The sequence below is a fragment of the Pagrus pagrus genome, assembly GCF_965226575.1.
Source record: "Pagrus pagrus genome assembly, chromosome: 14".
Lineage (NCBI taxonomy): Eukaryota > Metazoa > Chordata > Actinopteri > Spariformes > Sparidae > Pagrus > Pagrus pagrus.
In genome coordinates this window covers 18,211,714-18,270,151 of record NC_140198.1, presented here as the reverse complement: position 1 = coordinate 18,270,151, position 58,438 = coordinate 18,211,714, and the positions used below count along the sequence as shown (strand labels likewise).

Sequence of the window (58,438 nt, the reverse complement as noted above, 5' to 3'; positions counted from 1 at the left end):
AAGTGTTGTAGCATTGTGTGTATTATATAAATGCCAGAGCTTGTGTGCAGATGTGAAAAAAAATAAATGTGTGTTTTTGTTGTTGTTGTTTTTTTTCAATTTCAGGAGCCAGTGGTGCTTTTAAGCTCCACAAACATGAAGTGACGGTGTGATGAGATGTGTGTGTGTGTGTGTACACCAGTGTGATGAAAAATGTAGAGATCACACCCGAGAGAGAGAGAGAGTGAGAGTGAGAGAGCGAGAGAGAGAGAGAGAGGGAGAGAGAGCATCTTGAAAACCCCCACATTGCTTGTGTGTCGTGAACATTTTTGGAGCCTCTGGAAGAAGAAAAAAAAAAGGAAGGAAAGAAAGGGAAGAGAGGAAGTCTTCTGACTTTGATGTGACAGCGATGGTTCGGAGGGGGAGAGCGTTGCGAGATGTCTGCTGCAGCTGATTTTTGGGCCAGTATGCCGGCATTTTTTTCAAACCCGTGCACCGCGAGCTTTTGTCGAATAACAGGAGACCTGCACAGCTGCTCCAGCTGCCGGTGTGTGAACGACTTCACGCGCTGAAGGTAATAAAAAGAAGGAGAAAAAAAACCGGCTCGGTGTTTTTTGCTCTTGAATTTCTTCTTTTCCTTCTCCCCTCCTTCTCTCCATCCCTCTCTCTCCTTCTCTCCTCGCATCAATTTGATGCTGCGTGAGGCTGCTGGGCGATGATGCGTCGCCTGGGTCTGACTGTGTGAATCCTCTCTCTGCCCGCCCGCTCGGACCGCTTCGCCTCGGCGATGTAAATTCGAACAATCGGGAGTGTTTGCTGCGATACAGAGGGGAAAAAAAAAACAACAACAAAAAAACACACAACAGAGACAGAAAAATGCCTTATTTCGCCGCGAGGTGCGAGGATGCCTGTAGCTGTGGTTGTGTCATTGCTGCGGCACACTCCGGAGCTCCTCGGCTCCAGGCAGACACAACTAACCTCAGCTGAACAGAAGACAGCAACCTCTCAAGTGCTGCTCCTCCACCACCTCCACCACCACCCCAACATAAGCCATACGAGCCCGTGCATGTATGTGAAAGGGGAACAGGCCGAGCTGCTGACACTCTTCTCCAGAGAGCTTTCCCCCAAGAACTGCCACATCCCCAAATCCGTCTGAGGACTGCTGTGAGCTTACAAGCTTCCTGATGGTTTCTGGAGAGCAGCCCCGATGCATCTTGCGAGTGTGAAAACTCAAAGAGCCCTTTTGCCAGGTTTGCATCACCAGACAGGAGACGGAGCAGACGGTGACTCTGTGTGTGTCATGTTAGAGGCTGGACTCTCGCCTGCTCCCTCCAGCTCTCAGCCAAAATCTCTGACCTGCCCTTGTCTGAGCCTTTTTGTATGAGCTTTGCCACAACAGCACAACGGGGAGAAAAACAGTGTCAAGCAGCTCCGACAGTTTACAGACATTACAGCTCGTGCGACTTTCCAAAAAGCACCCCCCCTTCTTTATCTCTCTCAAAATAAGAGACACCGGAAACCAGGGTCAGGATGCAGGTGTCTTTCGCCTGCACCGAGCACAACCTCAAGAGTCGCAGCGAGGACCGACTTTGTGGCCTTCGCACCGCTCCGCCTCCTGGAGGAAGCAGTGGGGGAGTAGGGGGAGGCGGAGGAGGAGGTGGTGGTGGTAGTGGAGGAGGAGGTGGCAGTGGAGGAGGAGGTGGCGGAGGAGGAGGGAGTGGACAGGGGAGTAATGGCAACTACATGTCCCAAGGCTCGGTCAAGACCAGGGAGGGGTCCGGGTCCCGCCAGGCCCCTCAGGGCCATGCCCACATGAAGGAGGCCATCGGGCGCCACACCAGTATGAAGTACAGGTGAGTATGGAGATCAGGAGCTGGGTGGAGCGGTGGTTTTCATTTCACTTTCACCTCCAGGTAGCAGGTTATCATAATGAGCATCATCCCGCGCAGGTGATGCGATCGGCCCTCCTCTCATCATGCAGCTTCACCTGTCTGGCAGCTCTGTTGTGTCTATTTCCGTCCATCTGTTTTGTTGAGATGAGTTGAACTCCAGGTCAGCTTGAGTTGTCACCAACATGCGTTCTGTAACATACTGTGCGGGCTGCCTACGTATCCATTAGCACATCAGCAAGTGTGCCGACAGCACTGATTTTACTGACTTTATAAAAATACGACATTTACTCGCTTTACATCACTCCTGCTTATATAATCCATACCAAGCAGCCATAATGTTATCACAGCAGAACAGACTGTGTGCATATAGGAGGATCTACCAAAGGCATGTGTGTTTTATGCCCCTCCACCACAGATTAATAAAAAGCCTCCAATAAGAGCTTACCCCACATCACCCCAGGACACCCCGGCTTTTCTTGGAGGTTTTAATAGCATTTCATTTTCATAATATACTGCTGCAGCGTGTAGAGTGTCTTATGCACAGGAAAGCATTGTTGCACACACACACACACACACACACACACACACCAGGTCTGAGTCATAATGTAGGGGGGAAAACAGACTGGATAAACAGCAAGAAAAGAAGAAGAATCTGAGTCTGTTCACCTTGATGGATTAGAGCTTCAGCTTGACAAGGGCACCCCCCCCCCTCACAGCACAATGCATGTTGGCAATGTATGTTTCTGCAAACCACTGATATGTTAAAACTTTTCTTCATTTTAAGTTGCGACAACGCTGTGCACGTGGTCTGGCTAGGTTTAGGTACAACAAACACTCGGTTGGGGTGAGGAAAAGATCATGTTTAGCTCACAAACATAGCTGGAAATCGTCGCGACGTCTCATCAAAATAAACCAATCAGTTTTGTTGCCAACAGCATGGCTGGAAACGTCCTGATGTCCTCTTACAAATATCAAATGGTTCCTAACATGATGATGAAACGGCGTCTCAAACAGTGGTCTCTGGCTTGGCAGCTGTCTCGCCTCGCTAATCTAATCTGAGCGTGTCATGACTTGTTTTGTAGAAATAATGATGCCATATATGAAACATACAAATGTAAGACATCCATGGTTTGCAGAAACGAGCAATGCCAACATTATACTGTGGCACTGAAGGGAGCCTCACAGCAGTGGAAAATAATGCACAAATGTAAATCCACATATAAAAACACATTATCTATAAGTCTATACCCTCACAGCGCCTGTTTCCTCCATTTAGACGAGGAGGAGAGTTTTAATGACCTGTTTTCCTGGTAATCAGGTTGATTGAATTGCTGCCATTCTCCTCAGTCAATTTAGTTTTCATTTAATAGGATGTTTAAAAAGGGAATGAGGCACAGGACGAAACCTGGATATCTCCTCTTTTTTTCTCTTAGCATACAGTACATACTTGTGATTAGGTTGGATTATTCTGGTTGCTCTGCTGCCTCAGGAAAAGTGTCACTAATAGGGAGTGCAGCAGCACAATAAGTCTATACAGCATATGGCCAGCTCCAGTTGCCAGGGGCAACACCCCAGGCATTGCCTTTAGTTTTTGTCTGTCTTATTTCCTAATCAGCCAGCACTGCTGTCGCTTATCAGTCCCTTCAGCAACCGCTCAAAGCCCCGCCACCCGGCCGCAGAGCGTGTTTGTGGCAGCACAGTGGTCGCACATTCTCCATTTTACACTGCAGTCACAATCAGACTGTCAGGAGGAAACAGGAATGTACATGAGAGATGTCCGTGTGCTGTATGAATGAGTCTGCAGAGAGTGAATGTCAGAGATTTCTTGACATGACGTTGATTGAGTCCACATGAAAAAAAACCCCACGACAGAGCAGAAGCGAAATGCTGCAATCTCGTCTGTGTTCCATTTTCCCGATGGCACCTATATTTGCCACTTTTTGCCCTGTTTGCCTGCATGTTTTCTTGTCCCTCCTGCTATCTCATTAACATGAGTATTCATCACTCATGGACAGGTCACAGATGATGGCACCTGCTGCCAGATGTCACTCCCATGAGCCCCCGCTGACACCCCCTGGCCCAACTCTCCCTCTGTTTGACTCTCTCTTTTCTTAGATCGAAGTTTCCTCATATCTGACTCATTTTCTTTAGAATACTTCTGTAACGCTGTTGCTGTGCACTGCTGCATTGATTGTGTGTGTGTGTGTGTGTGGTCTGGAAGATTAGGGAAAAATGTGATGAAAAGGCGACCAATGTGTAAACTATGCAATCAACATAGAAAATGGCTCGTCATGGATGTTTACTACGGAAGCCCTGAAGGGCCATGCATTCATACATTTTATTTCCTCCGTTTTCCCGTGATAACGAGTTAATTTCATTTGTTTTCTCGAGATCTCGAGTTATTATCTTGAAATAACAACTGCCGTTTTCCCGAGATAACGGGATAATTTTCTCAAGATCTCGAGATAACGAAACTTTGTTTTCCCGAGATAACGACATAATTAATTCAAGATCTCGAGATAATGACTGTGATATGATAGGCCTGAGATTATGGAGATGCTGGGACCTAATAGCTGGTCAGCTATGTAGTTAATGATGACATCAGGCTCACTTAGATTGAGTCGCCAATATAGCTGAAGCCTTGCTAACCGTCTTTTTAGATTACCCACACTAATGTGTACATTATCTGTAATAGCAAGGCATAATGCTATTCCAGCCTGTGTCAGGCCTTGATTGAAAACATATGTGACGCAGTGATCGATATGCTCCTGCTCCTCTGACATTGCTACACTGAATGATGTTTCCTGCAATAATTTAATACACTACACTATCGTTTTGTTTTCTCGAGATCTCGAATTAATTATATCGTTATCTCGGGAAAACAAAGTTTCGTTATCTTGAGATCTCGAGAAAATCATCCCATTATCTCGGGAAAATGGCAGTTTTTATTTCGAGATAATAACTCGAGATCTCGAGAAAACAATTGCAATTAACTCGTTATCACAGGAAAACTGGGGGAAATAAAATGTATGAATGCACGGCCCTTCAGGGTTTACTGCTCGTAAGAGAGAAAACCTGATTAATCAATATCAGTATTGAAACATATTTCAAACTGAGGGATTGATTGATCATTGTGTGATTACAATAACTGTGAAACCTTTAGACCAACTTCTCCAGGAAAACCAGGAAGCCACATCAGATAAACAGACATAGTTTTGCCCTGTTGAATAATTTATGTTCATGTAACTGTGTTGGATATCTTTAAATCCTCAGAAATCTTCAGAAAACAGCAGAGATTCTGTGTTTTTTGGGACTTGTGGAGGGGTGAGTTTACAAGTCACGCAGGCAAACTCCTGTCATTCAGCAAATTGCCCGTCTCTATGGCAACCGAGCCCTCTCTTTTCACCAGCAGCAGGTCAGGTGCATCTCCAGCACAGATTTATCTGTTGGACATTTCTCCTGGATGTTTGTAATCTCATGGCAGCGGGACACATTGTGTCATTTGCAGGCAGCTGGATGCAACTATCACAGGACATGCACAGGAAAGAGAGTCAGCCGTTGTTAAAGGACAGTTTGGTCGTAGCTTCTTAAACAACAGAACGACATTCTTCTCTTTCTAAATCCAGCATTTATGTTCTGTGCAGTGAATTTTGTCTCATAATTTGTCTCAGGAATAGTTCAACATTTATTGGCTTTGTGGCAGAGAGTGAGATGAGAAGATCGGTACCACGCTCGTGTTTGTACGCTAAACATGAACCTGTAGCCAGCTGGTTAGCTTAGCTTAGCACAATGACTGGAAACAGGGAGTGGTTGCCAGGTCGTTGGTTACCTCCAGGAAGTGACAGCCAAGACATAGTCCAGAATTTTATCTGGTAAAACCACAGTGTGTAATTTTTACACTTTAGGTTTGTACAGAACACACAAACGAGATAAAACATGTTAATGTTAGCCGTAGAGTAGCTGGTTGGTGGATTTTATTACCATCAGATAGATTCCTGCTTATTGTATCCCCAGTCTTAATGCTAAGCTAAGCTCATGGGCAGTGATATAACATGATTTAAATATGATAAATAAATATATAATCATATACATGTAGAGTATAATTACACAGTGTCAGTATGAATATGTAATGTGTTTGTAATGTAATATACATATGTAAAAGTGTAACTAACAACGGGCCTACTGTGAGAGTAATAAGACTGGGACTGGATCACTATCTCATAGCAATAAACAATTAAGACTTTCCCACTGATGTCTTCTAAAATCTAAACCACGTAACAAACAGAAATGTCCTGTAATGTGAGTTACCGAACACACGGTGTCCATGTGTTTGCCTTTGTGTCGGGGTTTGAAGTGTCCTGACATTTCACTGAGCGGAGAGGTGCTGTTCTCTAACAGAGTGCTCTCGAACGGTGAGTTTTGAAAGCAGCCGATGAAGTGATGATGGAGTCATTGGCGCTGATGAACAACCCTGTCAAGTTTTACAGATATATTGTGGTCATTTATTGCTCTGAGACAGTGATCCAGTCTGGCCTTATTACTCTCACAGCACGCCTGTTGTCACAGTTACACTTTTATACACGCTGAGGTTACGAGGACTTCACAGCCTCAGTTAGCTCATTTGATCACAGCCCGTTTACTGCGAGTATAATTTGCTTTAAGAGATGCCTCATGCATACGACTCTGAAAAGCCGCTGAAAAATTAGCCACCAGACTATTCCCACTTTGATAAAACCCTCTGGACACCACATGTATTTAACTTGTAATGAATCCCAAACAGTGATGAAACATGGACTTCACAGAGTGGACTCATCATGGATGATAATTAAGTGATAATTAAGTGATTTTGCCTCACAGTGTTATCGTGATTAATAATCAGTGGAAACAAACAGTTTGTGTAGCGGGGAGGAGAACAAGGCAGCATCCGGCAAAACAACCTTGACCTTCAAGTCTCCTCTCGTCTGGATTTTTGAGTTTCCAGTTGGCTGAGCAGATTAGTGACATCACCTTTCATCCATTTTTCATTGAACCTTTTTTTAAACATGGAAGTACATGAAGGAAGAGACTGGCATTGAGGTCCTGCAACAAGTTATGCAAACTCTTAACTGGCTCGTAACCAAACTATATCTCGGCCATTATCTGTTTTCGGCTGCTAGACTGCGAAAAAATATTATACGCCACCAAATAATGTATATTAACAATGCAACAGATTTTAAAAACTGTGCATATTAAAGTACATCAAGCCGACAACTTAATCTATCCCAATTCTAAAGTGACTGCCGGGTCAGTGTTGTGTAATGAGGCTTATGTTTGTCAATATTTGCCTGGGGATGGAAGCAATAGTGTCAAGGCTTGTTTTGCATCATAATCAGAGCCAGAAAATCCACGTCACGTCCTCTGAATAGGCCGTCCAGTCAAAGTCAAAGTCTGGTAATGTCTCCCGGCAGAGGCAAAGTCATCTGCATGTCGTTACATAAGAGCAGAAACACAGTCGAATGAAAAGAGTCTTCACTGGTCATGGAAACGTCTCAATAAGTCTTTATGTACACTGAAAAAAGCAAAACAGAAAAACAGCAGTGACTTCAAGTATTTTAATTACATGTACATTTTCCAATCTAATTCTATAACATAACTTCAATGTAAAGGTCCCATTTAATGCATATTGAGTCAATACATTAAAGTACTAGATGTATGATTTATTACTGGAGACAGACAAAACAATTTCAAATGCACTACTTTCATGCATAATACTTGAATGAATAATAATGACTTGAAAAACATATTAGGTTTGTGTAGAAGTTCTCCTCAACCTCACATGATCTAATATAATACAACAAAGGGTGTATGTATTAATCTGCATTAATTTGATTTAATCTGACTAAGCCATTTAATTTATTCACAATGACTCAACATGGTAGAAAAGCTTTGCATTAAATGTGACACTTTACATTGATCTAATGCTATAAAATTAGATGGAAAATGTACATGTAATTAAAATGCTTAAAGCAACTGTTCTATATGATCTGTACAGTTATAAAATATCTCAAAGCCACTATTCTCAAACTGTGGTATACGTACCCGTGGTGGTACACAAGCTCGCTCTAGTGGTACGCGGAGGAATCCAACAAAAATATTTTTGAAAATGCAGTAAGTTCATTTGAAAACATACAATTAATACGATCATAATACTGCAGAAAATGTGTAATTGAAATACTTAAAGGTGCACTATGTAAGAATTTAAGTTGAAAACATTAAAAAATTAACTAAAATGATCAAAAGACTGAAGAAATCACAGTTTTAAAGTTATAATATCTTTGTATTGTGTTGCAGGGATATCTGCTGAAGTTAGATCAGATGTTAATCAATTAGCTCCGAGTTCCCAGTTGAGACCGCGAGGTGAATGACTAATTGAGCTAACCAGCTAACAGCAGCTACAGCTAGCAGCAGTTAGCGGTTACCCCAGTGATGTGCTGCCCCCTGTTTGTTTTGAGTATGAACTCTACAGGTGGCCAATTCTTACATATTGCACCTTTAAACTGAAATATAATTTAAAACAAGCGTGTCTTTCCTGTAATAATTTTGTTTCAGCCTGCTACTATCAGTGCATAACTGAAAGCTAACCTCAAACTGCGATGGCAGGATAGTAAGTGCAGGTAAAATCAAGGTTCAAAAACAATTTGAAAATTCATTTTCAGATGTCTGGAAGAAGCATTGCAAAAAATAATTAATGCATTTTCACACACTTCACTACTCAACTCATTTTCACAAAGTAACAAAATAGTTCATATGTTTTAAATCAAAAAAGAAACTTTGCAAACCCTCACTCAAAAACATCTAGTCTATATTTAAGAGGCAGCAGACAAAGAAACTGACATATCGCTCCAATATTCGGCTTCAACCCTCTCTCAACCGACATGAAACACGTCGGCAGGGAGCAGCAGAGTGCAGTGACCTTTCCAAACACTGGATTTCAGTAATAAAATCCTTTTGAACATGCTGAGACGACTCAAGGTTCAAACTGCGTAGACGTTTTTGTATTGTTTCACCTTCAAGTCACCCTTAATACCCAGTTCACATTGGAGTGCTACGCACCCCCTCATAAACAGCCTCAAACCATGAATAGAAAAACAGACAAGTCATACATATATATAAGGGTTCACAATTTTAATATCAGCTGGCGTAATCTCTCAGCTGTTCCCCTTGATTACATGCAATTTAAGTTAATAGGAGAGTCACAACCGCTAATAAAATGTTAGCAGTGGATACACAACATTAAAGGAGAGCAGCTGAGTTTGAGTGTGTGTGTGTGTGTGTGTGTTTGGTGTATGAGTCTTTTTGCTTCTTTCCCCCATTCGCTCCGCTCACAGCATGTGTATTTTATAATTAGGACAGACCTACTTTCCTAACTGTTTTAATATAGTGGATTAAGAAACATCACGTCACATGAGAAGTCTGTTGTTTAACCTAATTCATTGATAATAGCGGAAGCAAGAATTAGAGCGCTGTTGGACTTAAACCGGGCTCGCGTCCCTCAGAGAGTCCTTGGTTTATTGTCCAGTTTGTGAGATATCTGTCTCTGATGTGTCAACCTCAATACAATGGAAGTAAATAGGATTTTGTTTGTGGCGCTCACAGCACTGAATACTTTGTACATTGTACTTTGTACACGCATACTTTGTTTGATACAAACTCATTTTGTCATACAATATAAATCAAACAAGGCAACGAACAGACCATAATGCAAGCATCATAAATATATTTGATATCAATAGCCTAATTGTACATATAAATAAGGAACACATTAATATTCATTCAAATAATAATGAGAAAAAAGTAACATAATAATAACAACAAATCTGGTATTTTTAAACCGGAGCCCTATATTTACATGTTTTTGTGTGTAACAATTCAAACATGCCAAAAGTTTCTGGATCGGTCCAGTAGATCGTCTTGGCTGGCAGCCCCGACATGGCTGCAACGTAGTCATTTGGGGCACCTTCGAACGTCCACTTCTGAACAAGACTTCTGTTTCTGGTTGTAAAAAGACCTTAGTCTTTAACAAAAGTTTAATTATGTAGCAGTTGTTTCTGTAATGTTCTCAGACACTTAGAATAACAACCTCAGCCTGTCAGTAGCAAAAACATGCACTTTTAGTGGATGTAACAGTTGCCCCAAAGGATTACATTGCATATAGAGCCCAGGTTTGAAAATACCAGAATTCCCCTTTAACATTAAGACGTCCTAAAGTACGTAATCAACACTCTAACTTCTAAAATGGATGTAGCAGGACTCAAAGGACTCGAACATTGTTGTGTTTTTTAAATCCTTGTGGTTTAAAAAATGCCAATAAATGTACCTTGTACCTTGGACTGATGGCTTGTGAGATATCTGTCTCTGAAATGCCTGCCTCAGCCTCAGCACCATGGAAGTGAAAGGCATTTTGTTTGTGGTGATCACAGCATTGGAGATTCTCTTCTTTTATTTCAGCAGCTGAAACAGCGTCCCTGATACTCCGGATACCCTTCAGATCTCACTTTTCATAAAACTACTTTCTGCTGAAGGAAGTGTCTCTTTGAAAACAGTTACAGGTCTACGGATTATTCAGAGCAACAAGGACTCTGATTGTAGCAGAGAGGTGTTTGGGTCGATCATTTAAAAAATGCATTTTCTCAGAGATGTGAGCGCCACACGTAAAAATCCATTCACCTCTATTGTGTGAAGGTAGAGGCAGAAATCTCAGCATGAGTAAGAAATAAATGTTCCCTGTAATTTTGGGTGAACCGTCCCTTTAAACACTAAAACGGTGAATACAGCATCATTACTATAAAAAGAGGACAGACAGTCCACCAATCTCCCCACAGTTTGTGCTCTGAAAATGTGTGTTTAAGCACGCACAGACACACACACTGACGTTAGTGTTATTAATATCTAGGTGTGCTTCCCTCTGGAGGAAAAGCCTGCTCAGCATGTATGTGGCATTTTATGACAACTGGAGGCAAAAAAACTCCATCATTTGCAGCGAACCATCTGTATATAGTGCCTTCCTCCCGTCTCAGGTGAAAACTAACTGTAAATGTCAGCACAGGTTAAAATGCTGACTACACCGTGACAGAGCACCTGTGCACCTCCGCTCTCTCCTCCATTAATAATGTTTGGAACAGCCAGGCCAAGTCTAATCACCTTGTTTGAAGTTCATGATTTATGGCACGGGGATAAAAAAATAAGCAAGGAAACAGAAAGCAGCCCCACTTACAAAGGCCACAGAGAAGCATCTGTGTTTCTGTGAGCTCACGGGTGCATTCATGCGTGACCGTATGTAGATCTGTGCCTGTGTTGGAGTGTAATTCCCATCAAGCGTGAATATGCACGTGAAAGCATCGACCAGCCCGGCTGTCGCTTGCACAATATAGATCTCGTCATGTTCGCGCATAATATCCTGCAAATCCATGTCAGATGAGATATAGGCCGAGCGTCTGCTCACATGCATGTGCGTGTGTGCGTGAAAGAGAGAGTGGGAGAGACTGTCACGAAGGAGATAGTGAGAGGAAAGAGAGCATGTGTCTCTCCAGACTCACTGATAGTAATTTAGCAGACTGCAGCACTGCAGAGAGTGGTGGAGTTGAGAGCAGGGAGGGGGCGGCCAGTTGTCACACAGGGAAACAATGACATCCTCTATTGCCCAGAAACAAAAAAACAAAGAAATATATATATATTGTTTGTTATGTGGCAGCGCAATCATGAAATTCACCTACTGAAGCATTCTGGTTCCTCAGTTCCTCCTGATCTAACACGGTGACAACTGAACACACTTATTATCCATCTTTTAAAAAAGCATTTTAGATATAAAGCACACTGAAACAGAGAATGAGTGCATGTGTGGATGCTACTGGATGCTTGACATTCTCCTAATGCTGAGTCATGTTTAGTTGTTTAGCTTATCTTTTTTTTTTAATCACTGTTTTTCACCATGGTACAACTTGACAAGGAAGGTCTGAAAGGAACATGAACTCTTGTGTGAAGGTGTAGACACAGCTGGATTTAGGCTTTATTACTGTAGTGCAATTAACTGACATTTATTACCAGTGCAAAAATAGCCTCAGGCTCAATAACTGGCTATTCATAAGCAATGCTAAAGATGTAAAACAGAAGACTGAAAATGCAGTAGAGCCTGACCAATACCAAGTTTTGTGGCCGATAGTATGTTAGGTACTCAGTTTACTCCCGATATTGGGGAGTAAATACAATTTATCGTCCAAAATGACATTAGTGCAGTGAAACATTCAACTTTACAGGGAATTTAATCATTATAAGTTACCCTAAGCATCTTTCTCCATTATGTTGCATATGCAGCATTTATTAGACAACATATACACCAAAACCGATAAATCTCTGATACTGTATATCTGCCTGTCACTGGGTGCCTATTCCCCCCCTCCTTTTGTTATCTTAGTGTTACTGTTTTTAAATCCCAATTGCTACCTGAACCAACGACAACAACCCCCAAGCTAGCAACCTACATGTATATGTCCCTGAAACTGGCAAGTTACTCTAACACTCTGACCTGTTCGCTGAGGTGATGTGAACCTGAACATAAACAAGCTAGCAGCTGTTACCTTTTCTTTTGCAGGGATTCTGCCATTATAATGCCAGGGCTCACCTCCCCAAGTCCAAACCAAGTTTCCTCCGACAATATTTCGCAGGGGCAAAGATTGTGAATTGGTTTAATGACGTGAGAACAAGCCAGAGCATAGATTCCCCCTGCAGTATACCAGAATGATAATGGGTGCAACCAGACCTTTTTCCAGCACTGACACAGTGCTGTGGAGGTCTGGAGTCTGCCAGACTAATATATCCGTGATATATAATATATTTTATCGGCCAATATTGGCTGATAAAATCGGCCCGCCTATAAATCTGTTGGGCTATAAAATGTAGATAATATAATGAAACCCCACAAAACATCCAGTCTGCTGAATATATTGTTTTAAAAAAAAGTTTTATAATATTAATCCTCATTAAGTGTCTAGTTTGGGACTGCACTCTGAGGCACAAAAATGTATTTGTATTCTCTGAGCGTGCAGATACACTTCATTATTCCTTCAGGTGATGTTGAGACCTAATTGCTGCCATTTTTGATGGATTCCAAGTCTTTCTTTCTGCTGTGAAGCTGCTGAGTAAAGCTGTTTTAACTAGCAGGGAACATTTTTGGGATGCTGTTGCTGGTCCAACCTCGTCAAACGTTGTTACACCAAAATTTTCCTTTAATTTACCCTGACTGAAGTCGAGGCAAAAAGGCTCAATTTGATGGATGTCAGAGAGAGATGCCAGTAAACGAGAACAAAACAACTGAAAAAATATTTATTTGAAAAAAAAAAAAAGCTTTCGAAAAAGTCTGTGAAGTGTGTTTTCTCCCATGTGCCTCATTTATATTTACTCCCAGTGTTCAAAGTAACTGTCTGACTGTGTGTGAAAACAGGCAGAGCTGTCATTGGTTGACAAAGAGCCAGATTACCACACAAGGACTCATCAACATCAAACCCCGCTGACACCCTTTCCCTGCGTATAGCCTCCCTGACCCTCCACCTGTGTGCTATTTTGACAGGCTTTAAAGGAATGACACAAACAATATGCGCCTCACACCCACATGCAGCGCACGCATGAACACTGACGCCCCCGCACAGTGAACGCTCACACAGTGGCACAGACACAAACGCTTACATATGCAGGAATCTAAAAATAGCTTAAGGTCAGCCATTAAAAATAGACCGGGGAGAATAAAAAGCAGGACTCGTTCGACTGAGTCTAAATGCTCTGACAGTCTGTCTTTCTGCATTTGGCTATTTGTGGCGGACGCAGGCAGGCAGACAGGCAGAAAGGGGAGAGGCGCTGGAGATGAAAAGACGGCGAGCAGCGAGATGCACTGCAGTTCTGCTGCCTCTCCAGCTGGCTCCCTGGCTAATTAGAATGGGGGAGAGCGCTCACGGAGGAGGAGGAGGAGGAGGAGAGCCGAGCATGGAGCCCACACCATTTTCAGCTGCTCCTGTGGTCAGAAATGCAGCTCTCCGCTCCTCCCCACACGCCCTTCAAAATTCAGCTGTCTGGATAATCAGATGTGGCGTGTTGGGTAATGGACTCCTCTCTAGCTTATGGAACATTTTGGACCATTTACGGTGCAGAAGCCTTTGCCCCGACTCTATATCTGAGCCGAGCTCTGTTCCCTCCGGCTGTTTAACTGACCCAGTGTGATACGCTGAACTGTTAACATACGAAGGATGAAAGGTCAATTGTTCAGAAATAATTAGACACAGGAGGTAATTTAAGCACAGGCGAGAAAGACTTTGAGCAGAAGTGGAGGCTGAAGCGTTCACACCCAGAAACTCTAAGGAACATTTGGTGTTTTAATCTTTTGTTCGGTTTCATGCACCACACCATCATTTTTATTTTTCTGTCTTTGTATGTCCATGGTACACGTACAGCTGAACAAGTATTTTTAGTTTTTCTCGTGCATTGAACAAAAATAAAATCATTTACCTGAGTCGTAGTAGCACTACCACAATGGTGAATTACTGTAGCATACTCAATTTGTGAGATATGACCAGAACTTTACTTGAAAACATTTTTGAAACAACATTGTTGACGTGTGTGTCAAAGACATGCTGTGTTGCAGAGATTCCTACTGAAGTTAGCATGCTAAGCAGCTAGCCCCTGCCTTTCCCGTCTCGTAATACAATTTTTTACCGCGTTAGTCCGATACCCTGCGTACTTTCAGCCACATGACCAGTGAGTTCACTTGGTCGTCTAACAAAAAAAAATTAGCTCACAAAATGTCAAGAAAAGAAACATTTTTACACCTATTTCCCTTACTTTACAGAAAAATACAACCATACACCGTCTGAACTTGACATAAACAACATAAAACTCACTGAAACATTTTCGGTCTGTCTTTCTTCAATCACCACCGGTTTGGTCGAAATAAATCCTCAATTCACAGAGTAAGATGTGAAAATATTTCAGCTCTAAAGGCTTTTTTATCCACTGCATGCCTCTCCTGTCCCCCGCCTGCTGTGTCTTCTCGTCCCCCTATGAGTCATAGTCCTTGCCAGAGCCATTGTAAATCACCTCTGTACTGTATCCCCTGGTGTCTAACGGACCTCCGTCGGTCTCGGAGGCTGTGATCAGTAACAGTCTTGTGTACAGCCGTGTTCACTTGGAGGCTGCTAAACGCGGTTGAGCTGAGCCTTGTTGCTCTTGGTAACTTTTCCGTGATCAGTTCGGCCAGGCAGTGAATTAGCTAACAGCAACTAGCTGCAGTGACAGATAGCTACAGCTGAGAGTATTGTGAGCAGCCCTCTGGTGATATCACCCCGTTTGTATTTGGAACAACTTTTTAATTCTGGTCAAATCTTACTAATAACAACTTCGATACTAAATCTGAATTTGCAAAGTAACTTGTCACCACAGCTGTCAAATGAACGTAGTGGAGCATCAATATTTGCCTCTGAAATGTTGTGGAGGATAAAATAGCAGTAAAGTCTTCTTATCATTCAGGACTGTTCGGCTCTGTGCTTGTCACTCACACGAGCGTACTGTAAGATGGGATCTCACCTGTTATTGTGTGCAAAGGCATCCTAAATACCCACACACCGTACCGTCTCCTCCAATTGTTCACTTCTGATCTTCCATTTCTTTTTTTTTCTTCACAGGAACCTGGGGAAGTCAGGCCTGCGTGTTTCCTGCCTCGGGTTAGGTAAGTTGTTTTGAAGGCAGTAAAAAATATTAATCTCCGTTTCAACCCCTCAAACAAAACTAACGTCTCCGTCTCGCCTCTCGTTCAGGCACCTGGGTGACATTCGGATCACAGATCTCTGATGAGGTGAGAACGCTGGTGTCTCTTTCTGTTTGTATGAGAAGTCGATTCCCGAGCACGCTCGCTCATATTGCCTTTGTGGAAAACACTCTGCACTGTGAGCGCAAATCACAGGGTTTTCAATTATAGACTTGTTTCAAAATCCCACCGAACAGATACCTGGAAACTATAACTGTGTGGTGAGATATTAGATATTATGTCTGCTGGGTTATCCTCCCTGCATAGTGACCTTCACGGACGACCTCTGGGTAATTGGAATTTATCCATTGTCTCCTTCTCTAAGTCTCAATGTTTGTGCTCCCCCAGATGGCTGAGAACCTGATGGCCATAGCTTACGAGAACGGAGTGAACCTGTTTGACACGGCGGAGGTGTACGCCTCTGGAAGGTCAGACTTTTTCCTCTAAACACTGATTAAAACTTTTGCTGCCGTTTAGCTTCTTGTAGAGGTTTTTAAAAAAAAAAAAAGTATTTCTAGGCGTGCTCCATGTATCCCAATGAACAGCTGTTCATTCAGGTTTCTTTAACATATGACATGTCCGCACATTTCCTGTGTGATTTAATATTGCTGTGCTGCGGCATCCACCCATCACAACAAATCATGTGCTTCTCCACAGAGCGGAAATCACTCTAGGAAACATCATCAAGAAGAAAGGATGGAGGTGATCTTACTCATTTGTCCCAGCTGACTCACATGCATGTGAAACGCTTTCTGACTCTATTAGGTCATGCATTTATTTTTTGAAAGCTTTAATAATCCCTAATAATCCCTTTCTGTTCTGAAAATGCACTGCCTTTCTACATGTTTTTATTACTGTTGGAACAGGCGCAGCATTAAATTATCTCAAGGGAAATTCGTGCTTTTTAGACAAATGAGGAGCTTTAGCTTCAGAAAGACTATAAAAGGATAAAAATGTGAGTATAGACTCCCAGATCACAAAACATGTGGGAAATCCTTGGGATATTTTTAATCTGGAGGAAAATGTTTGGATAGAGAAAAAGAAAAAAAAGACAGAAAGAAATACATTACGGTCCAAAAATATATTTTTAACGCACCAACGGTTGAAGGCACAGAGAAAGAAAACTATGAATGTTATGTTTAGATACCGTTCATAGTATTAGAAGTAGAACTAAGAAGATAACCCCTAACCCTCTTGTGTCCTTGCCAGGCGTTCAAGTTTTGTCATCACAACAAAAATCTACTGGGGAGGCCAGTAAGTACAAAACTGAAAAAAACCTATGTGCTTGTTTTTAATCAAAATTCTCATTTTTATTTATCTTTTCAACAGAACATCAAAAATATGTATTTTCATCTCTCCACAGAGCAGAGACAGAGAGAGGACTCTCCAGAAAGCACATTATTGAAGGTAGAGTTTAATCTTTTCTTTTCTTTTCAGCAAAGTTAAGCAGTGTTGTAAAAAAGTACGTCAGTATCAAAAGTATTTATAAATATTTTTACATATATATTCTCTATGGGTTGGCCTATTACCTGCCTGGCTGAATATCAGATACGATTTTTAGCATTTTTCTGATTATTGGAATTAGTGTTTTTTAGATCGGATTGTTTTGTTTGCCTTGTTGGCTCTGATGCAGTATGGAATCTGCAAAGTACCTCAAAATTGTACTTAAGTACAGTACTGGAGTAAATGTACTTAGTTACATACCATCACTGCAGTTAAGTGTCTCTAATGACTTTATATAACTTACTTTTTTTTCTCTATAAAACAGTTCCAGAGTGCATTAGTTCAACCTGTAAACAGACACTGAGTTGTGATGAATCATTTGATGACACTTTTGAGTGCGAGGTCTGTTTGTCTCGCTCAGTTAAAGCCACTCTACATCACCTGTCACATAAATACATCAACGTGCCTCAAATCAATTACTGTGTTTCAGAACGGCTCAGGAAAAAAAACAAGGCTATTCCTTTGCAGTATTTTGTGAAGATATGTTAGTCGGAGGAATAATGCAAATGCAGAGATGAGGTTTGATGTTTCGATGGATTGTCATCAACTAACTGAAGTCTGTCTCTTTGTCTGGGACAAAGGAGGACAGGGGGTCAGATGAGGGAATGTAGAGGACATCTCAGGTTCAGCCACTTGAGCTCCTCCTCCCAAAAATAATCCCAAAGAAAGCTGAGTGGCTACTGTCCTTTTTAAATTTTATATCTCCTTTGTATGTTTTGTAAGCAGTTTGGCCTTGAGGTGACCATTTACCGTGGAGCTGAATGGGCTGTTTGAATGTCATTGTCATGAGGCTTTTGATTTGAGTCCATTGCATAAGAAGTGAGCTACGTGAAGGACAGTGTTCATATTTGGACTTAATATTTCGCTTCATTTGTGACTTTAACCTCTACTTTGAATTGCTAACATAGCCAAGAGGGGTATGTCTACTCAAGTAGGTAGGAAACCTTGCAAGAAAAATTCAAGAACAATGTCCGCTCGTTTTAGTCTCTTAAAGAGATGAATTAAAGATTTATTTAGACCAAACCAGAGTCGGATGTTGTTGGAGATTAAAAGATGAACTAGGATGGTTTTGGTGAGTTTTATTTTGTTTTTCTGTTGAGTTACGATGAAAGTGCGTGTACAACGATAAAATTACAGTTTCTCCAAATGGAGTCTGGTGGCTTTGATGAGCGTCTATGGTGTTAACCATGTCTGGTTAAACAAAAAGCATATTTTTCTTTAACATAAGAGCACTTTGACGGTGTGTAACTGCCCGGGGGTTACATTATATTACATACACATTAGCTGCAGCAATTTCAAATAAAAAAAAAAAAAAGTGTTCCCATGAGTCACAGTCGGTACTCATCTAGTGCCGTCATTTGTCCAATAGTTTGGTTTATGATCAAATACCTGCAAGACTAACAACATTCCCACCAGCTATAACTGTACTCTGTTCAGTGCTAATTAGCAGATGCAGTTATAGCACTAAACCATATGGGGTAGCCTACATGGCAAACATTATACCTGCTGAGCATCAGCATGCTACAGTAGCACTGCCGTTGTGAGCATGTCAGCATGTAGACATTAGCATTAAGTTCAAAGCACAGCTGTGCCTCAGTACAGCCTCACAGAGCTGCTGGCATGCTTGTAGATTCTCAGTCTTGTTAGAAGGTGTCAAGAATGAACAAACTGATGATGATGATGATGATGATGATGATGATGATGATGACTAATCGTTTACTATTGTTTATGGCAGGTTTAAGAGGATCCTTATCAAGACTGCAGCTAGATTATGTGGACATCGTCTTTGCCAACAGAAACGATGTCAACAGTCCGATGGAAGGTCAGTTACAGATGTTTGAAACTCTTTTTTGCTGGTATTCTCATGCAGATATCATGCTGCAGTCATAGTAGTCAGGTGTGGATGCAAACAATTGCCCTAGAGTGATAAACACTTTCAATCTGACGTTATTTATTGTGTTTTGCAGAGATTGTCCGGGCCATGACATTTGTAATAAACCAGGGTATGGCCATGTACTGGGGAACCTCACGCTGGAGTGCCATGGAAATCATGGTGAATGCTGAGCTCCCATTCAGAAAGGCTCACTTCCACAAATGTAATGCTGTCAGCTCGCGGCATAAATGCTGATTGGTGACATCTTGTTTCTCTCTGTTTGGCACCAGGAGGCATACTCGGTGGCACGCCAGTTCAACCTGATACCGCCTGTGTGTGAGCAGGCAGAGTATCACTATTTCCAGAGGGATAAAGTCGAGGTGCAGCTTCCTGAGCTCTACCACAAGATCGGTCAGACATCCTCAGCTTCGCAGCTCTATTTATCATATTTCTCTAATTTAATTTGAATTTCCTCTCAGTCCAGTGTCTATCCTTATTCCACTCTCTCAGGTGTCGGAGCAATGACCTGGTCTCCACTTGCTTGTGGATTAATCACAGGGAAGTACACTGATGGTGTACCAGAGTGCTCCAGAGCTGCAATGAAGGTCAGTTTGATTTGACCGGCCCTCCTCTGGGCTTTCTGTTACTGAAAATCAGCCTCAGTGTAATTCTCTTCCCGATTAGTGGGGCATAGCAGTGTGAAATCAGCACTGTACCAATGCTTTTCTCCATTTTACTCCCGGTGAAGGGATACCAGTGGCTGAAGGAGCGAGTGAACAGCGAGGAGGGCCGCAGGCAGCTCGCTAAAATCAAGGAGCTCCATCTACTGGCAGATAGACTGGGCTGCACCGCTGCACAGTTAGCCATAGGTACAGTATGACCAAGGCAAACAACATGATGGAACAGTGAAGGCAGACAGAGACTTTGTTGATTTATTGCTGTGTGACTGGAGGTTAAAGATTGAACCAATTCTAAATTTGCATTTTGCCGTAACACTATTGATTCAAAATGTTTCACACATGAGATAAAAGTGGCTTGTTTGATTGTGCAAAGAGAAAATTTGGCAACAGATCTGAGGATGATGCAGTGGTTGGTGCTCGTCTGCCAGTGTGTAACCACTTTATTCCTCATCAGTGACCTTATTAGTTGATTACATGACTTTTTTTTCTATCTTTGTGTTTTATCAATAGTGTTTATTTATTGCTCAGGAAGCATTGGCCTGTCCACCATGTATCCTTGCTTTGTCTTTTATAAAACAAACTGGTTTGGGATATCCGTCATGATACAGCCTTTTTAGGGTATTTGGTTAACTGATCTTAGGTCAGAGTTACTGCTTACAGGAGAGATATAATTCTCCTTTTTCAGTTTCATAGATATATGTTGGGTTACTACTAGAATAGCTTAACATGCTTTAATGCAAAAAAAAAAAAAATCATCAATTTTCTCATTTTGATCAGTGAAGCAGCACTGTATTCCCCCTCTGTCTCTCTATTAGCTCCTGTCTCTTTAAGGCCCACGTCCTGAATACCCAGTCTTCTCTGATTGGTCAGCTCACACACGCCTGAGCCAGCACCGCTCACCATGTCTCTGGTTCGGCTTTGTTGTGTCTTCAGCTTCCATTTACAGTCATTTCTATCATGAACATAGGCGTAAAGTATGCAAATATGTGATGGTGATGTAGTGTGATGTCTCAAAGTCAGGGAATTACAAGCAGGACTACTGACGAGGCGTTTCAGGAGCAGTGTTTTCCGTAGGAGAGAGGAGCTCCAGTTTGCGTTGCCTTTGGGCTTTTTAACTTTTACATTCACAAGAACCTATATAACACACTGAAGGAAAGGAAAAAACTGAAAGCATAACAGGTCTCCATTAAAATTCCTTGTCAAAACATGTTTGTTATTTGGCGATTAGGTGCTGCTTAATTCAAAACAGCGGCATGTGATCTGATTTCTGTACAAAAAACTAGGAAGTCAGACTTTCTCTTTGGTTTTCACTGTTATCTCTCTTTCCTCTCTTACAGCCTGGTGTCTGCGCAGTGAGGGAGTCAGCTCAGTACTTCTGGGTGTTTCTACTACAGACCAGCTGCTTGAGAACCTGGGTGCCCTCAGGGTAGACTTTCTTTTTTTACCTTCTTTCCTCCCACATCAATAATTTCCCCCTGATAGACTGAGCCATAGTTGTTCGAACCAATAGATAAGCTACTTTGCGTGCCATACAAAGTGTCAAAAGTGACAGATCACATTTTAAACTGACTGCCGTCCTTCCTTCCTCCTTGCAGATTTTATCCCAAATGACCCCTCAAACCATTACTGAGATTGATGCCCTGCTGGGAAATAAGCCACACTCGAAGAAGGAGTTGCGCGCTTGAAGGATGCAAATCTGAGTGACAGATGATGTTTCGAGAAGACGAGGAAGACAATGACATTGGGAAACATTGCTTTTTGCTCCGCAGCTGTATACTCAACAACTTGCATGTCCTCAGCAACATTATGCTTCCAGTATGTGCGCATATCCATTTTGCGCAGTACATTGTATCATGTATGAAAAAAAAGAAGATCTCTCAATTGTGAAAAAAAAAAACAGGTCATATATTGCTCACTGCCGATTGTTCACAGACTAATTATTTCAACAGAGGGGGAGGTGAATGCGGTCGGAGCGACAGGTCTCTGCCAATCACAGAGGCCGAGAGCAGTCGAAAGATATTCAACTGCTGTCAAAGCAGATTTGACTCTTGTTAATCAAAATGTTCTAAAGTGGACGAAAAAAAAAACCTGCCTCTCGCTAAAATGCAACCTTACTGTGTGAACGGTGCTTTCATTGGACATCTGAGTCTCCTCCCCTCGCAGCTGCCTGTTATTCTGTATGATGTTTAGTACCCAGCAGCCAGAGAGCCAAAGGTTAGTACTCTAGCCTAACATTTCCCATAGTGTGCATGTGACTGGTCTGCCACGCTCACTGCTTTACAGGGTTGGGAACAATGGATTACTTGTGGAGTTGTTAATGTGATCTGACTGATAAAAAAAAAAAAAAAAATGTAATCCAGTCCGGTATAACTATAAAAGAAGAGCAGATCACATGCTTTTAAAAAAACAGGCGGATTGATTCACTAACACATTATGACACGTGCTGAAATAATGATTGATTTTTGCCGCAGATGATTTTGAGCTGGCTTTTAAAGTATAGTGCATTATGTTTGTTACTGCAAAATTTACAATCAGGAATCAGCAAAGTAACTTTCCCAACCCTGCTGCTTTCTCAGCAGTCTTTTTGCCTCCTCTGTTTGTAAACTGTGCGCATGTCCCTTTAAGAGAGAATAGCCCTAACAGGGTGTAAATGTGGCATGGCTTTTATGGCTTATGTAGATTTGCAGTGCCCTTGTAAGCCATTTTTTTTACTCTGGCAGTTTGATCCAGGATCCGTGCTGGTGGGCACTCTTTGCTTTAAAGACTCTGCAGTCTGAAGACACGACTGTGTGTCCATCTGACATATAATCTTTGTATCGTCCTAAACTGTATCAAAAGATGTTGACAGCACCGCCGACGATGCCATTCTCGTAAAAGAGCATCATTGTTCCTAAATCAGAGGTTTTGAGGCAGTTGGACTACATGGAGGGGTCACTAAGCATCTGACACAAAGATCTGGACACACTGTGGTGAACTAGTAGTTTTCAAATGATAGGACATAAATGATAAGTCTGAGTTGATCAAATGTGATATTACTCTTGCCACAGGTCACTTGGGGTAAGATTTAGCAAATGTAACTTTTTTTTGTGGAAGCCTACAAATATAGCTTCTCTGCTCATTTCTCTGGGAGTTCTCTCTCTCTCTCTTTCTCTGTATCATTTGTTCCCTCGACTCTTGCACAACATGCACAACTCATTTTATACTGTGCATTTCATGTCTATTCCCTTTAGTTTTGTATTGATCTAACTACTTTGTAATGTGAAGGGGGGGGATTTGTTCCTTTTGTGATTTCCCATGAAAACAGCACTAATCTCCAGAGCAGGGGGTGTGTGTTTTGATACATGACGCTGTTTGAGTTGGTACGAGGTTACATCGTACTGTAAATAGGCTTAGCTGTGTGGCAGTGAGACAACGAGATAAAAGGTGAAATATGTGAATCATGAAAGAATTCCTGAAGGGGCGGCTGAAGCGTCGCTCCCCTCTGTGACTCTGTGATGATGTACAGTTCGACTGAGTGTAGCTTCCAGTGTACATAGATACTCCAATCAAACCTTGAAAATGTAACTTTGCCTGCATAACTTATATTTTACTGTCTTGCAACAAAAGAGAAACCAAAAGAGAGAAGAGACTACTCGAACTGAATGTATCATGTCTGTTGCTCAAACCTATCTAACCTAAAGGGACCAAGCAGCACAAAATGTGTTTTAAAGGGGAATTTCTTTTGTGTTTGAACCTGTTACATAAAAACCTGCAGAGCTGTCGTGCAAACACGTACATTGGGATTCAGGCGAAAAGTTGTCCACAGACGCTCCATGCACACACCCACCACTCAGATTAAAAGTGTGCTTATAGAGAGTCAGATAAGACTGAACACACGGGCTGTCTGAACGTTAGCTAAAGCTTCATGCTGATATTTGGAACAAACTGTTAATTTGTGTTTATGTTCAGGGATATTAATATATGAGCTGCATATAAACAAATGATCCCCCGAAAAGACTAACTGCATTATGGGAGTTCTAGGGTTACACCTCAACCTTTATTCTGTGCTACCGTGATGGCTGTCAGCCTCCTTGTGTACACTTCACGGTCCATATTGTCGATGGACACACATACTTGTCATGCACAAACTGTAATAACACAACCACGCTTGTCATCCCACATTTTAATGCATATAGAGAGGAAAACAAGTAGCTGCAGCTCCTTGAAGTACAGCTTTTTCTTATTGTGGTTGCACAGTATGGAGGAATAAAAGTAAATAAAGAAATAGCTCAGTAAATAAATTAATATGTCATTTAATGCAAATATTATATTTAAAATAAAAGTAGGCGTTTATTAATTTATAAAATGTGACATGCATTGATACTTCTGTTTTCATTTACTACTGTATTATTTGCCTTTGTATTGATTCCACTTCTAGTTACTGTCCCAATAAATGTTTCATGCTATTTATTAATTTAAAATACATTTATTGAATTTTTTTAAATGTTTTAATTTCTGTTTTTATTTCAGCATAATTTTCCCTTTTTATTTCCAGACACTTATTTATGTATGTACTTTCTTTTTGAATGTTTGTGCATTAAATGGCATATTAATTGACGAAATTATTCATTTATTTCTTTCTCCAGCTATTTTAGATTTTGGCAGTTTTGCTTCTCCATAGACAGCCCCTGAAACAACAGCCAATAAACAGACACCAGTAGAAAACACCCACCCAAAAATGTGTGCTTCCAAAGCTTATCAAACGTGGACTGTGAATCACTGCTGCGATAACAGACCTGCTTCCTGGAGTTTCAGTGGAAGCAGAGCTCTCTTGCAAGTGTGGAAAATGGCAGCAACAGGCACTGAGCGTGGAAATAGTGCCAAGATTTTGTCTGTTGGTCAGGAGCGTACACGCACTGAAAGAGATATATTCATTCAGGAGGCTTTTTCCAGACATCAGCAGCTTGATTATCTATTTGGTTCTTGTACCCATGCAGACTTAGACTAAGCTGTTAATTCCAGTCCTGAGTGTTGAGTGTATTATTATAAGTATTGTAATGGTGACATTGTGACAAACAGCTTTGTTTTTGCAGGCTCACTTATTATATGCGTAACAAAGGCCCGAAACCTGCTTATTAAACTGTGCTGGCATTTGGTAATTAAGGCTTGAAAAATGACACTTTTGAGTCATCAACCAGTCACATACATCCATACCAGTGTATGTGCAAATACAAAGAACACCAAGGTGCCACATTTTGGCTTGTTGCAGCAGGATATATTGTGAGGTTTGGTAAGTAATGACTTGATTTACTGAATCAGAGGGTGATAATGAAAAAAAGTAGCTGCTTCACAAAGAATACACAACAATCAAGAGAGATGAAAATCACATTTATAACCACTTAGACTTGATAACGACTCTGAGGTAAGAGCTACCAAGCCATGCAACATTTTCACAGCTTAAAACCCCCCCAAAAGAAGTCAGACCACAAACTAAGTGGACTCCTGTTTACCTCTCGAATGTCTGGCAGCTCTTCACCTGCAGGCCCCAGGGTCATTCAAATGGATGGTACACAAACAATGTGACAGCCGTGTGTCCAGCACTGTCTGTGCTGCTGAAAGAGCTGAGCCTGCTGGGACAGCACACATGCTTCCCACAAACAGAAAAACATCTGTGACGCCAACACTGCTAGCCTCTCTCTTACTGGACTCCAAATGTCATCAGAGTGATAGATGAGACATATGTGTGTGTTTTACAGCGTGCCACCCTCTGATAAAGATGATCATATGCGCTGGAAAACGTTGGATGTGTCACCGCCAACGCTGTCAGAGAGAAACAGGTTTCTTCACATGATTCATCCTTCCTGTGAAGACGCTGGTTGAATAAGGTGATGAAAAAACAGAAACAGAGGAAGGAGCCGGTCAGCAGATGAGCACATTTGAGATTTACAAGCCTCGCGTCTAATAAAGTACACTGTATACCTTGCAGAGTTGTTGCTTTTGTAACAGTTCAGTGATTATATAAACGGCCAGGCACAGCACTGAAGTCCCAAGTAGCCTGTAGCTGCACCCAAGGGCACAGATGTCGACTGCAATCCCTTTACAATTGTCATAATTCAGCGGAGCGCGGCAGTCCCTCTCAGTGTGGGTTGAATGCTTGTGCCATTTAATACATTAGCGTCTGTATTGTGACATTTAAATACAGTCGGACCATTTAATTCCTCAGTCAATATCAGGGTGTCAAGACCGAGCACGATTAGTGATTTTATTCACGTCCTCATTTTAAAGGGACGGTTCACCCAAAAATCAAAACTACATATTGTCTCTCTTGCCTGCAGTGCTATTTATCCATCTAGATGGTTTTAGTGTGGGTTGCAGAGTTTTGGAAATATCGACCATAAAGATGTCTGCCTTCTCTCGAATATGATGGAACTGGAGGGCACCCGGCTCGTGGAGCTCAAGGCGCCAAAACAATACATTTGAAAAACTCGACAACAATGTCTCTTTACAGAAATATGACCTGGTTATTCACAATAGTCCACAGCACCTTTTGTGAGCCGTTTCATGTGGGAACTATTTTCTTTCTACCAAAACACACAATTGCAGAGGCGATCACAACCCAAAACACCAGTCGTATCACTGCACAGAAGGAAGCGTACGTCTTATCAAGGAGAAGATGCTGGCTAAACTCAGCTGGCTAACTCAACTAGCTAATGCTACAGGTAAGCCAAGGAGGACGCGGATGTTTACATTCCGATCTTTCACGAGCACGGGCCTCATATCCATGACTAGATTCATGCTACCTTTTGCATGATGATATGGTTGGCAGGTGCTACATGACACTGCTAACAACAAGATTTGAGTACATTTTATGAAATTATACCAGAGAGAAGGCAGACATCTCTATGGCTGATATCTCCAAAGCTCTGCAGCTCACACCTAAACAATCTAGATGGATAAATCGCATGTCAGGTAAGAGGAGGAATATGTATTTTTGATTTGGGGGTGAACTGTCCCTCCAAGTGGACGTAAATAAAAGACTAGTGCTGCTCTAACAAGGGGTGTGTCCGCAACCAAACCATGATAATATTCCACTGGTCTACAAGCATCCATCCAAAATGTATTAAAAACACATCAATTAGGCACTCCATCACACGGGATGATGTCTTCTGCTCTACTGCAGTCCTGCTGCTGTAAATACTCACTAGAACACCAAATGTGTATTCACCCACAGCTGAAAATAGTCCCGAAAACAATGTAGTTTACTCCCGTACGAGTAACGTTTAATAGTCCAGCCATTTATGAAAACTACAAAGCCTTTTAAAAAAAAAAAAAAGTTTAACTACATGTTTGTGACCTTCCTTCAAGAGATTTACATCTTCAGAAGAAGCTCTTTTGAAGTCTGAATTATGGAGACAGACTAACATGTTGTTTGTTTTGGTCTCCTGATGGAATATGCTGACAATAAGGAAAAGTTCACGAGTCTCATTGAGCTTTTGCCGAGGATGCAGTATTATTTTTGTGGCCTTGCTAAGTGTATTTTCTTTTTTTCTTTTTACCAGAAACAGCTGTCAGGTTGCATTAGTTAATTATTTTTACTTGTCCAGATACTCAGGCGGCATGGAAGTCATGTCACAGCTTGTTTTTATTTGCTCGTTGCAGCTCATCAGAAAACCACCGCTGTCATTACAGCAGTGATGTCCTATCATTTGGAAAAACCTGAAAAATACTGCTCAACTAAAATGGTCCACCCTGTCCTTAATTCATCCCTGCTGTCTGCACATCTGCTGCGTCACACTCAACTCCCCATAGGTCGCTTAACAACAACAGCCTTTCACAACATTTCAACATGCCCTAAGCCCCCTTTAGCTGCTGGGGGAATAAAATACTCTCCGCAGCTGATAAAGTGCTTTTTTTAAAAAAAATTTTTATTGCTGCTTTTAAAACCACACCCATGACCTGTCTGTCCTTCTATCCCTTAACCCTCTTTGACGGATGATTATTGTTTAACTTGTCCTTTTAAATTGACCTCGACAGCAGTAATTACTGTAATTACACTATAATCAGAAGAAAGATGAGTCAGGTGATCACAGGTTACTTTTATTTTCTACTAAAATACATGTTTCATGCAGGTTTTGTCACTTTCCACAACAGTCAACAAAAACACAATGAAACTAGTTCAGAACCACCTCGAGGCCTCACAACATCAGGCAAAGGAGGATGTTTAGGTCGCTCAGTACAATGTGCAAATTTCAACTGTCAGTATAAATGGTGAGTCTCTGTCTGCTATCACATGCCGTCACATGCTTTCATTTAAGAACCAACAGCCAGCCAATCATATCTGGTCATAAAGCTGCACCTAATTAATAATGCCAGGAATAAAAGGAGTTAAGGAAATCATGCGAAGGAAATTAAATAATGTGACCGATAAAATATTGCTTTGGAAAATAAATAAAAATCAGTGTACAGTACAAAGTAGCCATAATCTCTGATCATCCATCAACTTGTTTTAAAAACTCAGACAGTTCGGTTGGTCTCTGCGTTGATTAGCTGGGTGTGGCATGTAAAAAGTTAATGCTTATCTTTTCTGCCCGGTTTTGTCGCCGACCTTGTGGCGCCCGCGTGTGACGTACAGAAAAGGTCGCGCACCGACAGGCTGTGGCACAGCTTAAGTTTGAACAGTGGAGTAGAAGGCATACGTGAATCAGAGTATACTAAATGTAAAGGAGAGACCGAGCGTGGAGGAAACTCTACGCTCCGCTTTACAAGGCCTGCTATGATCTTCGTATGAAAATAAAAAGAGGTAGGCAAATTCTCTCCGCTGCTCAGGAAACACTGACAGTTAAATAAGATGCAGAAATGAGTATGAAGTACTTGTCAAACATGCTACACACACAAAGCCTGTTTTAAAGATGACAGTTCAGCACAGCATGCTTGAAATCGACCCCTGACCCTTTGAAAAATAGCTTCCTTCCTCACACAGCTGCTTGCATATTGATACTATTAAGACTTCAATTACTTCTTCATGTAAACAAGGAGACAACAAAACACACGACTCATGCATGCATTATCATCTCCAGAATGTAGAACAACAGTAAACACAGACAGATGTTACTGCACAGCATATTTAGTGGCTTTTGCTTGGACTTCTGGGGGCGCAGGAGAATGTAAAGGAGCTTTGTTAATACAGAAATAAAGCAACCACAACTCAACGCATCTTCTTGTCTTTCTTTCCCGTCTGCATGACATCATTGAGGGTGAACGACATGAACGCAATCTGCTCGAGTTCACTTTCCTTCCCGCACTCCATCAGGCACGAAAACTGATCCTTGTCTCCGTTGTAAGCCAGGTCTGAGTATCCGCTGGGTCCCCTGTGGATGATCCTGGGCCTGTCCCATCCCGACGAGTGCAGGGGGGATCGGTTCAAATACACGCCCATGTCTCTTCTGCTGGACTTGTTGGTTGGGTGGATGAAGAGGAGCCAGGTTTGTGTGTCAGGAGACAAGAGCGATGTGCCACAGGCTTTGCTTTCAGTGTCGTCATTTGGTACAAATTCGGGAGCAGGAAAGCCGATGACGCTGCCCTGACAGCCCGAGGGTGGTTCCCGGAGCTCTCGGGCGATGTGGGGTTTGTCGAAATACATGCCGCTGTTTTCACTCAGGGCCTCACATCTGTGGCCTCCGCTGTTACGAGCATTGCAGTAAAGATGACTCCTGCCCTCATGATCTATGATCTCCGCCATCTCACATTCACATGACTTTTTTCGAAGCATCTTTCCAATGCGCCACGTCTGGCCAAAGTCCTCACTGTATATCGACAGTGCGCGTGGATAGACTGTAAAGGGAATGGGGAAGGAACAGCATCTGTAAGGGACATAATAGGCGTACGCTGGGATGATCAACCTGCCGTTCTCCAGCTGAACACCGTGGCCTGGACCCACAGCGAACGTGGCCCACTTGTGGATAGTGTCGCCAATCACGCTATCGGTTAAGTCTTTCGCTGGACTCCAGGTTTGCCCGTCATCGCTGCTGCTAACACAGCAGAGACGGGCCTTGTTTTTCCCTGTGATGATCTGCCTCATCTCTGTGGTGTTCCCACAGATGCAGATGAAAAACAAAAACAGCGTTTTGCTGTTTTTTTCATACACAGGGCAGGGATTCATAGTGCGGTGGTCTGGTAGATATGCTGTTGACAGCTCCTGACTGGACGACCACTGGAAAAACATGACAAAAGACAGCAATTAAACTGGGTAACTTTGACAGTGATCAGTATTGAAGCAAGGGATAATCTGCTGGTTATTGCGTGTAATAATAACCTGAACAGATCCGTCATCTTTCAACGTTCCTCTACGCATAACGAGGACTTTGGCGTCATGGTCAGCGGGCGAGGATCTCTTCTCTGCAAAGGCAAGGAAGGTGTGACTGTGCCTCAGATAAATGAGAGCTGGGATTCTGTATGTTATCCCACTTGGCTCCTTCTCAAACAAAGTTGTTTTGACCGGCTCCTCTCCACTGCCACTCTTTGATGGTGTGTTGCCCATGGTGGATTACAGTTCCTGTGAACAGAAGATGTGACACAATATGACAAGTCGTGGCTTGTTTTATAGCCTTGTTATTACACTCTTTCAAGCACAGACTAACAGGAAGAGTTCACAGTCCAGCAGCTCCTCATAGACACACATTAGTGCATTGTTACAAACAGCACCTAACGTAAACTGTGCATTCACGACAAAAACCCTTACCTTCACTTGTCACTCGTCACATCTGTCGCCCTTGATCTTTGCGTGAACGGCATCATACCGTCTAATTTCACGCCATACCAGGAATCCTCTGATGTTCACGACACTGATGCTATGGGTTCATCAGGGAAGACGACTGCGATGTAGCGAGAGACGGAGACGCACTCACTTCCGTCTTCGTTTAGACGCGTCCTGACTAAAATAGACATCTGGGGTAACTGCCTGTGTCAGCCAGAGATTCAAAGATTCAGTTTGGTCGAACACCACGCATTACACTGTGTTACCATAATAGCTAAACGACAGACAAGGCAGCTACTGTTACGGGGCTTGACTAATCAGAAACATCAAGTGACTCCGGTATGCAGCCTCACGCATGCGCAATGATGTCGATTCAAAGTCAAGCTATCTAGCTAGCTATCTTAAACGGACACGAGTCGATCGTAGATTGGTATTGAAAAGTAATTTAATACCTTGTGTTGTTTACGGAAAAGTGCTGCATATTCCTAACAATACATTTTCAACGTCTTCAAGTCTCTTCGCTTGGCTGGACGGACTATTATCTTATCATCGAATTCAATCTTTGACCAGCTAGGCTCACCGGTTTCTTCCGCCTTCGCCTGCAGAGTTAGTGTTCAGCTAGCTTAGCTGTTAGCGCCCCCCGCTGCACGGGAGGAGCACCGCCCGTCCTCCAGGCTGTTGCTAGGATACAGAGCACCACAGTGTGGCTCAGGATCAAATGTAGTGTAACAAGTAGTTCGTCGTGCCAGTTCCGTTCGTGAAAAGCGGAACCGACACTTGCATAAAAAAAATTGTTTGGTGATAAATGGAGCACACGGGCAAACAAGATGACTGCAGCACTCTGTAAACATGTCGACGGACAGAGCTATCCCACCAAGTGTTTCCCAGCCCGGACTTTACTCCATCGGAGAAAAGAAGGTGGGTTAAGTTGAAGCAGTTAGCATGGTGAAAACATTTAGCTGGCTTCTTCAGACACTCTTTTTAAATTAACATATATATACATATACATATACATATACATATATATATGTGTGTGTGTGTATATACATATATACATATACATAGCTAATGCTAGTGATTCTTCTTTTTTTAAACTTTAAAGGTGCATACTGCCACTTGCTGTGTAGATGCTGCGCTTCTTTAGTCAATGAAAGCAGTTTTTCTAAATATTATCTATGCTATTTATCGGCTTAATTTTCTTCACTGATACCGATAAATGGCTGATAATATAAATGTACCTTTGACGGATGACTTTGAGGCAAAAGGCTTGGAAAGGTTGGATAAATGATCAAGTATCTCTATAGGCAAATGATACATTAGGAACATGATAATCGGCAGATGAATCAATAATGAAAATAATTGTTAGTTGCAGCCCTGATGGACGGTTTGTATTTGTAAATCTGCGCACAATATCCACAGACATTACTTGATTCAGTTTGACATACCTTCTAGGTGCTGGTCATTGGCTTGCGGCTTACAGAAAGGCTGAGGGGCAGAAATACAGGACTCTGCATCGAAGGATAGAAGACACTGGTAGAAAACGTGAGAACGACAGGGCGGCCAACACTTCTCATGGTAACACATTAGATGGATGTTTCCTGGTAAGGCACTGAAATATGTGAGAGGTGTTAGTTGACAAAAGAAGCCCCAAACAATTTAAACATTACGTTTTCGTTTTCAGCTCCGCTTGCATCGTCTTGATAAGCCGCTTGAGCTCTGCTCTGTTGACATCAGTGAGCAGAAACTGAATGCTGTAAGGATCACTTTACACATTTTTCACCCAAATTATTTGGTTGTTTGTGGGTAAAAAGGATTCAATGCTCTTTCTTTACTGTGCACAGGTCAGGTCAGAAGACCTCAAGGGGTTTGACAATGTAGCTTACATCGATGCATCGGTTAACTCCCTCTCTTTAGGTGAATATCCTTATGTTTCATGCACATTTACCTTCTATTTGTGTCGGATTTTGTGCCTCTTACAAAAAACTTGTTTTTCCTCAGATTCTTTCAGCTGTTTTGTGTCTTTAAGAGAACTCAATCTGTCGTTAAACGGGCTGTGCAACATGACCTTTGAAGCTGCTGACTTCCCTCATCTCCAGGTAAGATGACCGACTATCATTTGATATGCACTTCCCCTTTATCTTTTCCTAACCTTTTTCTGTTTTGTGTCTTTGATGTGGTTATTTTAATCTGAAATGATTCATTTTAATCCTCACAGGTTTTAGATTTGTCCTATAACAGTTTGTCAGCTGATGGTATTTTGTCCATCGGTCGACTTCCACATCTAAAGGTCCTTCATCTGACTGGAAATCAGCTGCATCAACTTCCTCCTGAACTGGGTTCTTCCAATCATGACGCCACTCAACTGTTAGTACCTTACTGTCCATGAAGCAGCAATATAAAAGTGACTCGGTACAGCTGTCTGTCTACTCGAATGTAAATTGATGTAACAATCCACTTCTCTTCCACAACAATATTCACTCTTTTGTTCTTCCAAAAATGACAAAAAGACAAGTACATAATTGACTGAATTAGTGTGAGTGGCTTTTCTTTCCACACAGGTCAGCTTTGTCAAGCACTGCTTTGTGTAAAGACTGTTAGTGAGCAGAAAGCCTCCTTTCCATCTGAACGTTATTACAAAAAACTCTGACGTGAGTCATGGAGAAACTGGCAGAATGAAAACAACTGATCATTCCATCACGTTTTCCACAGTGAAATGCAAATTCATCTCCAACTGCAGTCTGCCTCGAGTCTGCCTCTTACAATTATTACTTCAGAAGATATCTTTGATGTCCTTGAACAGGCCGCACACATAACGATGCAATATATTTTTCACAAAGTATTAAGATGGCTTAATGGTTACAGTTCATGAGTAAGAACAAATAGTGATATATTCACATTTCTTTAACCGATCTTGATATTTTATAGTTTTGTGATCAAACCAGGTCTGCCAGTCATCATTTGGTTTGCTAACTTATCCTGTATCAATCAGGCTTGGTGTGATCTCACAACATACACGGAAGTATTCAGATACCAAATACAAAAAATACTCCATTACAAGTAAAAGTCCTGCATTCAAAACTTTTTATATACACGTATGGAAGTATGATCAGCAAAATGTACTTAAAGGTGCAATGTGTAAGAATTTTCAAATTCATACTCAAAACAAATAGGGGGCAGCATATCACCAGAGTGACCGCTAACTGCTGCTAACTGGAGCTGCGCTTAGCGAGTTAGCTCAGTCAGCCATGCGGCTAGCAGTTCTGACCAAGAGCTCAGGTACCAGGGGAGTGTTGGTGTTTACACCACTAGCACAGGAGCTTTGGACCGGGATGGGCTGGGGCTAGCTGGTTAGCATGCTATCTACTGCAGTAGACATCTCTGCAACACAATACATAAACATCATAATGTCAAAAATGCAGTTTATTCACATTCTGTTGATAATTTTAGTTAATTTTTGAATGTTTTCAATTAAAAGTCTTACATGTTGCCCCTTTAAAGTATCAAAAGTAAACGTAGTTGAGTAAAATGGTCCCTGTCAGTGTTTTACAGTTGTATATTATGTTTTTGGATTAATATGTTTCTGCTGTAGATGTTGGAGGTTGAGCTCATTTTAACTACTTTATAGTGTTTACTGTCGGGTAGTTTAATCAACAGCACTGCGTCATACTCTGCAGCACTGATGTCCTGTGAGAAACACGTGTCTCTGTAAAGTCTTCATGAGCTCAGAAAAAAACAGCCTGTTTTCAGCTTTGTGGCAATGTATTTTCCAGCTAGTCCAAGAGGGTTTTAAATAGTTTATTTATTTTAAGACTTAATTATTCTTAACTTAATTATCTCAATCTATAAAGGACCATTTATTACTTTAGTTTATTTAATTTGGAGATGCATTGTTTTCACTGGACAGGAAGGGTATGAAAAACTGTAGTTTGAAAAGTAACTACTAACTAAAGTTGACATACAAATGTAATGGAGTAAAAAGTAGAATATACTATATAAAATAAATAAGTCACATAAAATTAAAGAACAAGTACCTTGAATTTATAATCAAGCACAGTACTTGAGTAAATGTATTTACATTGGAAGGCCATAAACTCATGATGCCTTTGTAACACTTTTTAAACTGACCAAGAGGGGGCGCACAAATGTTCCAGATTCACAGTCCTGACTCTGGTGAAGCAGCTGTAGAGACATTCAGTACACCTGCTCCACAGCCAGGTACAGAGTCGAGCAGGAAATGGTGTGCACACATACTGTATGTTGTAGGGCACCATAACTTTATGGATTGGGCTATATTATGAAATACAATCACTATTTATAAAGTTGGATTTTATGAAATTGTTTGTCTTTTCTTGTCTTTTGTGCAGGCCGGCTAAAGAAGACACACCATTCAAATCTCTTGAAGTCCTGCTGCTTGATGATAACCGACTGTCCTCTGAAGTCTTCAACAGTCTAACAAACCTCAAGAGGTTGTGATGTGGTTTGAAGTTTGCTATCTAAAACAAAGCAATGCATTCAAATCGGTGGAACCATGAATTAATCATTTATAATTGTCAATTACAGGCTAAAGTATTTAAACCTACAGGGGAACCGCATTTCTGAAGTACCATATTTGCGACTGATGGCCAGTTCAGAACCTTTACAGACTTCTATTGAAGAGCAAGCTGAAGAAAAAGGACTTGGTAAATGCTCAGCTAATAACTTAACGATGAACGTGCATGTCAACATCCTCCGAAAACAATACAGTTATTTATTTTTAACCCCTCAATCCAGCCTCCACTGAGCCAAATCCTCACACTGATGAACGTTTCAAGAGCACCTCAAAGGTAATTCATTCTATAGTTGGTGTTTGAGACGTGTCGTCACTGTTTTTCTATTTTAAATCTGCATTAAACTTGTGTTTACATTGGTTACTAGGAAAACTGGGAGGAGCGCTGCAAAGGATCCAGTTTGCCACTACCCGAGCTTCGGTTCCTCAACTTAGCTGAAAATAAGGTGTGTTGAATAATTTGCAGGTATAAGTAAATCATTGATGACCCGTCTTATCAGTGTTTTCTCATCAGATCGCAGAAGAAGAAGCTCTGATGGCTGTCGCGCTTTTCCCAAGGCTTCAAGAAATTGATATTCACTCCAACCCTCTGACCACACAGAGAAGTGGTAACCCTTCCTGAGTCTTCTCCTTCATGAGGCTGTTTTTTAAAGATTGAATGTTCAATGCTGAAATCACCTTCATGCATTTGTCTGAATGCAGGAGACCCTCCCTTACTGACCCGCTACCTCCACGACATTCTGGGGATAACAATAAAGCGTAAGAAGACAAAGGAAGTTGTGAGGCTCCCTCTGAAGCTGTCCACTGATCCAAAATGGAAGGTTGGATGCGTTCTGCATTTTCCTTTAAGAACTCACCATATGAAAGTTAAACAGCTCTGTTAACGATTCATCTTTTACTTTTGTAACATTTTTGTGGTGCAGGTGGAGGAAAGAATCCCAAAGGTGTCAGAGACGTTGATGGATGCACCCTGTCCTGCCCAGGCCGGGGAAAGTCAGCTGACTGCGGAGAGAACACCAGAATCTAAAAGCAAGAAGAACAGAGACGACACCTTGCAGGAAAACACAGAGCACTTCTTTGTTACTCAGGTGCAAACACGTCCAGTTTGTGTGATTCTTATTTTCCTGCTCTCCGTCTGGACATATACCTGTGGTGGAGGAAGTATTCAGATCCTCCTCTTTAGTAGAAATATTAATACCACACTGAAAATACAGTGTCCTGCATTCAAGTGTTACTTAAGTAAAGTATGCAGAAAACAGGCCCTTGTGATGCTTTATTAGTATAATGAATACAAGGATTATTACTCATGCATTAATATAAAATCAAATTTTCTTTTTTAGTTGGTTGAGTTGTGTTGAAGATGAAACTAACTTAATATTTTTAAGGAATAAGTGAATAAATAAAATGGGAAATTTAAGAGACAGTAGATAAATAGAGGAATAAATACAGAAATATCACATTCATGTCACATTTTATAAATTAATTAAAGAATACATATATTTTTTATTTGTTGTATTTAATACTATATTTATTTATGCAGTGAGAAATGTATTTATTATTTTTATATTTTTGTAGTTTAGGTCCTTCACACAGCTGCAGAACTATTCTGTACAGGAATGCAGCTAAAGGCTTTTTCATTATAGATTAATCTGATGATTATTTTCTCCAGTTGATTGTTTGGTTTGTACAAAGTCAGAAAATAGTGAGAAATGTCATGACACCTTATAAAAGCCCAAAGTGACAAAAATCGCAACTTCAAAATAATTAAAGTGAATTAAAATAATTTTTAAAATGATTGAATTAAGTTAAATTTCAAAGCAGCAAATCCTCACATTTGAGAAGCTTGAACTGTGAACTGTTGAGTATCTTTTCATTAAAATTACAAACTGTCAAATAATCTATCAATAACTGACTAAACATTTCAGCTGTACTTGTACATGCATCATACTTTATAAGCCTCATTTTGTTTGCAAAAACCTGAATTTATTTAAGTACAGTACTTGAGTAAATGTACTTAGTTACATGCCACCTTCACAGTTTCTTAGTCTCAACATCTGAATTGTTTCCTCTATTTTACTGAATGTTGTTTCATGTTCAGGTTACAGACTTTCCTGAATCTGAGTTTGATTGTCAGGCTGATAAGAATCACGCTGCAGAGGACGAGGCCAGATACGAGGACGACACCATTCCTGAAAACTTCACATGCTATGAAATGTTGACGGATGCAAACCCAAATCATGATGTCACCGGGAACACTGGTGAGGACTTTTTTACCTGCAGCTATTTTTTATTTTGTATGTTTTCCTTAAGCCCTTAAAACCTTTGGCTATACAATCACTCCAATACATTTGTTTTCTTTCAGCAGGGATTCAAACAGCTGTTCGGGTGCTGGAACACACACTGAGGAATCCTAATGTTTACAGAGACTCAGAACCAAAACTTGATTGCATCCAGACACTGTACAGAGAAAGACAGAAGAAGGTTTTGTATTTTGCTAACACAAAATTCACTGAATTCATACTCCACATTATCTTCCAATCATAGTAAATCTAGCAAGAAGAACAAGTATAACATAATCACCTTCAAACTTTTCTGTGCACAGATGAAAAAACTTCCACCTTTGGGACCGGTAAAGCAGCGAGCTGAAAGGGTCGATGAAATGATCAAGGAAATCAAAGAGAGCACGACGATACGAGTAGTCCCCTTAAGTATGCGCATTTCTGATCAAATGAACTTAACAAACTCTACCTTTCGTGACCTTTGCCGTCTTTATATAACACTCTGTTGTTTTCTGCACAGGCAGTGCCATACACAGCACAGGAGTTACCAGGCAAGAAGCTCTGTCGCTGCTGAGGGATATGAAGACAAAATACAAGATGGTGCATAAGAAGACAATGGAACAAGTAGCCAGCATGGAGTCCGATAGAAACACCCACCAAAACTGAACTGAAACCATACAGATGCTCTGATTGATATTAAAATGCTTAGATGTGATTTTCTTCCCGCCTTGAATAACACCTCGTTGATGTTGGTGAGGCAGTGAAGTAGTGGTTCATGAATCATGCATGCTGACGCCTCAAAGCCAATAAGGGCCTGCCTATATATATATATATAAGAAACCTTTAATATTCAAATATAAGCCTCTCCTGATCACACTGTACACCCACGACTGCATTCCCAGATATCAAGAGAACTTTATTGTTAAGTATGGGGCGACACCACCAACGTCCTCCGCCTTACAAACAACGATGAGAGTTCAAATCTGGAGGGAATCAGCAATCTTGCAGAGTGTTGGACAGAGAACAATCTGCTGCCGAGCGTCAGCAAAACCAAGGAGCTGATTATTGATTTTAGAAAGACGGAGGCAGTGACGCACACCCCTGTCTACATCAGTAGAGCTGAGGTGGAGCTTTAGGTTCCTGGGAATCAACATCACAGAGGACCTGTCATGGTCATCACACATCACCACCCTGATTAAAAATAAAAACTGAGAAACAGAAGGAGAAGAAGAAAAGGCTGTTTTATAAGGATGCATTCCAGAGCCAAATTCATGTCAGATTTTACAGAGGAACAATAAAAAGCATTCTGACCGGAAAATCACAAACTGGCATGGTTCGTGCATGCCCCACAGACAGGAAAGCTCTACAGCGTTTGATTAATACCGCCCAGCACATCATTGGCACCCATCGACAGGGCATCAGCGATATGGGTGAAGTGAAATGTCTGTGCAGAGAAGACAACACCCACCCCAGCCAGTCTGTTCACCGCGCCACCATACCACCAGAGCACAGAGCAGCTGCCTCCTCAACACTCCACGTTAAAAACGTTTTTCTTACGTTGCAATTTACACTTCGCTCTCCAACCCCGGTGTTGTCAAATGACTATTAAATGAACTTTTGATAAGTGATGCTTATTCATATTTTGGGGCAATATCCTCTTGAAATGTAATTGGGAACGTTTAGAATAAATGTTGCTTTACTGGTCGGCTGTAGAGCCTTCAGTATCATCCAGAAGTGAAGCTGGATGTGATCATACGTCTTGGGCAGGAACAAGAGTACTTGTTGGAGGAGTAGCTGCTGAACCTCTGCAGTTCAACATGATTTATAGTCCACATACTTAAACAAGTTTACAATGGACGTTGTTTCATTTTAAGTCATGTTTCTATTTCTGTTGTTCGTTCCCTGTTTAATTTCATGGCCTTCTCCTTCATATGATTTCAATAATTTTCCCTCAGACCAGCTTGCAGATGTGGAATGCACTTTCAGCCCAGGTGGAATAAATCAATACTTTGGAAATAGTTCATGGGATTCCAGGTTGTTACGTTTATGTGTGGACGTCTCCCTGCTTCTGTGTGTCTAGGTGAAATATACTGTATGTAAAGCAAAGTGCTTTCTGTACACAGCCAGTGGGAAACTTTCTGCTGATTTTATTGTACATTTTTATTTTATGATTTGATTTTCACATTTTTGCTTTTACTCGAGCACAGCACTTAAGTATAGTTTTGAGCTACTTGTACTTTACTTGAGTATTTCCATGTTCTGCTACTTTATGATATCGGATACTTTAAGACTTTTACTCAAGCACTATTCATATGGATGACTTCCACTTTTACCAAAGTAAGATTTTGACATGACATCTTTACTTTTGCTCGAGAAAACTGATATTAAAACACCTTAAAGGAACAAGTTACACTACAAATGGTGGGATGCGGTCGGATGTTCAATGTGTGAGCAAAGTACGGAATTACAAATACCTCAAATATTAGCGATTTAAAGTTACAGCAGCAGTAGTTTACCTTTATGACTGTGTAGTTTGATTTAACACTGAAAAGTGTGAAGACTTTCTTTGCTCTGGTAAATTATATAAATACATACAGTCAATAGTTTCCTGGTCCACGTGGTCAGATGAACACCTGGCCTTCAGTCCGATGGTCTGGTTGGGCTCTTTTCATCTTTAGCGGTATATTTGACAGTAATGAGGCGGTTGTGCCAAATGGCAGAGATTTGACACGCTGCAGAAATGCTATTTTCCAGTCCATTGGAGCAGAGCTCGTCAGTGTTGCGAAGATATCTCACAGTATCACACCACAGCTGCTAAAATCTTTGATCTCAGCGTAATCGAATCATAGGAAAAAATGTGATAATTTTCTTTTATTGGTCCAGGTTTGAGTGCAACTCAGGTAAAGGCCCTCAGGATTTGTTGTTGGTTTCATAAACAAAGTGGAGCTTGCTCTTCAGGCAGTGAGACCTGGCATGAATTCATGCGTGACCAGAATGTGGTAACAAAGTAATTCTGAAGTGATAATGATTAATGCGTCAAGCATCTACGGTTACATAAGAGCAGCGTTTAACTTTTCATGCTGGAATTCTGTTAAAAAAACAAAATGTACGAGTGTGTCCGAGGTCATTAGTTTTCCATCAGTCACAGTAAAGGTTGTATTCCAGGTAGAGAGGAGGCATTCACTGACCTCATCACAGACACGTTCCTAAGCCTCTCTGAAACTTTTCATTTGCACATGTGCATGCTAACAAGAAGGTGAAGGATAGCATGAGCTTGTTTGTATCATTATCTTTCATGCACTCACTGACAAGTAATATCAATCAAGCAGTCGTTGATAAAGGGTCAATTCAAAAGCAATAAACAGCTCCAGGCTAGTTTAATCAGGTGATGAGACGATAGAAACATGATTTATTTTTATTTTATCAGTCAGTAAATAAAGATGTCATCTTGAAATACAATCAAACTGTTTCCCCAGCAATTTTTTATTGCTCTTAAAATGACAGAAAAACTGGATCCTACACTTCCATTAATGCTACTTGATGGCTTCTCTCATCAGAACTTACCTGTCTGTTGCTGACAACACTGTACCTTGACAAAACCGTAAGACAGGAGCTTACATACATGATGTTAAGTTGAGGTTATGTAGGGACCATAGTTTGGTCAAGTTTAGGCACCAAAACTTCTTTGCTAGGTTTGGAAAAGAGAAAAGTTTGGTAACAAAGAAGTGTCACCATTTGGGTTTATTGGTTTCTTGATTTCCTGCTTTATTTTGTAGTATTTTCTGTCCTGTTGTTTCTTTCTACTTCCTGCTCACCTGTGTTCCCAGTGTTCTGTTTCCCTCCTTCCCGTGTCTCTCCACCTTCACCTCACCCCCTCGTTCCTTTTTTTGTCTGTTTTTAAGCCTGTGTTGTTTCCTCACTCTTTGTAGGTTCATCTGTTTTCGTCCTTGCATCCGTCTGCCTGTTCCCCAGTCCTTGTGTGCTCCCTGTGTTCCTGATTTGTTCCTTGTGGTTTTCTGGTTTGTCGTCAGTTTTTGTATTACTTTTGCATTTTCTGTCTTTTGGATTTTGGGCTTCAGCTCATTAAAGCTCGACTTTTTGTTCGCCTGCCTCTGTGTGTTCTTGCGTTTGGGTCATCTGTGTAAATTGTGACGCAACGTCTGCATTATGGCGGGCAGTTGCACCCCCAGAAATATCATGAAATAATTTGCTACTGATTTGCTGTAGTAAGTAGTACCTAATGTAAAATATCCAATAAAAGTATATTGTGCAACACTCATTACTGAGAAGCATCCTGTATACTCGCAATGGGGGCAGCAATTGCATCAGGGTGGCTGTGGCTCAAACATGGGACACATTGTAATCAGACTCCAGCACCCCAAGTCTGTAACGCAGGCTGTTCTGTTATAAATGTGAAGCATCCAAGCTGAGATAACCCTAATGACATCAAGATGACATCAGCGGGGTCATTTTTTCTCCCAGGACATTGGACAAACAAACCAACAACAAGTAAATGTGTAAAATTGGTGGAGTACTCCTTTAACTCCTTTTTTTTGTCAATGTTTTTTTAGTTGCATCCCAATTTAAATCCCATATCCAAATGTTTAATCAGTTAATTTTTTATTGTGGCAACAGTATCGCATTGTGACTTGGCCTGCTGATATTGGTGACGTGCACTTGTTGACCTCATGGACCTCAAGCATGTTTAAGACGTGAAAATGATCTACTAATGTGACTACTCCCTTTGAGACTGAAGATAATTACACAATCCACACATGTCTGTGATTTATTTCTCACGAATAAGTGCAGTCATCTCAAAGGTTTCGGTCTTTAAAGAGCAAAGTTGGTTTAAGTTTACGCTGCAGAGTGAAGCCGATAGAAATTCACGTCTCTTTTTCTTTTCACCGGACTCTTCTTCACATCAACATCCCCGCAGAATAAACAGGCAGACATAAAGGGCTCAGCTGAGCTTTTCCTCTGTAACCTCTTTTGTTCTTACCACGAAAAACTGATGAGGTGGGTTATTAACTGAAAACACATTTTCATCCATGCTCTTGGTGATATAACAGAGTCTGGCAGGGGAGAGAGATACTCTGTCCAAATGCAAAAATAACAAAAGACATGGTGGAGAAAGGCATGATGGTCTGTGTCTTCGGCAGGATAGACCTTTGTTTATATTATCTATATGTGCTTTCTTTGTCTGTATATCTCCACACGGTACATGTTCACATCTGGAGCAGTCATCGCTGCAATCAAGCCTGAGAAATGTTTGGGTAAGGTTTGTTTGACTCTCAAATTGAGGGCCAACAGTTAAGCTTTGAGAATAACCCCGTGGAGACTCAGACACCAGATTTGGCTCGGGAAGAATAGGCCTGAATACCTCATCAACACTCCTCATTACTCATGTGCCAAATGAGTTCACTGCAGACTGGACCTATTCATTATTTCTTTTGATGGACAATTGAACTGTAACACACTTACCATGTAATCCTGGAAGGCTTCGGATACTCTGGCTGACATCTGAAAAGAGCCCATTATTAATAATTACAGATCATAACCGTAAAGCTGTTGTTGCTCTTCTTTATCCTGCGAGACAGAAGATCCCGTTGTGGTCTGTCGTTAGTAGTTTACAGTCGTTTCAACTTGTGTTTAAAAAATTTTGACCTTTAAACTGAGCCGCTCAGGATGAGGGGATGACGACCAAAGTGTTCATGACATGTTACGCGGTACTGTCCATGTTTTCCTGGCCAGCATCCAAACATCAGCTAAAACGATCAGGGCCAACTTAATTAATGAGAGGGTAAGGGTGTAAAAAACACAGCCCTTGATAGATTTCGGAAGTATTTTGATGAAGTATAAACTCAGGGGTTCTGCAGAGCACCTTAATCAGCTATGAAAGCAAACACATCTATCAGACTTAATTAACTTAACACAATTTGGCTCCCTTTGAATCAAAAGGCTGCCTGATTGATTTGCAATGCTTCAGTTCCTCACAAACACTGTATGCATCGGCGTGGAACTGCTTTGCTTGCAGCACATGCGGAAATGTTTTATTTAATCTTTAGAAATCAGTTCAACTCAGCTGGGTCTCTTTGCAAGACAGCGTGGCTATTAAAGTAAATCCTGCGCGAACTTCGGGGATTTCAAAGTCATTTCTGTGACATGCATGAGTCGATGTTCTCTGACTGTCTCGCAACGGGAAGTGACATTTCAAAACGACGACGACTGAGTTTTGTTAATATCACAATAATGGCTCAGAAGTGCCTCCAATCCTGGGCCGAGTCGTGACCCCGACTCTCACATTTTCTTCACTTCTCACTGAATCTGGGTTACGTGGACAACGGGGTGGAGTACACATACACAGAGAGCTGACCGACTGCATGATTTATACCCACTGACTGCCCCCAGCTGTTACAATTGCCAGAGCCAAGGCAAAGCATGCATAGCTGAGCTAGCCCGTGAGACGAATCCACAAACATCCACAGAACGAGGACTGATGGGATTCATCAAAAACGACGGACAAAGAGATCGAAACATGCGGTGCCAGATACAGCAAGTTTGTTGTAATTAAAGCTTGTTTTAAACCTGCACACTAATCATCAGTTAATGACCCGCATGGCAAAATGGCGACGTGAAAATGTTGATTACTAATTTAAGTTGGCAGCAATAAAGTAGAACACCCCTTTCTCACCCTTCTGACTGGAACAGCCTCTTTGGATAACCAAGAGGGAGAGCGTTGCAAAGTGCCAGGTCTGACAGTTTACACAAAAATACGACGGCCTTTTTGAGAGAGTAATGAAGGCATACAAGGGAAGTGCGTCTGTTTCAAAATATTGTTTCATGCCTTCAGTGAGAGACAGACAGGGCTGTCTGGCGCAAAGTGTGAAAGAAACACAATGAGTCATTGTGGAAGGGGAGGGGACGGAGAGCGAGCACGTCGGGAGTTCACAGAGAAGGGGAGCAATATTATTCTGAAGCGCCCACTCAGTCTACCCAATCTGCTGCTGCACACGGACTGAGTCATGGGAACCACAGTGATAATTTGACACCTGTTGATCAAACCGGCCTGCGGACAGACTGCACACAGTGCTGCTGAGCCAGAGGACTGCTTTCACATATCATGCTTACATGGGTTCTGCACAGCTCATTAGTTGTCATTGACATTGTCCACAGTAGTGTTATTCCAAAGTATGGCTTTGCCTTTAGTATGATCTACTTTCAGCTCTCTGGCCTGTACTTAAATCAAACAATCGCACTCACCGACAGAAGTCTGAACATTGAGATATCACTCTGTGGTGATCTATGAGGTTTAGGTCTACAATGGGCCTGAATGAATCTGCAAACAAGGTCACAAGGTTGATGGATTTGTTATTTTACAAAGCTGGCTGCAAAATGAAATGTATTTAAAACAGACACAAACTAATCTGCGGAGTGAACTGGAGTGTGGACGATGAACTGAGGAGTCTCTCAGCCTGAGGAGTGAAGCTGCTCTGTAGTCTAGTTGTATGGCAGCAGATACTTCCGTATCTTTTGCCAGATGGCAGCAGGGTGATGGGATGGGTGTTGTCTTTTAGTATCCTGTGGGCTCCGTGCGGACATCTCACTTCACCCGTATCACTGATGATCGGTAGATGGATACCAATGATGTTCTGGGCAGTTTTAATCACCCTCTGCACAGCTGTCCTGTCCGGGGCCGAGCATGATGAGCCATGCGAATTCTGCTCTGGGATTTAGCCTTCCTCGGTTTCCTCAGGGTGTAGAGGCTTTTCTGTGTTTTTGTTTTACCAGGGCGGTGATTTGTGAAGACCACGATTCTCAGTGATAGTAATTCCCAGGAATCTAAAACTGTTCACTCTGCTCTGAGGTTGAGCAGTAGATTGTTCTCTGTGCACCACACCGAATCTTGTTTGTTTTGCTTTAACGTATCATTTTGAAGTAAATGTCGATTGCACAGTGTAATATATTTAGAATGATGACACCATCGGGATTTCACCTCGATGTGCTGTTTTGTCTGCGATCAGGCACAAAGTCTCCCGGGAAAATGAAGGTGACTGGCGATCCAGTCAGACTGGCGCCATTTCTATCTGTGTCATGTCTCCATTATAGATGAAATGAATCAATGAACTCATATCTCATGTTTTGTCCTGTGTTGTCGGTATTTGCTACTCTGAGGAAAACAGAAAGCAGTCAGGTTGTTTTTGCAATGGTGGCGCTGGTAATAATGACACTCGGGGGAGCGGGGGATCGTCTATGCCCACTTTAGTTAGAAGAACAATAATCTTTATGTATCACATACAATCATACAATGTACAATGTAGTGAAAGTGTTTCTCTGGATTCAACCTATCCTGGAGCGTACGGAGCCGAGGAACCAGCAACAGATCTAAGCCAGGTTACAGTTGAGGGCACAACAATGCTGTGAGAGCAGCGTGATTGAACCAAAACAATGAAGTTGTGGGTAAAATAACCAAAGTACCAATAAGAAAGCTGCAGAGTCAGGTGATTTGTCTCCGTGGATCATCATTATGAGTGTGACATCCTTTGTTAATATGAAAACACTAACAGTCTTCACATACTGTGCCACTTAGCTGGACTTGTTGTTACTGCTTTTCTTGTTATAAAATATGTTGGATCAAGAATCTTTGGCTTTGATTAACTACTGAGAGGAAAGATTTCACATAGAAATGTAAGGATAAGGCCCTTTCCTTCAGTCAAATCCCACATATTTAGTGTTTAATTTTCAATAAAAAGTCCAGGTTTGACAGACAGAAGCCACCAGTGATCACACACTTGGTCTCATCGAAGTGCAGTCAGTAATAAAAGGCATTTTTTACGAGAATGCTGGTGTTGGGAATGTAAGTTTCAGGAGGTAAAGGGCGTTTGAACTTCTGCTTTTGATTTTCATGCCTCTGATAACATTTCATCTCCAGCGGGAAAACAGTTTATCCGGCCTTCCGGAGTTCTGTTTAATGGAAGCCTGCAGGCGGAGATCGTGTTTGGACCGCTCTGCAGGGCCCGGCGTGCAGACCAAAAATGCATCAGCAAATAGTTCTCAAACAGCGCCTTCAGAAACAAGTGGGGGCTCTGATCTCAAGCCTGTCTCACATAAATATTACTAATCTGTCATTATTATTATTTTTGCCTGTTTATCATTAGTAGCAATCTTACTGTGTTTAACTCCGCGCTAATGATTCCATCACGTGTGGGCTATGCATCATTTACACACGAACGTTACAGCTAAGAACAAATCAGACGTAAAAGTTTAATGGTGTAAAACACTGATAAAACAGTGAGCAGAGGTACAGAGTGCATTCAGCTACATCAACTACGACCACTTTAATATACAAACATTTCTGGTATGTGGAGTATAAAATGTCTTGTGGCTGCAAAAAAAAAATAGCTACAGTGGGTGTATAATTTGATATCCGTCCGTCTACACATGAATGAATACTCAGTGATTGATCCCCAACGCAACGCCTCATGCTACTACATGCAAAAAACATTCATACAGTCAAATGTATATACACAGAAACCATACACTTTAAATAAGGTGTCAAAACCTCCATTTTTATGTACAATAAATATGTTGATGATCATATAACATCCTTAAAAAAACCCATTCTGAACAGAACATGGCCCCTTTTCCAACATATTCAAACACAATTTTAATATGATTACTGTAAAGCAAAGGGTTCGTTTTGAGTTATACTGATCCACAAATGTCCTCTATCATTCAACAGATGCACATATTAACATCACAGACGCGACACATCTCTACCCTCCACATTCACAGTGACATTATGCTGCATTTTCTGATTTTTTTGCATTTTTTTTCTTCAGAACTATCTACCAGGAGTTGACCATGACAGCTCTGCAACCTAACGATTCACAAATAAAAACGTGTGATGATTATAACATGACGGACAACAACGTACCAATCAATAAACAGTATTATAAATGAGTAATACCACTTGTATTACAGGAATGACGCAGGACATCCGAGTGCAACATTAACCATGTGGTTATTGGGATACAAGGAAGAACTATTAGGGTGAACACACGTCCTCTATCTGCTTGGGATTTAGGAAAGTCACCATCTCCCGAACGCCGTCTTCACAAATTGTGGTCTGCGAGGCTTTACTCAGGTTTTCTCCCTCCTCTTTAAATTTTCTCCATGTCTCTGAAATAAACACAATTGAATTAATATTAGAGAAAAGGTCACCGAGATCTAAAAGGTCATATTAAAAGTCAGCAGGATTTTACAAACCTTCATCAAGTGTTGTAAGTAACGTGTAATTCTCTGGATGATCCATTATATCTTTTCTTTGAACGTCACCGATTTCCATTAATTGCAAAACACCTATAAATAAAACAACCCAGATGAGTCATACAGTGGTGCAGCTGTTCTATGTATTTGTCTCTGAAGGAATAGTTTGAAATTGGAAAATACGCTCAAACATCTTCTTGTAAACATATACAGGTGTTGTTTGGTCACATTTCAGTGTGTGTGTGTGTGTGCGTGTGTGTGTGTCTTTAAAGCTGGAATTCTGCATTTTGGGCAACGGTATGTTGCGGAGGCCCGCAGAGGAGCTGAAGTGTACACCGCCCAACTCTGAACAGCACAAAGAGCAGACCTGGGCAAAAGGCGATTTTCCGAGCCAAAATCCTGTCTGAAAATGTTTCTCTATTTCTTTCATCAACAGTTTGGGCGGACATTTCAGCAGAGCACAAGTGATCTTCCAGCCGAATATAGGAAACAGAACTCCTCTTCAAGGCACGTCATCTTGTTGGCCATCTTATCTTTGTCCCGTCTTTCTACCTTGATAAATTTCTTCGCCTTTTTTTGCAGCTGTAATGTTTTACCTGGGTGAAATACATTTATATTTCATAATTTCTATGTTTTCTTGACATTTTGGTTTGCTAAATACGGCTCTGCCTTCTATTGGCAGAGCTAAAAATCTTTGCAGAGAGACAGGAGGGAACAGTTAGCCTAGCTAAAGCTCACTAATGAACATTAGGTACATATTTTTTTGTGGTGTTATGTGCTAGCGTTCAAGTCTTCATGCTGAAGCTAAGCAAGCTGTAGCAGATGTGACAGATGTGAGAGCGTTATCAATCTTCTTGTCTAATTCGCTGCCAGAAATTGATGAATTGATTGAAGTATATTAACCAACATGTTGAACATTTCCTTTAATAACGTTCCCGGCGGTAGTTACAGTACCTTCAACAGCCTTCCACACTTGCACTTCAACCTCAGCAGTGCTTTGTCTTTCAACAGCAATGATCCTCACTGTGTTGGGTGGGTCGACTTTCAAAGATGAATCTACTTTATACACCAAGAGGCTGTTTTTAAATCCCAGATAACACTGGGTCTGGTTACTTTCAGCTTTACTTTCTAGAGAGAGAGAGAGAAAAAACAGACAGAAGTTGTGTGGGTGATGTTTACAGCTAATCAGCACCATGTCAGCAGAAACAGTTCAATATGTTACGAGCCATGTTTGACTACCTGGACAAATCTTACAGCACTTCCCCACAGATTTCAGAGGATGCTGGCACGGGTACTGGCTGGGGCACGTGATGCGTTTGCAGTCCTGCAAGCCGTCAGTACAAGTGCACAGGATGCATTCCAGGACCTTCCCCAAAACTGGGTGCCACATGTCTCCATGAGAGTACGTCTTGCCATTGTATAAACATGCTGAGAGAAATGGAAAACATCTGAGCATTGTGCTACATGTGGAAACAATCGCAGAGTTGTGAGGAACATCTCCATAAAATCAAATACCTATACAGGATCTCTTTGTTTTGACAAAGTCTCACCTCGTTGGTGTTTCCGCTGCAACAAAATCTTCACGGTGGTCTCCGAAGCCCCTTTGAGGTTGAGTTTACTGAGGCTCAGGCCTCTGGGAGAAGTCCTGACCCTGGGTGGAGTGGCACGGTCAGACCGCGCCCTGCCCTGCTCTCCAGAACACTGGTCCACTGAATGCCTCTTTTGTGGACACAGACATAATAAAACACAGTTATCTGTCTTCTATTGGCTTTACTTTCTATTGGTTTTTCCCCTGAGTGATAGCTGAAGGAGCATCACCATGAATCACTGCCCACATCTTAGATTTTTTAGGCAGTTCAAACAGACCGACATTGCAGTTCAGTCTTACTATCAGGCCATGTGATCCATGGATCTTGAGGGAACATGTGAAGCTTTTTGTCTTTTATGATCCCAGCAAAAAGTTTCAGAGATAATCTGAGTAATGTGATGCCAAGTTGAGCAAATGAGCCTCGATTCTTAATAGGAAATAAATGATTTGCTTGCACCCTTGCACGGAGAGGTCAAAGGTCAGCATCAGCTACAAAACAGCTCCCCTGAGGCTTGCAGTGATCTCAGTTTCGCGTTCAAGGACACTCGACTTGAACTCAGAGTCCTGTAATTAAAGTGCAGCTGCACGACTGATGACACCACTTTACCGTCTTAAAATGACATTAAAATAACGTTCAAAGAGGTAAGCTTCAAATGAAAGCACTGTCTAAAATAGGCTCATTTTATGATCAATCAGCAAGAACGTACAACGCCTCTGTTCAGCTGCTGGTTTCCATCCTCAGTCGATGAAGACCCACTGGTGCCGTGATCTAAAGACCAAAAAACAGTGCTCCATTATGATGCTGGTTTGTCACACATTGTTCACAGTTTCTTGCGATTTGGATAATGCACTTAGCATTGCAATTAATTAATTACATCGCAATTAATTTGGATTAATTGTGCAGACCTACACTATATGATCATATTGTGAAGTTTTTTGTGTTCTGTCTCATTTAGTGCTCTACAGTGAAACAAAATTAATTGCACTGAACATCATTTTGATTATGTCAAGTTTTATTTTTTGCATCTATCTGCATTCTGTGGTATACATCAATATATCAATTAATCAGCCATGTGCTCAGGCTCATGATACATTTCTAAAAAAAAAGAATTAAAAAAGGCTGCAGGTTGGAAACGGAGTAAAATCATTTTTGTTTGTCTACCTTTACACACCAGACAGCAGGTATCTGGAACTGAGACTGGTGAGGAACAGGTGATTGGCTGGCATGTTTTCAGAGCGCAGAAGATGTTTCCATTCTGGGAAAAAGAAAGGGAGGAGAAAACGTCTTATTTTTTATATTTCCAAGTATGCTTCCCAGAGGGCGACGCTTAAGTACTCCAAGGTTTCTGCAGGCTTCTCTAGAACTTATACAAGCCTAACATTTAGATGACTCTGAATAGCAGAAACAAACAACATAATCACAAAGTCTTTTAAGATACAAAGTTCCAGGAAAATCCCAGCAAAAACGTAATAACACATTACATTTATTTGGCTTTTGTCCAGAACAAATGACATTTTCTTTTTCCACTCACACACTCCAGAACCTGTTGAGAACTCTGCTTATTCTATCTTATCAAGGGTTCACTGCATTTTGCACAAATCCTAAAGTGTGTCTTGGATTGTTTTTGAAAAAGACTTGCATTTTATATTTTAAGATTATATTTCACCCATTTCAATGAACCCTTCACAAGATGTAATAAGCAGAGTACACCTGAAGTTTCCAAAAAGCCTGCATGAGACTATGTGATAACCAAAAAAGACCCAGCAGCGCGTCCACTCTGTTGTCGTCCTGTGGAGAACCTGTTCTAGTGCCTGAGCAACCTCAGGACATCATGTCTTCTCTGAGTTAAATGAAACTAAAGATATTCTGATAAGTTTGTTAACATTGTAGTGTGTAGTTTTATTGAATTTGTTTTCTGGACTCGGCTTGTACTTTACTTTGATACTTCACAATTCAAATTAGTACTTTTTGTGGTTGAAATGTTAAAAGCCTCTGTGAAAATAAAATATTTTATCATATTTCCAAAGAAAGAGGATATATGTTGTAGTAATAAGCAAAGCTGTGAGTGTGTTACACTGAAATCAAAGCCTGGACGGACACTGCAATGAGAATGGACCGTGTTACTATGAATGAGAGAACTGCATTAGGATAAATCTGATTTTTACTGTTCTGAGTTATATACCAGGATCCACTCTCACAATCACTATATTGTTATGTGTCGTCTCCTTAGAAACTCAGAAACATCCGTTCACAAACACCACTTAGCAACTAATAAAATTAACTCCTCTCATCATGTGGCCTTTTAAGGGACAACGCCAGGCTGATTTCAATTTAGGCTTCATTTCTGCTTTCCTCACTGACGCCTGCCTTTAGTTTTTTTCTCTCGAAATTAACGCTTTCATCCTCTCTCTTGTGCTTTCACCAGCCACAGCCTTTCATTGTGTCATTAAATTACCATTAGCGGCTATAAGTTAGCAGAGATACACAATGTACTTCAGAAAACACTTAACACATACATACACATTTTGAATTTTTGACTGTGATAAATTGTGAGGTGTAAAATGTAACATATGGGCCAGAGCTGTAAGTTGTTGTAACGTTTAAACGCTCCGGCAATATTTATAACGTAAAGAAGTTCTGTTGAACATGAATTAAGACACTTTAAACATCTAATAATCAAAAGCTGATTTTTGATCTTTTTTTCCTCCCTTAATGCTGTGGTGCTTAAATTAGTTGTCTGGCAGAAGAAGAACAATATCCAAGGAAAGGAGGATTATGAAGAATTCATAAATACACACTGTAAAAAAAATAATAATGAAAACATAGTCACCCTGAACAAGGATTGAGGTTTTGTCATATACATTTTAAAAATTAAGGTCCTTTTGAAAATGTTCCTTTGTTTTCTTTTCCATTAGATTTATTTTATTTCATTTTTTTCCCAGCAGGGACACTGGAAGTCAGTCACATTTGAATGGTCAAGATAACTTATATCTAACAGTTATCGACAATATTTACCAACAATTTGAGAATGTTCTGCGCTATAGAGGACTGCAAACTTGAACACCAACATGCTGTAGGTCAAGGGAGTCACATTAACTACAGTAAACAGCGAGGAGAATTGCTGAGTCAGGTGAAAGTTAATACATTTTGTGAAACCCTGTCTCTGACAAATTCTTAATCATTTAGGACTTCTTGTAAATTCGGCATCAAATCTAATACATCAAGTTGCTTCTTTCTTATCAATTGATGGCTTTTATAATGCCTCGTTTCAGGGGGTGCTGCAGCCCCCTCAGCACCCCTACTTCCCGTGTGCATGCTCATACGGTAGAATTCAACACTGTATATAAACATACAGTATCTACAGAGAATGATAACCCTCTGGTTTCATGTCTCCCCTATACGACTATAGACTGTCCGTTTCAGAACATGATTACAGAAGTAGTAAATCAGATGTAACTTACAGAGCATGTGCACATTACACACTGGTTGCTTTGCTTGGAGGGGAAGAGGTCGTGCTTGTTGAAGGTCTCCCCCGGCTGATAAATAGTTCCATTATACCTGCAGGATTTCACCGAAGCTCTCAGCCCTGCAGGGATCCTGGGCTCATCTGAGGAGGGACACGGGACAGAAGTCACAAGGAGACAAAGACTCTGACACCAGGTGTTCAGACGAGGAGAGCCTGACATTACCTGTGCATCTTGGACAGCACTGCTGGGGCTCGGCCACAGGGTTTTCACACGGCAGAGCAGGACACTTGATTGTGTTACATTTCACATGGCTGGTCTGAGAGAAGAGCAACACAGCACAGTTTACAAGCCTTTACAGCACCATGTCAGATATGTTAGAGCTCTTAAGACAGTCTGGTGTTTTTGGTGTAATGTCCCTTTAGTTGTTAATGAGGTCTGTTTGTGTTGGAGGCACCTCTGTGCAGACGCAGCGCATGCAGAACATGAGTCCGAAGGGCTCCAGATAAGGATGCCAGCTGTCTCCTGGGTTGTACGTCTTGTCTTTGAAAGTACACAGCACCCCGGAGCCTGGGTGTCAGACATGAGGAGGATGAGCTCCAGTATGGACAAACGCATAATATGGCGCAGAAGAAGCGAACAGCAACAAAAAAACAAAAAAACACAGGAATTTCCATGTGAAGTCATGTATAAAATATTTGTCAAAGCGACAATCAGAGGAAAACATGAGAGACTGCAGTGATCCCACTACAGCCCATAATAAGCATAAAAGACAAACAGAAGTCATGATTTCACTTTTGGTGCTTCTGTGGCAAAAACATCTAGAGCGCAACACAAAAGTAAAGTTTTGAGCAGGAGATGTTGCCAGTCTTAAAATATCCGTTCAGTTCTGACAGAGTCCGACAAAACTTTCCTTATTTCACGCTTTTTCCTTATTTGAAGCCTCCACACGTCTGACCAGGACACAGAAGCATCAGCAGGCTCTGCTCTTACCTTTCCGGGGTTTTGGCTCCGCATCTGCGACCCAAATGATGAACCAGAGCAAAAACGTGGACTTCATTTTTTACATGTGTGTGACTGAGTCCTCGACGCGCAATAGACGTGTGTTTCTGCGAGACAGAAACTGCAGGACAGTGTGAAACAAGAGTTTAAAAAAAAAAAAAAAAAAAAAAAAAAAAAATCCAATTTTTCTTGGTTAATCTTTGTCGCCTCCTTCAGGAGACAAGAGGTACAAATCTACTTTCTTACAAATAGGACTACAAACCAGAGTAATATTTTAACACAATATCTTTACTTTTACTCAAGTATGACTTCTGGGTAATTTTCCCAACACTTTAAATAACAGAGGAAATGTTGAGATCTTATGATAATGTCACTATCCTGTCTTCTTCTACATCCAGTGAGAGTGAATCCTTTTCTAAACCTACATTTTATGTTGGATTAATTTATATGGTTTTCTTATTATGTCACGTCTCTTGCACCCTGTAGTCAACACTAAAACCAGTCAAAAACCATTATTAAAACCAGTCTACATCCAGTCTCAAAACATGGAAGTGCATAGATTTGGCTATGCAGAAATGACGGAAACACGCAGAGAGTTCTCTGTTTATTAACACACATCAGGGGATAAAACAGTGCAACCATGTTAAAACAGACATCAAGATGCCAAGAAATTGAAGAATGACAAACAAAAGAGATCTGACTAATATTTCTACAATGAGTCTGGTACATCTGCTCCATCCTATGATGGCTAATGAAAGCCATCATATGGCTCAATAATAAAACATTTAGCTTGTAGTGACAGTTTGGTTCAGTTGGTGCAGATGCATAGAAACCAAAACGAAACATGATCACAGACTTGACCCTAAAATCGAAAAAACGTTATCTTCTAAAATGTGATTCCTCTTGAAACGGAGAAAATGGCATGTTTCCAACTTCGCAAAGTTCTGAAACAGGCGGAGACTTAAAACAAAAATTTAACAAACCCAATGCTGATCGACAGACGGGACTCCTGTTTCCCTTTTAAAAAACTGCACTGAATATTCAGAACACTGTCTGCGGGACTTTTCAGTACACTGTCTAATGACTTGCTTTCAAAATGTCATCAAGCCTGGCTAAAGCTCGAAAAGTATCAATATTTTAATGTTAAAAATGTCACTGATGCACATCTGCATCAAAAATGTCAATCACTGCCAAAAAATGTCCTTTAAAAACAATGTAAGAAGACATCGGGTGCTCTTAATTTGCTGAACACCCAGTGGACATATCTCTTTGTAGTCAAAACTTGTTTCTCATACTGCATGGTATATTATCGTGTATGAGAGGCTTGATAACTGACAGAACATCACATGTAAAGTGATCCACCTCCTGGATCGGACACACCTGAGTACCTCCACCAAACCCAGATTTCACGATATCAGAACAATCAGAGTGTGGCATACATAGACTAGATTCAACGCCTGCCATATAAGTTATACTTTAAATGTCTGAAGTACAGAGTATTGCATTATAGGATGAATTATACTGCGCACGCACACACATATACACACATACACACCCACACGCATACACACAACAGTAGACAGAAAGCACAAATGGAGGAGACTCAAGAGCTGCTGCTGTGTGCCCCTGAGTCGTCCTCTTGCTTCAGCCGCTTCTTCGCTCTGATTTCATTCATGGCTTCCTCTATGGAGCGAGTGTCCCTCTTGTTGGCCACCGGCACTGAGAAAAAACAGAAATAAAACAACAAGATAACGAGTAAATAACGTGGAGCTGTTATTTGAGAGAAGCAACACAGTGCTTCTATGAGACTGATCAGTGCGACGACGTTTACTCACCACAGCCATAGGCCCTGTTGGCCTCTAGTGTGTGTGCTGCATCTTTAGCAGCCGAGGTGCCGATCAGGTGACTGTACTTGTCTCTGTAGTTGGAGTTGGGACATGCCTCTGGCTTCTTCGTCTGACTGGATGCTAATTCTTCCAACGCAGCCTGTTCCTGCAGAGAGGAGGGGGAAAAAGTCAGGAGACTGTAACGGATAATCAAGGAATAGTTAAATAACCTCAAGCTGCAATGTAAATTGAAAAATATATAGCTGTTTCTCCTTAACCTGCCTCACCAGCTTCCCCTTCAGGAAATGCATTAACCTATTCCAGCATCCTTCCCCAGAAAGTACTGCAGTAAAAGTATCAATTCAAACTACAAGCATAAGGATACCAAGGCCAAACGAATTCATGATGAACGACATTACCGTGATGTCAAATTGTCAAATTCATCTTTAACTTTGTTTACTGTGTTTTGTCTCCTTTTTAGCAATTAAATACACTCTAAAGACGAGTTTAGGTAATTACATATGAATAACATATAATAAATAATAATTTATAATAATTATAAAAAAGGACATGAGACATTTAAAGGCAGGAATACCTCATGATATTAATTTGTCAATGTTCAGCTTCGTATTGATTGTAAGTAGTGACAAATGCACCACAAAATCCAACAAAACATAACCAGAAGAATTGAAAGGAAAAGAGCGTTCAGTCTCACTTTTAGTCTGCGCCGTTGCTCCGCCACCTTGGGATCCCACTCCTCTCCTTTGCGATAGGCTTCCAGCTCCTCATCTGATGGAGCAAATTCCTGCCACAGCACGAGATGGAAATAAGTCACACTTCTGCTCATTGTTTTCATGTCATTGTTCTATGACGTCCTAATAATAGTAACAAAGGGAACACTGAATCAAGAACAAAGCGCTCAGACCTTCTTGAAAAGCATGACGTAACGGCTCTCCTCGTCTTCCCCGAAAGAAAAAGAAGTCAGACCAGCCACTTCTGCAACATCATGCCTGTAAGACAGGAGGACATGAAAAGCAAACAGCTGTGAGCTAATAACAAAACATGTCTTTTTTTGTTTTTTATCAAATAAAGCGAAGCAATGACTACTTACAATATACTCCTTTCAATCTTCCCCATAGGATTGTATTTCCGTTTCTGTTGTGCGCTGTCCTGAATGAAATCCGACACCTCTTTCTCCATCTGAACAAGACACAGGGAGTCTGTGTTATTTTGCATGTGATAATATATATGATATAGAAGTGTTAATCCAGTTATATGTTTGTATGCAATGAAGTCAGAGTTGGTGGTGGCGTCGTAGTCGTACTAGTTGTGACACGTAAGCTCTCACCTTTTTCCTGAACGCTGCTTTCTTTTTTTTCTCGTCTTCCTCCATCTTCTTGAGCCTTGCTGCTTGCTCTTAAAAAGACAGAAGTTTAAGTTGTCATGGAGTTTGTTTATTTCCAATAGTGCCTGAAGTTTCCGTTGTAAACACGGATCATGCACAGATACAGCTGGCCGACGAGTACTTTTTAAAGACTTAATTCACAAAAAGGCCAATCAAGAGACATACTTCCTGTTATCCCCAAACCACATTTCCAGATCATTGGAGGCTGGCCTACGGACTGACTCAAAACTTATTATTTGTTGCATGTGTCTACGCGCACACAGTCTCTGATGTTTTATTAGTAGGCATAGTCATAACAGTTAATGAAACAGATTTGGCCATCACCGCAGTCTTGTGGCAACGTCTTCAGAACAACTTTTAAGTGGCTCCGCTCAGAATTGCCACGTTGTTGGGAAGTCCAGTTTTTGTGTCAGCTCTACAAACAGGAAATGTTGTGACATAATGTAATCCAAATGTACCATGTTCAGCGGGAGACCAACGCCAGCTGTTGGCTCCTGGAGTTATTAGTTGAATTAAATGGAGCCTAAAGGAAATATATGTCCTGTGAAAGCTTTTAGTAACTTACAAATACTATTTATCACTACAATTGAATAAAGCTAAAAAAAAATTATGTATATATGTCACTTAAATGATTCACTTTTATCTACTGTAACTCACGAAGTGCGATGCCAATAGCCTGAGAGAAAAGCAGAGATGGCGTTTTCTAAAATGTGAATTAATTGCCAGAGAGAAAAGGTGGCTAAAACTGATTATAAAACTGATTAATGGAAACAATGAGGGCTTTGTGAGAAATGTATCACTACCGCGGCAGATCAAACCGTGCTGGTGGTGTACAGTGCTTTAGCAGGTTTGTATTACAGTCACGGTTATCGATTCAAAAACAAAGACTTGGACAGCAGATATCCCCACTCTGACTGGATCAAATGCTCCCAAACTGAGCCATTTTCAACAGGAAGCTTCGTTACCCCATCACTAGTCCAGTGCCCTCCGGTATGCGGCAGTTTGCGGGACATGCGGGACTGCCTGTTCCTTTGAGGCGGTGCTAAACCCGGGCCAAGTGCGCTTACTGAAAGCTCAACTGGCCAATGGGAGCACTAGACACGCTCTCCTCGCCTATCCAATGTATTTCTTTCACATAGCGGTACATATTGATCTCTTGTCATATCCATTTCGGCAGTATCACACGCACGCAAAATGCGTCGTCGTTTAGGCAAAACATGAAGTACCTCGAGCCTTTCGTCGGCTCTCCTGGTCGCCGACTGTGGGAGGCTTCTCCATCGAGTTTAAGATTGAACCTAGGAGGTCCGCCATCTTGGAATGAAAGGGCAGATGGTCCAGACTGTTGTTGTTGACTGCAGCTGTACGAGCGGCGCATGCGCAGACTGCCAGTGCTCTTCTTCGCTGAGTGAAAACCCGGCTGGTAATATGTCTGTCGCCACCCTCTGTAGCAGAAGAGTATTACTACAATGTGATATCTATGTTGGTAATAAAATCATATACAAACGACATGCTTATTTGTAAGACACCCTTTATCTTGATTATTTCAGTCATTCTTTCATTGAATTCATTTTGCTGTT

The 58,438-nt window shown here is 41.3% G+C and overlaps 5 protein-coding genes across 8 annotated transcripts; 2 read left to right on the top strand and 3 right to left on the bottom strand.

The window, feature by feature from the left end:
* Positions 1-236: 236 nt before the first annotated feature.
* On the top strand, positions 237-22,881 carry LOC311269493 (voltage-gated potassium channel subunit beta-2). Its single transcript, XM_084373660.1, has 14 exons — positions 237-1,832; positions 15,575-15,618; positions 15,707-15,744; positions 16,045-16,124; positions 16,354-16,398; positions 16,906-16,950; positions 17,060-17,103; positions 18,935-19,021; positions 19,167-19,252; positions 19,363-19,483; positions 19,583-19,677; positions 19,821-19,941; positions 21,090-21,178; positions 21,348-22,881. Exons 1-14 carry the CDS (start codon positions 1,510-1,512, stop codon positions 21,435-21,437), a joined length of 1,308 nt encoding a protein of 435 aa, XP_084229786.1. The 5' UTR covers positions 237-1,509; the 3' UTR covers positions 21,438-22,881.
* Positions 22,882-27,807: 4,926 nt separating this feature from the next.
* LOC311268837 (sialidase-3-like) lies at positions 27,808-31,128 on the bottom strand. 2 transcript variants are annotated; one of them, XM_084372747.1, is made up of 4 exons: positions 30,937-30,979; positions 30,470-30,688; positions 30,044-30,283; positions 27,808-29,941 (listed from the first exon to the last, which is right to left on the bottom strand). In XM_084372747.1, exons 3-4 carry the CDS (start codon positions 30,266-30,268, stop codon positions 28,937-28,939), a joined length of 1,230 nt encoding a protein of 409 aa, XP_084228873.1. In that variant the 5' UTR covers positions 30,269-30,283; positions 30,470-30,688; positions 30,937-30,979; the 3' UTR covers positions 27,808-28,936. The 2 variants fall into 2 exon arrangements, with proteins under 2 accessions (XP_084228873.1, XP_084228872.1); XM_084372746.1 differs by having other exon boundaries at positions 30,470-31,128.
* A 63-nt stretch (positions 31,129-31,191) lies between these two features.
* Positions 31,192-38,024, top strand: xrra1 (X-ray radiation resistance associated 1). 3 transcript variants are annotated; one of them, XM_084372744.1, is made up of 17 exons: positions 31,192-31,402; positions 31,937-32,085; positions 32,166-32,237; positions 32,326-32,398; positions 32,483-32,580; positions 32,700-32,848; positions 34,849-34,950; positions 35,045-35,163; positions 35,255-35,307; positions 35,399-35,476; positions 35,545-35,638; positions 35,733-35,851; positions 35,954-36,118; positions 37,129-37,288; positions 37,396-37,511; positions 37,633-37,738; positions 37,830-38,024. In XM_084372744.1, the coding sequence occupies exons 1-17, from the start codon at positions 31,312-31,314 to the stop codon at positions 37,973-37,975; spliced, it is 1,890 nt and encodes a 629-aa protein (XP_084228870.1). In that variant the 5' UTR covers positions 31,192-31,311; the 3' UTR covers positions 37,976-38,024. The 3 variants fall into 3 exon arrangements, with proteins under 3 accessions (XP_084228870.1, XP_084228869.1, XP_084228871.1); XM_084372743.1 differs by having other exon boundaries at positions 31,193-31,402; positions 37,393-37,511; XM_084372745.1 differs by lacking the exon at positions 31,192-31,402 and having other exon boundaries at positions 31,972-32,059; positions 37,393-37,511.
* Positions 38,025-46,550: 8,526 nt separating this feature from the next.
* On the bottom strand, positions 46,551-53,734 carry chrdl2 (chordin-like 2). Its single transcript, XM_084373392.1, has 11 exons — positions 53,622-53,734; positions 53,086-53,198; positions 52,854-52,947; positions 52,626-52,771; positions 50,326-50,419; positions 49,871-49,932; positions 49,126-49,294; positions 48,815-49,003; positions 48,530-48,703; positions 47,576-47,668; positions 46,551-47,488 (listed from the first exon to the last, which is right to left on the bottom strand). The coding sequence occupies exons 1-11, from the start codon at positions 53,686-53,688 to the stop codon at positions 47,355-47,357; spliced, it is 1,335 nt and encodes a 444-aa protein (XP_084229518.1). The 5' UTR covers positions 53,689-53,734; the 3' UTR covers positions 46,551-47,354.
* Positions 53,735-54,221: 487 nt separating this feature from the next.
* spag7 (sperm associated antigen 7) lies at positions 54,222-58,205 on the bottom strand. Its single transcript, XM_084372788.1, has 7 exons — positions 58,088-58,205; positions 56,805-56,872; positions 56,568-56,656; positions 56,382-56,466; positions 56,172-56,261; positions 55,466-55,622; positions 54,222-55,349 (listed from the first exon to the last, which is right to left on the bottom strand). The coding sequence occupies exons 1-7, from the start codon at positions 58,170-58,172 to the stop codon at positions 55,234-55,236; spliced, it is 690 nt and encodes a 229-aa protein (XP_084228914.1). The 5' UTR covers positions 58,173-58,205; the 3' UTR covers positions 54,222-55,233.
* Positions 58,206-58,438: the final 233 nt, after the last annotated feature.

Bases quoted from the DNA above. Each gene is read 5' to 3' on its own strand.
- LOC311269493 (XM_084373660.1), top strand. From the start codon at position 1,510: ATGCAGGTGTCTTTCGCCTGCACCGAGCACAACCTCAAGAGTCGCAGC. The intron at 1,833-15,574 runs GTGAGTATGGAG...TTTTCTTCACAG, and splicing joins CACACCAGTATGAAGTACAG to GAACCTGGGGAAGTCAGGCC. The intron at 19,942-21,089 runs GTACAGTATGAC...CCTCTCTTACAG, and splicing joins CGCTGCACAGTTAGCCATAG to CCTGGTGTCTGCGCAGTGAG.
- LOC311268837 (XM_084372746.1), bottom strand. From the start codon at position 30,268: ATGGGCAACACACCATCAAAGAGTGGCAGTGGAGAGGAGCCGGTCAAA. The intron at 29,942-30,043 runs GTTATTATTACA...ATGTTTTTCCAG, and splicing joins AAGATGACGGATCTGTTCAG to TGGTCGTCCAGTCAGGAGCT.
- xrra1 (XM_084372743.1), top strand. From the start codon at position 31,312: ATGACTGCAGCACTCTGTAAACATGTCGACGGACAGAGCTATCCCACC. The intron at 32,581-32,699 runs GTAAGATGACCG...TAATCCTCACAG, and splicing joins CTGACTTCCCTCATCTCCAG to GTTTTAGATTTGTCCTATAA. The intron at 34,951-35,044 runs GTTGTGATGTGG...TGTCAATTACAG, and splicing joins AGTCTAACAAACCTCAAGAG to GCTAAAGTATTTAAACCTAC.
- chrdl2 (XM_084373392.1), bottom strand. From the start codon at position 53,688: ATGAAGTCCACGTTTTTGCTCTGGTTCATCATTTGGGTCGCAGATGCG. The intron at 50,420-52,625 runs GTAAGTTACATC...TCTTTTTCCCAG, and splicing joins GTGTAATGTGCACATGCTCT to AATGGAAACATCTTCTGCGC. The intron at 49,004-49,125 runs GTGAGACTTTGT...CATTTCTCTCAG, and splicing joins GCAGCGGAAACACCAACGAG to CATGTTTATACAATGGCAAG.
- spag7 (XM_084372788.1), bottom strand. From the start codon at position 58,172: ATGGCGGACCTCCTAGGTTCAATCTTAAACTCGATGGAGAAGCCTCCC. The intron at 56,873-58,087 runs GTACTTCATGTT...TGTCTTTTTAAG, and splicing joins GAGCCGACGAAAGGCTCGAG to AGCAAGCAGCAAGGCTCAAG. The intron at 56,262-56,381 runs GTCTGAGCGCTT...GTGCTGTGGCAG, and splicing joins ACGTCATGCTTTTCAAGAAG to GAATTTGCTCCATCAGATGA.